General features: G+C 38.4%; 2 protein-coding genes across 2 annotated transcripts; both read left to right on the top strand.

Moving 5' to 3' along the window:
* Nucleotides 1-31,165: 31,165 nt before the first annotated feature.
* LOC131632827 (uncharacterized) lies at nt 31,166-31,915 on the top strand. Its single transcript, XM_058903556.1, has one exon. The coding sequence runs from the start codon at nt 31,166-31,168 to the stop codon at nt 31,913-31,915; it is 750 nt and encodes a 249-aa protein (XP_058759539.1).
* Nucleotides 31,916-44,066: 12,151 nt separating this feature from the next.
* On the top strand, nt 44,067-47,665 carry LOC131632826 (uncharacterized). Its single transcript, XM_058903555.1, has 5 exons — nt 44,067-44,103; nt 45,769-45,938; nt 46,038-46,399; nt 46,525-47,269; nt 47,378-47,665. Exons 1-5 carry the CDS (start codon nt 44,067-44,069, stop codon nt 47,663-47,665), a joined length of 1,602 nt encoding a protein of 533 aa, XP_058759538.1.
* Nucleotides 47,666-72,089: the final 24,424 nt, after the last annotated feature.

The raw sequence follows: 72,089 nt of genomic DNA, 5'->3' as shown, positions 1-72,089 counted from the left end.
GAACTAGAAAACCATTAATGACTTTTGATCTAACTCTAAAATAAAACCACGCATTGAACTCGTTACGGTTTCTTAATTTAGCGCTATTTTTGAACTAATAATAGGACATATAATTAATATTTCTTATCTTAGGACTATTTTTTACTGGAACTTCGAGATAAGACAATATTCAAAGATTAAATACAATAATGAATTTAATATGTGTTATACAACCTAAAAAATATTTATTTATTTTTCATAAATTTCTAGATATACTTGAAGAAGAAATAGTTATCATAATATTTAAAATAATTAGTTTGTCAAATAATAAAATATTATGAAGTCCCACACACCCCTCGTCATGTTTATGAATTTCTATATTAAGATACACGTGTTAACGTGGATGTATGTTAATAAATTAATAATTATAACATACATATGAAATCGATAACATTTTCTGAAAACTTGGAATACATCTGTTAGAGAAAAGAAAATCATTGTGCAAAAACTAACCACTTCTTTAAAAAAAAAAGAGGATTAAGATGAAATGAAGAAAAAAATTTTAACTGAATAATTTATAAAATTTTAAGCTATTTTAATAGTAAATGCGTTAAATTCATATTAAATGAACTAGAAAACCTTTAATGACTTTTGATATAACTCTAAAGTAAAACCACACATTGAACTCGCTAATGTTTCTTAATTTAGTGCTACTTTTGAACTATTTATAGGACATATAATTAATATTTCTTATCTTAGGACTACTTTTTAATGGAACTTCGAAATAAGACAATATTCAAAGATTAAATACAATAATAAATTTAATATGTGTTCTACAACCTAAAAAATATTTATTTTAATTTTCATAAATTTTTAGATATACTTAAAGAAGAAATAGTAATCATAATATTTAAAATAATTAATTTGCCAAATAATAAAATATTATGAAGTCCCACACACCCCTCGTATGTTTATGGATTTCTATATTAAGATACACGTGTTAATGTGGCTGTATGTTAATAAGTTAATAATTTTAACATACATATGAAATTGAGGACATTTTCTTAAAACTTGGAAAATATCCGTTAGAGAAATTAAAATCATAGTGCAAAAACTTACCACTTTCTTTTAAAAAAAAGAAGAGGATTAAGAGCAAATGAATAAAATTTTTTAAACTCAATAAATTATAAAATTTTATGCTATTTTAATAGTAAATGCGCTAAATTCAAATTAAATGAACTAGAAAACCTTTAATGTCTTTTGATCTCACTCTAAAATAAAACCGCTCATTGAACTCGCTACTGTTTCTCATTTTAGCCCTACTTTTGAAATAATAATATGAAATATAATTAATATTTCTTATCTTAGGACTATTTTTAAATGGAACTTCGAAATAAGACAATATTCAAAGATTAAATACAATAATAAATTTAATATGTGTTCTACAACCTAAAAAATATTTATTTTATTTTTCATAAATTTCCAGATATACTTAAAGAAGAAATAGTAATCATAATGTTTAAAATAATTAGTTTGCCAAATAATAAAATTTTATAACGTCCCACACACCCCTCGTCATGTTTATGGATTTCTATATTAAGATACACGTGTTAACGTGGCTGTATGTTAATAAATTAATAAATATAACATGCATATGAAATGAATAACATTTTTTGAAATCTTGGAAAATATCCGTTAGAGAAAATAAAATCATAGTGCAAAAACTAACCACTTTCTTTTAAAAAAAGAGGATTAAGAGCAAATGAAGAAAATTTTTTAAACTCAATAAATTATAAAATTTTAAGCTATTTTAATTGTATATGAGTTAAATTCATATTAAATGAACTAGAAAACCATTAATGACTTTTGATCTAGCTCTCAAATAAAACCGCGCATTGAACTCCCTAATGTTTCTTAATTTAGCGCTATTTTTGAACTAATAATAGGACATATAATTAATATTTCATATCTTAGGACTATTTTTTAATGGAACTCCGAGATAAGACAATATTAAAAGTTTAAATAGAATAATGAGTTTAATATGTGTTCTACAACCTAAAAAATATTTATTTTATTTTTCATAAATTTCTAGATATACTTAAAGAAGAAATAGTTATCAGAATATTTAAAATAATTATTTTTTCAAATAATAAAATATTATGAAGTCCCACACACCCCTCGTCATGTTTATGGATTTTTATATTAAGATACACGTGTTAACATAGCTGTATCTTGATAAATTAATAATTATAACATACATATGAAATTGATAACATTTTTTGAAAACTTGGAAAATATCCGTTAGAGAAAATAAAATCATAGTGCAAAAACTAACCGCTTTCTTTTAAAAAAAGAAGAGGATTAAGAGCAAACAAAGAAATTTTTTTAAACTCAATAAATTATAAAATTTTAAGCTATTTTAATAGTAAATGCGTAAAATTCATATTAAATGAACTAGAAAACCATTAATGACTTTTGATCTAACTCTAAAATAAAACCACGCATTGAACTCGCTACTGTTTCTTAATTTAGCGCTACTTTTGAACTAATAATAGGACATATAATTAATATTTCATATCTTAGGACTATTTTTTAATGGAACTCCGAGATAAGATGTAACACCCATATATAAGTACATGCATCAAATCATATAAGTATACATTAGGGGTGTGCAAAAATACAATTAATTGAACCATTTTCTCAAACTGAATTGTATTGAACCACAAAAAACTTGAACCATTTAAATGGTTAATGAACTGAACCACATTTTATAAACAATCCAGTTAACCAAATTTAAGTTAAAAACCAGTTTAAACTGTTTAACTAATTGTTTTTAAAAAACTCATAACTTTTTTTTAAAATTTGATTTTTTTTTTTAAAATTAAATTTAAAATAATTTTTTTCCTAAACTAAAAAAAAATTTGTAAAATTTTCCGAGTTTTTTATTTGAAAAGTAAAAAAGAAAAAATACAAATAATTTTTTTCTACTGCAAATAAAAAGAAATGTTTTTTTTAATAACTTTTGGAAAATAAAAAAAAAATGTTTTTAGTTACCTGTAGTTGTACACCAGCATGAAAAAAAACAATAAATGTGAATTAAGAAGGAAATTTCCTCCAGTTAAGAAAAGTGGGTTCTCGCCATAAAAAAATTATCCAAAGGTATTTACCAACACATAAATATTGTCTATATCCTGGATGTTGTTTGCAAAATTGTAAAAGAAATCACTTCACAAATTGAAACCAAAGAGAAAAGAACTTGAAGTTCAACTTAGCATCTTATAATTAACAAACAAATATCACGTGGTAAATAAAAAAATATTAATGATAATAGTAACTATCTTTACAAATAATTTATATACTTGCTGAGGAACATCATTAATTTCATTATTCCACTAAATTTCACAAGGGAACATCTTTGACAATAGATTTAGTTACACCATAGAATATAAATTATTTGTATGGTACAGTAAAAAATACAAATATATATATATATATATATATATATATATATATATATATATATATATATATATATATATATATATATATATATATATATATATATATATAAGAGGTAGAGTGATTAAAAAAAAGCAATTTAGAAATAATTTATAAAATAAATTTGATTTTTAATTACAGACTGGTTTTAACCAGTTTATAACTAGAAATTGATTGTAAACCAGTTTATAAACACAAACTGGTTCAAAACCAGTTTAAAACTGAATTGAAACTGCTTTTACAGTTAATTGGTTTTTTATTAAAGTGGTTTTTAAAAACTGAATTGAACCATTAATTTGGTTCAATTCAGTGCAGTTCTTGAACCATGAACACCCCTAGTATACATGAATCCAAGTATTTGGTACTGAAATACTAATAAGTTCCTAGACAACACATTATACATATTAATGCCCAAATACTAAAGTTCTGCACAATGGCATAATACATACAAGATGTTCAAAAATAAAAAGCTAAGAACTAGATCAAACAATGATCTCGAAGAACTCTACAACGGAAGCTTCGCCATACCAAAAGAAACATAAGGAATAAGGAATCAAACTGCTTTCTCCTTACCCTTCGCGGAACCTGTAGTACCTGAAATCAATATATAATGGGGTGAGATATAAAATCCCAGTGAGTTCCCTATCCTATGGATCCTCTCGGCTTTACAAGGTTCTAGCCTATCACTCTCAAATCAAGACAAGGAACTAGACCTTGAGTTCACACACTAACATTATATGGAATCATACTTAGAGTTCAACAACTCAACACAAGATTATTAATCGGAAACCAATACCAAGGCATCCCCATATTCCCGTCCCCTTCTACGTCTAGGAGGTGGCACGAGTCATGAATCCTTTGGAAAAATCTTGACATACGAAATGGATTCGGACTCATGAGCCTTTCCCCATGAATCGTCACTTCACATGGCCCGTACACCATCACAAGTCTCTACCCGTAGGTTCCATTCGTACACAAAAGCGGGAATCAAACCTGCCAAGATTATGTGCCTCTCTGCACGGTGAATGCCTGTTAGCATTCAAAGGAAAAATAAAGAATAAAGAAAATACTACGGTTCCGATTAATACATCAACAATGGTGATCGCTTCCGCAAACCACTAGGCCTGTTAGCCTTTCATACTTTGGTGACCGCTCACGCAAATCACTAGGCCTGTTAGCCTTTCCTCATAAGATTCAAAACACGTATGTTCCATATAATGTCTCATCCTAGGTTTTCTTTGTTAAGCTACAAAACCTAACAATTCTTAGTTTTCCTCACTTGTCCTTTATTCACATAACAATGAAGTTATTCAACCCTCTTGATATAAACATTTATAACAAGGTATACTAATCCACCTGCAATAGAACTCAGTAACAATTATAGAGTACACAAGCATCATACTAAAAGCATAACGTTCTCAAGAATTCGAACGAAAACCAACCCAAGTACTCAAGCAAATTCCCGATTCTCGATTAAATAATTCTCCCTTTGTTCCCAAAACCTATACTACTAGAAAGTACACGCTTCTAGCTTCCTATCACTTCGAACGGTGATTAAAACAGAGTTATGGTTCAAAAGTTATGATCGTAACAGTTTTATCTCATGAAACTAAAGAATTGGCTAAGTAACCTTCAGTTCGCGCCGCGCAACAGCTAGGTCGCGCCGCGAACCTCAGGCAGAGGCAAACCTCACAACATTCTCATAGTGTTCGCGTCGCGAACCCTTGTACGCGCCGCGTACTGATGACAGAACCAAGACCCCTAAAAACCTGCATAGCTCGCGCCGCGTAGCCCCGTTCGCGCCGCGAAGCGCGCGAAAATCAGAAATTCCAGATCTGTTTCTTGCTTTTCCCATGGTTTAATCCAACCATCTCCATACTTAAACCTGTTCCAGAATCATACTAAAGCATAGAACAACTTATACATGGTACACTTGGAATATACAACACTAAATCATGAACATTTATGGTTTGATTCAAAACCTAGGTTTTTCTATAGAAAACCCCAAAAAGCATAACTTATGATTTCCATCCATAATCAAAAGCTATAAGTTTCTAACTAGAACCCACCTCGATTAAGAGTCGTTGATGTCGAAGATGAGCCGATTCGGCGGAGAAATGAAGAAGATCCATGCTTTCCTCTTCACAAGCTCTTTTCTTCCTCTTCTCTTCCTTCTCTCTACTTTATCTCTCTATATTCTTGTGTTGTTGCAATTGTGAGGAAGGAAATAGAAAGGAAAAGAATATAAGCAACATAACCTTAAGTTAGCACTTATAACTTAAGTGTCCAAAAGTATCTCTAATGTTCCAATTAATAAAACCTCGGTGTCAGCTAATAACATTAGAGCATTTAATTTAATACGGGGTATTACATCCTCCCCCCCTTAAATAGAAATTCGTCCTCGAATTTAAGAATTACCTGAATAGATGAGGGTAACCATCCCGCATTTCCGATTCAAGCTCCCACATAGCATCACCCGGATGCGTCGCATCCCACTGAACCTTAACAAGAGGAATTTCCTTATTTCGTAACACTTTAGTCTCTCTTCCCACGAAACGGCTCGGTAAGGTTTCAAAAATCAAAATCTGATTCTAACTCAACTGCATCTGGTAACACTGGCTGAAAGGATCGGGAATAAACTTCCGAAGTTGAGACACGTGGAAAACATCATGCATTTCCGATAGAGAAGGTGGTAAAGCTAAACGATAAGCTACTTCACCAATCCTTTCTAGAATCTCATACGGTCCCACGTATCTCAGACTTAACTTTCTCGACTTAAACTGTCCCTTCAACCTCAATCTCGGAGTAACCTTCCAGAATACATGGTCACCTTCTATAAACTCCAAGGCCTTTTACGGTTACCTGCATAACTCTTCTGACGATCTTGAGCTCGTTTAACCTTATCACGAATCATTCTAATCTTGTCCGTGGTCTCTTGAATAATTTCGGGTCCCAAAATTCTATCATCACCAACTTCTGACCAACACAACGGTGTTCTACATTTCCTCCCATACAATACTTCATAAGGTGTCATACCAATACTCGCGTGATAACTATTATTATACGCAAATTCAACAAATGGCAAAAGCTCTTTCCAATTTCCTCTACTTTCAAGCACACAAGCTCTTAACATATCCTCCAAGGTTTGTATCGTTCGTTCCGTTTGACCATCCGTTTGAGGGTGGTCCGACGTGCTCAAACATAATTTAGATCCCATCGCTTGCTGAAAAGCTCTCCAAAACCTTGAAGTAAACTTTGGATCTCTATCCGACACAATACTAGAGGTACACCGTGCAACTTCACAATCTCTGCGATAAACAACCGTGCAAGATGACTTGCCTTGTAAGTAGTCTTCACGGCTAAGAAATGTGCAGATTTCGTCAACCGATCTACAATCACCCAAATAGAATCATATCCACCTTGAGTACGAGGTAAACTAACCGCAAAATCCATTAAAATACTATCCCATTTCCATATTGGAATCTCTAGGGGTTGTAACAATCCACCCGGCCTTTGATGTTCAATCTTTACTTGTTGGCACACCGCACACTCTGATACGTACACTGCGACATCTCCTTTCATTCCGGGCCACCAATAATCCCCTTTTAAATCTTGGTACATTTTTGAAGAACCCGGATGTATAGTGAAAGCACCCTTGTGAGCTTCTTCCAAAATCCTTCTTTTCAATAACGCATCATCCGGAACACAAATCCTCTGATTAAACATAATCACCCCATCTGTAGCTCGAGTAAAACCTGGTCGAACCAACACCTCTTGTAACTTAGCATCTAACACTTGTGCTTGTTGAATGTCGTTTCTCAAAATAGAATTCACATTCAAGTTTCCCATCAATACTCCATTTTGGGTCCCAACAAATTGAAGGTTGAGATCTCAAAATTTTCCGATAACGCATACTCTAACATCGTCAATTCGGCCCTCTTTAACACCTTCCGACTCAAAGCATCCGCCACTTTATTTGCTTTGCCTGGATGATACTTCAAGTCAAAATCGTAATCCTTTAAGTATTCCATACAAGTAATGACGCCACACCTTCAAGGTAAAAACAACCGCAACCAAATCTAAATCATGAGTTGGATAATTCTCCTCGCGGAACTTTAACTGTCGAGATGTGTATACTACCACCCGACCCTCCTGCATCAATAAACCTCCTAACCCTTTTTATAAATCTTCTGTAGTAGCCGGCTAAGCCCAAGAACTTCGGACTTCTGAGACATTGCTCGGTCTCTCCCAATTAATTACCGCTTCGATTTTTGTCGGGTCCACTGCCACACCTCCTTGAGATATAACATGACCAAGAAATCTTACCTCTGTCATCCAAAACTCACACTTGCTTAACTTAGCAAGCAATTGATTTCCTTGCAATACCGACAGAACAATCCTCAGGTGTTCATCGTGCTCTTGTGGAGTACGAGAATAAATAAGAATGTCATCAATAAAGACTACCACAAATTGATCTAAGTAAGGCTGGAATATCCGATTCATATAATCCATGGAAACAGCTGGAGCATTCGCAACACCGAAAGGCATCAACAAGAATTCATAATGACCATAACGGTTCTAAATGCAGTCTTTGGCACTTCTGAGCTTTTCTCACGGATTTGGTGAAACCTGACCGCAAATCAATCTTCGAGAACGCACAGACTCCTTTCAATTGATCTACAGGTCGTTTATCCTTGGTAAAGGGTATTTGTTCTTGATAGTGGCCTTATCCAACTGACGGTAATCAATACATAGCCTCATCCCACCGTCCTTCTACTTTACTAACAACACCGGAGCTCCCCACGGTGAGACACTAGGTCGCACGAAGTGTTTATCCATCAGCTCCTCCAATTCTCTCAATCCAAGTGGTGCCATCCGATACAAAGAAACGGATATAGGAGTCGTTCTCGGTGTCAGGTCAATAGAGAATTCCACTTCCCTTTCTGGAAGGAAGAGAACTGACATCCTCGGGAAAACATCAGGGAAACCACTAACAGAAATTGTGAAATCTCGAATTGTCACCCGTCTCCTTAGTAAGCACCAACAGAACAAACTCCTCTTTCTCAACAAGAATTTAATCATGCCTACCGTACCTTCCAGTATAGTAATTAAAACATCTTCCGGAGTAACTTCTCTAGATGGAATAATGATTAGTTTCTCTCCACACCCAATGAATACCGAATTAGCAGAAAGCCAATCCATTCCTAACACAACATCTACTTTCTTAAGTGGTAAACAAATAAGATCAGTCTGGAAATTCTACCATCCACAGATAAAACACAATTCTCACACACCATGGTGTCTCGACCATCTCACCCAGGTATACACTCGACCAGTACCTCTTCCTTGCATTTGATTCCTATTCTGAGGACAATTCCTCACCACATGCCTTTCTTGTCAATAATAAAAACATTTCACCCTTTCTAAGGTTACACCTTCCAAGGTGATTCTTACCACAACCACGACACACCGGAGGTGCACTAAACCGAGAACCTTACACTTGTTTCCCTTAGACAACTTGTGACCTAGGCCGAAACTGTTAGCTTGGCCTTCCTTTCTCATTCTGATTCTTCTTTAAATCTTCCTCAGCTTGAACCTTCTTCAAACTGGTCTCAGCCACATAACATTGTCACAACAACTCCGTATAGGTAGTGAACTCCCTCTAGGACACACTATGCGAAAATTTCAGCCCTTAAACCAACAGAAACTGGTCCACCTTCCAACTCTCATCAGGAGCATACCCGGCCTCCCTAGAATAAGCAGCCAGAATTCCAAACTTCTCAGCATAAGTAGCTACCGACATATTCTCCTGCCTTAACTGCTGGAACTCCAACTCCTTCTTAGTCCTCAGTGAACTAGGAAAGTATTTCTCCATAAAAGTGGTCTTGAAATTAACCCACTCCTTAGGTACTTCTTGAATAGTCATCAACGCAGAAGCAATCTTCCACCATCTCATCGCTGGACCTTTTTGCGAATGAGAAGCAACACCACCTTGCCCTCTTCATTAAAATGCACGATTTCCAAGATTCCTTCCACATTGGCCACCCACTCGTGTGCCTTAATAGGATCTAATCCGCCATGAAATTCCGGAGGATTCATGCGAATGAAATCCTTATAAGTCGCACCTGCAGCTTCGGGTACAACCACTGGAACATATGACCGCCATTCCTCTGTTGCATCATCTGCAGCATGAACTGATTCTGCTGCTGTTGCATGAACTGGGGCCACGGAAATTCTCGCCGCCATACGGTTGATTCACTTGTGGGGGTTGAGTGTGGGGGTCTACCACGAGTCCTGCGTCCGTCCACCATGTTCCTGGAGGTCATGAAAATGGGATTAAGTTGATCAGGCTTAATACCATAGTCATAACACAACAAAAATCATAGGAACCCAACACATCTTGGACAGAAAGAAACACTTATAATATCTCATGGCTAGGTCGAGGATACGACCTGCTCTGATACCAACTGTAACACCCATATATAAGTACATGCATCAAATCATATAAGTATACATGAATCCAAGTATTTGGTACTGAAATACTAATAAGTTCCTAGACAACACATTATACATATTAATGCCCAAATACTAAAGTTCTGCACAATGGCATAATACATACAAGATGTTCAAAAATAAAAAGCTAAGAACTAGATCAAACAATGATCTCGAAGAACTCTACAACGGAAGCTTCGCCATACCAAAAGAAACATAAGGAATAAGGAATCAAACTGCTTTCTCCTTACCCTTCGCGGAACCTGTAGTACCTGAAATCAATATATAATGGGGTGAGATATAAAATCCCAGTGAGTTCCCTATCCTATGGATCCTCTCGGCTTTACAAGGTTCTAGCCTATCACTCTCAAATCAAGACAAGGAACTAGACCTTGAGTTCACACACTAACATTATATGGAATCATACTTAGAGTTCAACAACTCAACACAAGATTATTAATCGGAAACCAATACCAAGGCATCCCCATATTCCCGTCCCCTTCTACGTCTAGGAGGTGGCACGAGTCATGAATCCTTTGGAAAAATCTTGACATACGAAATGGATTCGGACTCATGAGCCTTTCCCCATGAATCGTCACTTCACATGGCCCGTACACCATCACAAGTCTCTACCCGTAGGTTCCATTCGTACACAAAAGCGGGAATCAAACCTGCCAAGATTATGTGCCTCTCTGCACGGTGAATGCCTGTTAGCATTCAAAGGAAAAATAAAGAATAAAGAAAATACTACGGTTCCGATTAATACATCAACAATGGTGATCGCTTCCGCAAACCACTAGGCCTGTTAGCCTTTCATACTTTGGTGACCGCTCACGCAAATCACTAGGCCTGTTAGCCTTTCCTCATAAGATTCAAAACACGTATGTTCCATATAATGTCTCATCCTAGGTTTTCTTTGTTAAGCTACAAAACCTAACAATTCTTAGTTTTCCTCACTTGTCCTTTATTCACATAACAATGAAGTTATTCAACCCTCTTGATATAAACATTTATAACAAGGTATACTAATCCACCTGCAATAGAACTCAGTAACAATTATAGAGTACACAAGCATCATACTAAAAGCATAACGTTCTCAAGAATTCGAACGAAAACCAACCCAAGTACTCAAGCAAATTCCCGATTCTCGATTAAATAATTCTCCCTTTGTTCCCAAAACCTATACTACTAGAAAGTACACGCTTCTAGCTTCCTATCACTTCGAACGGTGATTAAAACAGAGTTATGGTTCAAAAGTTATGATCGTAACAGTTTTATCTCATGAAACTAAAGAATTGGCTAAGTAACCTTCAGTTCGCGCCGCGCAACAGCTAGGTCGCGCCGCGAACCTCAGGCAGAGGCAAACCTCACAACATTCTCATAGTGTTCGCGTCGCGAACCCTTGTACGCGCCGCGTACTGATGACAGAACCAAGACCCCTAAAAACCTGCATAGCTCGCGCCGCGTAGCCCCGTTCGCGCCGCGAAGCGCGCGAAAATCAGAAATTCCAGATCTGTTTCTTGCTTTTCCCATGGTTTAATCCAACCATCTCCATACTTAAACCTGTTCCAGAATCATACTAAAGCATAGAACAACTTATACATGGTACACTTGGAATATACAACACTAAATCATGAACATTTATGGTTTGATTCAAAACCTAGGTTTTTCTATAGAAAACCCCAAAAAGCATAACTTATGATTTCCATCCATAATCAAAAGCTATAAGTTTCTAACTAGAACCCACCTCGATTAAGAGTCGTTGATGTCGAAGATGAGCCGATTCGGCGGAGAAATGAAGAAGATCCATGCTTTCCTCTTCACAAGCTCTTTTCTTCCTCTTCTCTTCCTTCTCTCTACTTTATCTCTCTATATTCTTGTGTTGTTGCAATTGTGAGGAAGGAAATAGAAAGGAAAAGAATATAAGCAACATAACCTTAAGTTAGCACTTATAACTTAAGTGTCCAAAAGTATCTCTAATGTTCCAATTAATAAAACCTCGGTGTCAGCTAATAACATTAGAGCATTTAATTTAATACGGGGTATTACATAAGACAATATTCAAAGTTTAAATATAATAATGAGTTTAATATGTGTTCTACAACCTAAAAAATATTATTTTATTGTTCATAAATTTCTAGATATACTTAGAGAAGAAATAGTTATCATAATATTTAAAATAATTATTTTTTCAAATAATAAAATATTATGAAGTCCCACACACCCCTCGTCATGTTTATAGATTTTTATATTAAGATACACGTGTTAACGTAGCTGTATGTTTATAAATTAATAATTATAACATACATATGAATTGGATAATATTTTCTGAAAACTTGGAAAACATCCGTTAGAGGAAAGAAAATTGTAGTGCAAAAACTAACCACTTCTTAAAAAAAAAAAAAGAGGATTAAGATGAAATGAAGAAAAAAATTTTAACTGAATAATTTATAAAATTTTAAGCTACTTTAATAGTAAATGCGTTAAATTCATATTAAATGAACTAGAAAACCTTTAATGACTTTTGATATAACTCTAAAGTAAAACCACACATTGAACTCGCTAATGTTTCTTAATTTAGTGCTACTTTTGAACTAATTATAGGACATATAATTAATATTTCTTATCTTAGGACTACTTTTTAATGGAACTTCGAAATAAGACAATATTCAAAGATTAAATACAATAATAAATTTAATATGTGTTCTACAACCTAAAAAATATTTATTTTATTTTTCATAAATTTTTAGATATACTTAAAGAAGAAATAGTAATCATAATATTTAAAATAATTAGTTTGCCAAATAATAAAATTTTATAACGTCCCACACACCCCTCGTCATGTTTATGGATTTCTATATTAAGATACACGTGTTAACGTGGCTGTATGTTAATAAATTAATAAATATAACATGCATATGAAATGAATAACATTTTTTGAAATCTTGGAAAATATCCGTTAGAGAAAATAAAATCATAGTGCAAAAACTAACCACTTTCTTTTAAAAAAAAAGGATTAAGAGCAAATGAAGAAAATTTTTTAAACTCAATAAATTATAAAATTTTAAGCTATTTTAATTGTATATGAGTTAAATTCATATTAAATGAACTAGAAAACCATTAATGACTTTTGATCTAGCTCTCAAATAAAACCGCGCATTGAACTCCCTAATGTTTCTTAATTTAGCGCTATTTTTGAACTAATAATAGGACATATAATTAATATTTCATATCTTAGGACTATTTTTTAATGGAACTCCGAGATAAGACAATATTAAAAGTTTAAATAGAATAATGAGTTTAATATGTGTTCTACAACCTAAAAAATATTTATTTTATTTTTCATAAATTTCTAGATATACTTAAAGAAGAAATAGTTATCAGAATATTTAAAATAATTATTTTTTCAAATAATAAAATATTATGAAGTCCCACACACCCCTCGTCATGTTTATGGATTTTTATATTAAGATACACGTGTTAACATAGCTGTATCTTGATAAATTAATAATTATAACATACATATGAAATTGATAACATTTTTTGAAAACTTGGAAAATATCCGTTAGAGAAAATAAAATCATAGTGCAAAAACTAACCGCTTTCTTTTAAAAAAAGAAGAGGATTAAGAGCAAACAAAGAAATTTTTTTAAACTCAATAAATTATAAAATTTTAAGCTATTTTAATAGTAAATGCGTAAAATTCATATTAAATGAACTAGAAAACCATTAATGACTTTTGATCTAACTCTAAAATAAAACCACGCATTGAACTCGCTACTGTTTCTTAATTTAGCGCTACTTTTGAACTAATAATAGGACATATAATTAATATTTCATATCTTAGGACTATTTTTTAATGGAACTCCGAGATAAGACAATATTCAAAGTTTAAATATAATAATGAGTTTAATATGTGTTCTACAACCTAAAAAATATTATTTTATTGTTCATAAATTTCTAGATATACTTAGAGAAGAAATAGTTATCATAATATTTAAAATAATTATTTTTTCAAATAATAAAATATTATGAAGTCCCACACACCCCTCGTCATGTTTATAGATTTTTATATTAAGATACACGTGTTAACGTAGCTGTATGTTTATAAATTAATAATTATAACATACATATGAATTGGATAATATTTTCTGAAAACTTGGAAAACATCCGTTAGAGGAAAGAAAATTGTAGTGCAAAAACTAACCACTTCTTTAAAAAAAAAAAAGAGGATTAAGATGAAATGAAGAAAAAAATTTTAACTGAATAATTTATAAAATTTTAAGCTACTTTAATAGTAAATGCGTTAAATTCATATTAAATGAACTAGAAAACCTTTAATGACTTTTGATATAACTCTAAAGTAAAACCACACATTGAACTCGCTAATGTTTCTTAATTTAGTGCTACTTTTGAACTAATTATAGGACATATAATTAATATTTCTTATCTTAGGACTACTTTTTAATGGAACTTCGAAATAAGACAATATTCAAAGATTAAATACAATAATAAATTTAATATGTGTTCTACAACCTAAAAAATATTTATTTTATTTTTCATAAATTTTTAGATATACTTAAAGAAGAAATAGTAATCATAATATTTAAAATAATTAATTTGCCAAATAATAAAATATTATGAAGTCCCACACACCCCTCGTATGTTTATGGATTTCTATATTAAGATACACGTGTTAATGTGGCTGTATGTTAATAAGTTAATAATTTTAACATACATATGAAATTGAGGACATTTTCTTAAAACTTGGAAAATATCCGTTAGAGAAATTAAAATCATAGTGCAAAAACTTACCACTTTCTTTTAAAAAAAAGAAGAGGATTAAGAGCAAATGAATAAAATTTTTTAAACTCAATAAATTATAAAATTTTATGCTATTTTAATAGTAAATGCGCTAAATTCAAATTAAATGAACTAGAAAACCTTTAATGTCTTTTGATCTCACTCTAAAATAAAACCGCTCATTGAACTCGCTACTGTTTCTCATTTTAGCCCTACTTTTGAAATAATAATATGAAATATAATTAATATTTCTTATCTTAGGACTATTTTTAAATGGAACTTCGAAATAAGACAATATTCAAAGATTAAATACAATAATAAATTTAATATGTGTTCTACAACCTAAAAAATATTTATTTTATTTTTCATAAATTTCCAGATATACTTAAAGAAGAAATAGTAATCATAATGTTTAAAATAATTAGTTTGCCAAATAATAAAATTTTATAACGTCCCACACACCCCTCGTCATGTTTATGGATTTCTATATTAAGATACACGTGTTAACGTGGCTGTATGTTAATAAATTAATAAATATAACATGCATATGAAATGAATAACATTTTTTGAAATCTTGGAAAATATCCGTTAGAGAAAATAAAATCATAGTGCAAAAACTAACCACTTTCTTTTAAAAAAAGAGGATTAAGAGCAAATGAAGAAAATTTTTTAAACTCAATAAATTATTAAATTTTAAGCTATTTTAATTGTAAATGAGTTAAATTCATATTAAATGAACTAGAAAACCATTAATGACTTTTGATCTAGCTCTCAAATAAAACCGCGCATTGAACTCCCTAATGTTTCTTAATTTAGCGCTATTTTTGAACTAATAATAGGACATATAATTAATATTTCATATCTTAGGACTATTTTTTAATGGAACTCCGAGATAAGACAATATTAAAAGTTTAAATATAATAATGAGTTTAATATGTGTTCTACAACCTAAAAAATATTTATTTTATTTTTCATAAATTTCTAGATATACTTAAAGAAGAAATAGTTATCAGAATATTTAAAATAATTATTTTTTCAAATAATAAAATATTATGAAGTCCCACACACCCCTCTTCATGTTTATGGATTTCTATATTAAGATACACGTGTTAACGTGGTTGTATGTTAATAAATTAATAATTATAACATACATATGAAATTGATAACATTTTTTGAAAACTTGGAAAATATCCGTTAGAGAAAATAAAATGATAGTGCAAAAACTAACCGCTTTCTTTTAAAAAAAGAAGAGGATTAAGAGCAAACAAAGAAATTTTTTTAAACTCAATAAATTATAAAATTTTAAGCTATTTTAATAGTAAATGCGTAAAATTCATATTAAATGAACTAGAAAACCATTAATGACTTTTGATCTAACTCTAAAATAAAACCACGCATTGAACTCGCTACTGTTTCTTAATTTAGCGCTACTTTTGAACTAATAATAGGACATATAATTAATATTTCATATCTTAGGACTATTTTTTAATGGAACTCCGAGATAAGACAATATTCAAAGTTTAAATATAATAATGAGTTTAATATGTGTTCTACAACCTAAAAAATATTATTTTATTGTTCATAAATTTCTAGATATACTTAGAGAAGAAATAGTTATCATAATATTTAAAATAATTATTTTTTCAAATAATAAAATATTATGAAGTCCCACACACCCCTCGTCATGTTTATAGATTTTTATATTAAGATACACGTGTTAACGTAGCTGTATGTTTATAAATTAATAATTATAACATACATATGAATTTGATAATATTTTCTGAAAACTTGGAAAACATCCGTTAGAGGAAAGAAAATTGTAGTGCAAAAACTAACCACTTTCTTTTAAAAAAAGAGGATTAAGAGCAAATGAAGAAAATTTTTTAAACTCAATAATTTATAAAATTTTAAGCTATTTTAATAGTAAATGCGTTAAATTCATATTAAATGAACTAGAAAACCTTTAATGACTTTTGATCTAACTCTAAAGTAAAACCAAACATTGAACTCGCCAATGTTTCTTAATTTAGCGCTACTTTTGAACTAATAATAGGACATATAATTAATATTTCTTATCTTAGGACTATTTTTTAATGGAACTTCGAAATAAGACAATATTCAAAGATTAAATACAATAATAAATTTAATATGTGTTCTACAACCTAAAAAATATTTATTTTATTTTTCATAAATTTTTAGATATACTTAAAGAAGAAATAGTAATCATAATATTTAAAATAATTAATTTGCCAAATAATAAAATATTATGAAGTCCCACACACCCCTCGTCATGTTTATGGATTTCTATATTAAGATACACGTGTTAACGTGGCTGTATGTTAATAAATTAACAATTATAACATACATATGAAATTGATAACATTTTTTGAAAACTTGGAAAATATCCGTTAGAGAAAATAAAATCATAGTGCAAAAACTAACCACTTTCTTTTAAAAAAAGAAGAGGATTAAGAGCAAATGAAGAATTTTTTTTAAACTCGATGAATTATAAAATTTTAAGCTATTTTAATAGTAAATGCGTTAAATTCATATTAAATGAACTAGAAAACCATTAATGACTTTTAATATAACTCTAAAATAAAACCACGCATTGAACTCGCTACGGTTTTGTAATATCCTAATATTATTTCAAGAAACTAAATATTAGGAATAACTATTTAGTTAGAATGTAACTAAATGGCACTATGGTAAATAAGGTCTAGTTGAGGGGTGTTTTGGTCTATGCACCTAATAATTAGACTTAAGGGGGTTGTTTGGTTGAGTTCATTTTCTTGTTTTTGGAACAAAACAGAATTTGGGGAGTAGAAGAAGAGGAAAACGTGAAACAAGGAGAGAGGAAGAAGAGAACCCATTGCCAACTTCATCATCAACCTTGCATGCATTCTTGATTCAACCATCTTCCCATCTTCTTCTGATTTTCGCAGCTTCTTCTTCAGCTTAGTCAGGTGAGTCTCATTGATAGAGACCTTAGGGTATTCTATTGGGTTTATGCCATGTTTGGGGTTAAGGGTTTTTTAGAGTAAATGCTTCAATGATCCAACAAATGCTTGTTTAACCCTCCATTCTGGTAATAATGAGTATATGCATGTTTACTATAGCTTATTATTTGATCATCAATGGCTGCATGTAGAAATTTGGGGCTTGGGGACCCTAAATGCGTTTCTGCATTTTGCTGATTTTGCAGAGTTCGCTGCAGCGAACTTTCATTCGCTGTAGCGAACTATGTAGCGAATAAACCTGGGAGTTGAATTGATTTATTCGCTGTAGCGAACTTTCATTCGCTGTAGCGAATCGGGGCTTCGCTGGGAGTTCGCTGTAGCGAACTAACCTGGATTTGAGAAAGTTTGCTTCTGTCTGAGTTCGCTGTAGCGAACTAGTCTGATGCAGAATTGGTATTTTTCCCCCTATGAGTGCAGTTTCGCCTCGTATCAGAATCGAAGGCCTCTTATGACTTGTATAACATTCTGATAGGTGTTTTATTTGTATAAGACCATGACATGACCGTAATCCCTTGAATATGCTTGTATGTTGTGAAATACAAATTGTGTGGATTATATTGTGGCATAATTATTGATGTTTCCACTTGTTTCGGTTGAACACTTGGATGTGATTGCCTGTGTGATGGTTTATACCGTGCTGTGTGTTTTCGGTGATGTGTGTATGCTTGAATCGGAGTAAGCTTAAGCTACTAGGTGGTAAGTCCTGTTTATGGACTTTGTCTATCATTTACCGTTGCGGTGTGAAGGTGAGGGTCTTGAATGGTGTTTCCCACCTTGATGTGACACACATGCGTGCTCGGTATGTTTATGCACGTGAGCTACCATTGCAATATGAAGGTGAGGGTCTTGAAAGGCGTTTCCCACCTTGATGTAACATATTGGCGTGCTTGGTATGGTGGGGTCGTGATGGCACGTAGGCTACATCACTTCAGACTAATCTCTAGTGATGTCACGTAGATAATCACTAGGCTTTCGCCCGGTGGGCTTGTACTGTCATGTAGGCGTTTTCGCATTTGGATAACCACCTGCGTATATACATGATTGATGGGGTAGTGACACCACTTAGGAAGTCACTGCGGTAACTCATCACAGATGAGATTGTGTAGCCAAGTAGGTGTAATTCACATGGGATTCATCTGACTCATAGTGCGGTGGTCTTGTGCGAGTCTCTTGACACGATGTGCAGGAGTAACTCACCGAGGGTGTGGTTTGGCAGCCTAGGTAGACGGGCGAGATGTGCTCCTGGATTCCTCGTACATGGGTACGGGTCTGCATACTTGTTTGTGATGACGTTGAGCCTGTTGTTGTTGATGCCTTCTTGGATAGTTATGGGACTTCCATTGATGGTGTACCCTTGTTTGTATTTGTACCTGGCCGTGAGGACAACATGGATTCTTGGTGAATCTAACTTGTTGCATGTTCCCTGTAGAACTGAGTGAACCCGCAGGATAGGGAGACTCACTGAGATTTAGTAATCTCACCCCATTCCAATTATTCTTTTTATAGGTGGTTCGAGGCAGGATCGAGGCAATGGTAAGATGGCTTAGCTTCGAGTTGATGTTTCTTGGTGTCATACCCCAAAATTTACCCGATATAATTTGCATCTGTCCATTTATTAAGGGCGTTAAAAATTGGGAGCCATAGGGTTTAATATACCTATTATTAAACTCGTTCTCCTATAAAACTCCCGTATAAATTGGTTTAAAATAAGTAGAGTGTGAACAGCAAATATTCAAGGTCCAATTCATTTTGGCCCATTTGTTTCTAGTCATTTACTCATTTCCTTTACAAATTTTCCATTTGTCTATTAAATAATATTACTATTATTAATAACTATTTGGATTATTTTTGATAGAATTATTATATAATTTTGTTTCTAAAAAAAAATAGGAGTTCAATTATATTAAGATTAATCATCCTTATCAGGGTTTTTTATTAATCTTAATTATTAATATTATTAGTTAATTAGTTTGTTTTTACTGATTAATTAATTAACTAATTAATTGAAGTTAATTGGGGTTAGTGTTGATGTTGGCGTTTTTGTTTGTCTTTTGGGCCACAAAGCAAAAACAAATAAAAAAAGGTCATTGGGCCTTATGGGTCATCAGGGGTCGGACCGGGTCAAACCCAACCCGGTTCCTATTCACCTTTCTTCCCCACGCGGAAACCCCACCTCCAACAGCGGCACCGCACAAGCAGAACAACAAACCCTAACCGTAAATTCTTGCCCAGGCCCATGAACAATGAATCTTCAGCATTGAATCCATAATCAATCAAATCTAAAATCATAATCAAAGCTTAACAAACAGAGAATCAAAACTGAATCAAAGATTTACTAAACCAAATCGGAATCAATTACAGAATATTACAACATGATTGAATCACAAATTAAAACTAAAAAAAAATCAATCTAATCTTTCTTAATCTAAAAACAAAACCCTAATGGTATAAATCTGAAAAAGAATTAAGATGAAAGAAAAAAAATTTTTGCTGGGGAGATTGAAGAGCACTGCGAATACGAACTCGTCCTCACTTTGGAACCTGCAAATCGGAGAAGGAGGAGAGGATTAGCATCATTGGAGCTTACACGTTCCAGAAACGCAAGACCAAAGGTAAACGGCTTTGAACTTAGCTTAAGCTTGTGTCGATTGCATGAACATCCACGATTTCTGCGTTTCTATTTGTTCGAATTGATGAGTTAGGGTTGGGGGATTATGATTAGGGTTAGGGTTCTTAGAAATCGATAGGGCTCACGGTTGTTTTGAAGAAACCTGGGTTTGAATATGAAGATAGGAGGGAGGAATGATGAAGATTCACCAGAATCTTCATCGGAATCTGGACATAGGGGTGGTTTGTGGTGGCGTACGGTGTCCGTAGGGGTGGTTTTCTGGGTTAATTCAGGGTTGTTATGTTGTTGTTTAAGAGAGAACGAGAGAGAAGGCAAGAGGGAGAACCGAGAGGTTGCTTTGGAGAAGAGAGAAAATGGTCTTTGGGAAGTGGAGAATAGTGAGATGAGGTTATCTCATCACGCCCATCCAAGGTGTGATACGTGGCCACTCAAAGGCCATGTGATTGGTCTGTAGAATGGTGGTTTACCGCTCCACCTTACTGTGGTCCTGCCATAGACTTCACATGCAGGCCATTAGATTCAAAATCAACGACCAATTTCTTGCTTGCAACCCATCACAACACATACACCTTACCCACACTAGATCCAGCGGATCTAAGACAACATTGGGCCTGCCAGTTAGTATTAATACATCCTATAATTTCTAACCTCTAACAAAATACATCCCCCTTTCAAAAATAAAAAAACTTAATAAAATTATTTTAATCGTTTAATTATTTGTTCTCTCTTGATGATTTAATACAATTTTCTCCTCGAACCGACTAAATCCATTAGTCGCAGTAGACGAGAAATAATTTTTGATCATTTGATTTATTTATTAATAATATAATTGATTTTAATTTATTTATTAATAATATAATCGATTTTTATTTATTTATTAATAATATAATCGATTCTAATTTATTTATTAATGATATAATCGATTCAAGTTTAATTCTCTCCTCGACCCGACTAAAGCTATTAGTCGCATTAGACGAGAGATAAAAATATACAAAATTAAAATACATTTAATTTGCCGCCCGCGACGATCGAGTCTATCGATCCGAGTAACCAGCAATGCCCCTTAATCCGTTAGCTATACTGACCAAAACTATTGGTCATCGCATCTAACGGTGCCATATCAAATCAGGGTTGTACGCCCAAACGCTTAAAACACTAAACCACGGCACTACGGATTTTCATCCTTTTTAATCAGGCAATTCAAAATGCCCTTTCAAATCACAACTTCCAAAACTACGATAGGCCATTCAAAAAGCCTTAAAACCATATCCATATCAAATTCTAAGGCGTACAACCCCGTGCCCGAACTACGTTGACTCTGATTCTCCCTAAGGAGATACGTAGGCACTTGGATAACCAAGGCGAGTCCCCTTCCTCAAAACCTCAATTCAGTTCTAAATCTCAATTTTCACCCTATTCATTTCCTTAGCTATTAAACCTTAACTTTTAGCCATAAAACTTTTGCCTTAACATAAAACCTTAGGAAAGGGTTGAGGGTGCCTAACACCTTCCCTCGACCTGATTATAATAACTTACCCCGATCTCTAAACTGCGTAGGGTTTCCTATTCGCCCTTCAGAATAGGTGGCGACTCTAAAAGTCTTTATTTTTAGGGCAGGTTGCTACAGCTGGCGACTCTGCTGGGGATAAATCATCAATGGTGAATTATTATGCTCCTAAGGCTTGGCAGGGTTTAGGTTTGATAGACGGTTTAGGTTTTTGGCGAACTTTTTTAGGGTTTGGCAAATTTGCCAAAATTAGGGTTTGGTTTAGGGTTATGTTTTTTTAAATAAATATTTAATTTCTGTTTATTTATTTATTTAATTTTTATTATTTGCCTAAATACTAATTGCTTATGTTAATATATTTGCATTAAATGTTTAAATGTTATATTAATATATATTTGCACTGTTGGGTTATATATTATTGCTGTTAAGCCTAAGCGTGAGAATTATATTTAAGACCAGAGGGGAATTACATCGCCTACGAGTCTTATTATAATTCCACTCAGAGTGGGTTGAATATCCGGAAAGGTCTGATACGAGGCTTGACCTTGTTGAGGGCTGGACTTGGTATTTGGATGATCTCTCTGGGAACCTACCCCTAAAACTCGAACCTCATGGATAAATGAGTTGTTCTAAAATCCAAAGAGACAAAAAGTTCTCGGCGGCTACGAACGACCCCATGAGACCTTCTAGAACATACCAATGGGAAGGGTAGGCACCCTAAGCCGTTACGTCAAACCTATGAACCTAGGGCTTATGTGCTTACGTGCTTATTATGTACTGCGAATGTCCTGCGTTTGATTTTTGCAGGTGTACCTACGCGTTCCCTGGCCTGCAGGGACCCCACTTCTAAGACCATGTCCTTACCACGAAGGACACCTCCTCTTACGCACGTTGATTGGCTTCTCGATAGTCATGAGACTTAGTGACTGTCATGAACAGTCACTCCGCACCTGTATCTACGCACTCCCTAGCCTGTAGGGATTCTAAAATCGAATCCTTCGTATGAAGGACATATTTGTTAGCATACGTCAATTGGCCTCTCGATGGCCATGCGATCTAGTGACTGTCTTGAACGGTCACCCCGTGCTTACATCTGCGCATTCCCTAGCCTGTAGGGATTCTATTTCTAAAATCGAATCCTTCGTACGAAGGACATATTTGTTAGCATACCTCAATTGGCCTATCGATGGCCATGTGATTCAGTGACTGTCTTGAACGGTCACCCCGTGCTTACTCCTACGTACTCCCTAGCCTATAGGGATTTTCTTTTACATCCATGTGTTTTCACAACGACGCGTCCTTCCCCGAAGGACAACTTTATTAGCATGCGTTCGATTGGCCTCTCGATGGCTATGAGATCTAGTGACTATCCTGAACGGTCACTCCATGCTTGTTTCCGCACACCCTCTAACTTGTAGGTTTTGGATTCCCATCTATACATCTTTCATCCCTAGCCTGTAGGGATTTCACTTCATCTGATATCGTCCTTATATAGGTTGTGTTCCGCATAGAGAACCTTCCCACCAAGGACAACTTCATTGGTGCACATCGAACGGCCTCTCGATGACCATGAGATTTGGTGATCGTCTTGAACGATCACCAGCCGCAACCTTCTGCATACTCCCTAATCTAAGGGATTTCCATTGGCGTGTCATAGCATCAAGCTTGCACATATTTCACTAGGGTCTAAAGTCACCTCTAAGGCTATCCCTAAGATTATACGTCACGCGTCTGCATTGCATGCACGGAGTTATAATACAAGGAGTCTCTCGCATACGCATGCATTCACATTTTCATGCTGTCATACATTTACATCTACATTTGCATTTTTTTCTTCACCCTTATCTAATCAACAACTACGCTAGCTGATTTCCTGAGACTCATAAATGAACTCAAGAAGAGAGAGGAGAATCAACCATTGAATGTTCAAAAGAGCTTGGTCCTACAAGGAGAAAAGGTTGCCCTTCATTATATAAACTACGTACTTACGCCTACGCCCGCGCCTATGCCTCCTCATGTTGGGGCAGTCGACGCAATAGAGGTCGTTACCGAGCAGGAGTTGGTTCAACAAAGAAGTTCCCCCATAGATGCACTTAAGGGGTATCTACTTATAAAGGGGTTCATCTTAGAACGCAACGAAGCTTACGAGAATACCTTACAACGGTTTGTGGGGGCAAAGATTAGTCCAACTGGGGGCAATATCTTGAACAAGGATGCATAGGCATGGTGGAGGGGAAGCAAGATTTAATTGGAGAAGGGGTCATTGAGTCCGGCCAGCCTGAAGAGCCTCGCAAGTCTAATGCTATAAGTTTCTAGAAGGAGGGTTTCTTAAATCATTAGTTTTTGTTTTCATTCGCAATTTCTTTTCTGTTTGTTTAAACATTGGTTTTGTGGTATACGCTATGTACTTTACAATAATCATTAATGCATTGCTTACGTTTGTCTTGGTTTATTCCTAGTGTTTTCACTATATTCAAAGCGGTGTTTTTACTTGGTTTTATTATTTGTGATATTTAACTTTTGTTCAAAGATGTGTACCTTTAGAGGGAGAATGACGAAAACGATACCACAATCTCATACAGTACGCTTTCGAACAGACCGTGTTGACGATGTACAGGCATTGTTTCAATTCCAATACAGTGGAGATATAAGGATGTTAATCCCTCGTCAACCCCTTTGAGCCTAAGAAGTAGGAGTTTTCCTTCACGTACAAAATAAAAACCCTCAAAATATAACCTGGGGTAGGGTAGCTGTTCAGTTAACTTGATTATCCGGAATTGTTCCTTTGAACATAATCACTGATGGTTCTCCGTCATAATTAAACCTGGCAGTCAATGTCCGTAAAGAAAAAGAAAAAGCAATGCAAGGGCCTAAGTCAAAACCTATTAAGGGGACTTAGGCAAAATTGGGGCATCCCGCTGACTGTAATTTTAAATAAACAGTTCAGGCAAAAAAAATTAGGGATAATAAAGTAAAAAAAAAAAGAGGTCACCACATACCTTCGACAAAGGGAAAATATTACAAAAAGGAGGATAACTGCCTTTGCAGATAAACCTTTGGTTTTTGAACCATCATAAATGTCAGCATTATAACACCCAAAGTCTTTTGGAGCTTAAATGCATAGTTAACTGAGCATAGGACTGGAGAACATCACGAAGATTGGGATGGGTACAAGTAAACTTTGAGCCATTATCCTTTGTTTCTTAAAACCGTGAACCAGGCCACGTTACAACCCTTAAAAGTCCTAACTGAACCATGGTTAGTTCGAAAGCATACTGTTACCAAAAGGTATCCCGACTCCTTAAGGTCTACTATAACTCTTGAGTTGATATCACTTTCTAAAAAAAAAACTTTGTTTTACTCAAAAATGTTTTTAAGCTTTCAAGACAGACATATGCATTCGCATCTTATGAATTTCATTGTAAAGCACACTGGTCTATATAGATTCAAATGTTTTAACATCAGGTAGAAGCTGCATGGGGCATGGCTAATGGCTAAAAATCCCACCGACAGTCGAAATAGCTTTAAAAGCATATCAAAGAAGAAATATCTCTTACGCCTAACTCGGATGGCTAGTGTATACACAAGGCATAGCCCGTTGTCATCCTAGTTATCTGGGGCAATCTAATCAAGATCCATGGAATCTCTCAAGGACTCTGAATAATCCATGGGGCAAGTCCATAACTTGGGGGCACGTTGAAAAGGTCACTTCATATAAGATGGTGTTAATACTATTCTCACATCCTTTCTAGGAACCATTTTAGGTAATTTTCTCTAAAACGTCTCTTAATCCTTTCAGGAAATCTTCTTTAAGACATGCTCAAATATCTATTATCCTTTCTAGGAGCCCTTTTCAAATAGTCTTCTTTAAGACACACCTTCTCGTTCTTTCTACAAACCTTTCCAGGTGTCTCTCGTCATCTTCAGAAATCTTTTCAGATGGTCTTCTCTAAGACACACTCCTTTCTAAGAATCTTTTCTAGATGGTCTTCTATAAGACATCTCTTAACTTTTTCATGTAGTCTTCTTTAAAGACATCCCTCACCCTTTTCAGGTAATATTCTCTAAAAATATCCCTTGTCCTTTCCAGGAACCTTTCCAGGTAATCTTCTTTAAGACACCCGTCAATCTTTTCAGTTAGTCTTTTTAAGACATGTTCAAATTTCTCTTATAAACCTTGTCAAACTTTGTTTAAAGGACAGTCTTCTTCAGGGCAGTATCCCATCCTTTCTAGGGTAGTCTTCTTCAAAATGTCTTTTCTTGAGTTTTGTTTAAAACACCACATTCCTTAAAATAGTCTTTATCCTCTATGGGATTCTTTGACCCTCTTTACAAACGTGCCTCCCCGAGCTTTGTTTAAAGCACAATCTTGTTTAAGACGATCTCATATCTTTTCCAGGAACCTCTTCGGGTAATCTCCTAGGAGACATCATCTCATTCTGAGTATTCAGTGAACTTTTGTCCATCGGACACGACCAAGACGCATGACTAAGTCTGAAAAGCACCTGCTTCACATTCGAATCAATACTTAGCATCAGGGAGATTGGGTTAATCAAAGGCGATCATTGCTAATAAAGATCCCTGAACCGGGGGAACCACATCTAGGGGGTTCTCCTAAACAGGGGCATATAATCAATGATCCTATTGACTGGGGCATATCTCTCAAGAATTCAAATACCGGGGCAATACATATCAGGTTCATGACATGACATGGTAATATTCGAGTTTCCTCTAAGGATATTTCCTTCAAGTCAAATGGTGCGCTAGCATCGCATAAGGAGCATTGTTGCGTAATCGGCCTTCCTACGCCTATATTATTTACGACCTACAGTGGGGGTCGTCGTACATACATAATTCTCATTTATTTTGAGAATCTCATTACATGACACATGCATCATAACATTGCATAAATTCAACATTCGCCTTTTCAGGTCACTCCAAAGTCAAAAGGACATCATCATCCAAATACGGTGGAAATATGATCGTTTCAACGATTTAATCTTAACAATTTTGATGCTTCATTCCGAGCCTTTCTTCAAAGGCAATTCAGAAATAATCAAAGAATTTCTTTCCTTTCAAGGTAGTCTTCTCCAAGGCGCTTATCAACCTTTCTAGGTAGCCTTCGCCAAGACCTTCCTTATCCTCTCTAGGAGTCTTTCTATGTCCGTCTTGTTTAAGACATATCTAGGTTAACCTTGTAGTCTTGTTTAAGACACTTCGTATCCTTTTTTTAGTTTTGTTTAAGACATTTCATATCCTTTCAAGGAACCTCTCTAGGTTAGTCTTGTTTAAGACATGTCATCTCCCGTCTAAGAGCCTTTCTAGGTAATCTTGTTTAAGAAGTTTCATATCTTTTTAGGCCAGTCCTGTTTAAGACGTTCCATATCTTTTTAGAAGCCTCTCTAGGTAATCTTGTTTAAGACGTTCCATATATTTTTAGAAGCCTCTCTAGGTAATCTTGTTTAAGAAGTTTCACACCCTTTTTAGGAGCCTTTTCTGGGTAATCTCGTTTAGAACATATCTCAACTTCTTTAAGTAATATTCTTCAAAAATTATCCAATTTTTTCTAAAAAAAAAAACACATCTTGCTCTCTCAAAGAGTTTCCTCAGTCAGTCTTCTCTAAGACAATTCTTCCCGAGCTTTGTTTGAAGCCTAATCTCCGTCACATCTGTCAATGATCCACCCTGTTCAGGAAACCTCTTCAGGTAGTCTTATGTAATACATTACTTCATCCCTCCTCAAATACAATCCGAACTAGGATTCGCAAACATCTCAAGAGGGTCAAACAAATTCAATGGGCGATAATGAGATAGGACGTTGGAGTTATCATACATACATACTCATCTGCATACACGCAACATTTACATGTAAACATTCATACATCTACATCATACGGGATCATATGCATACGCATGATGCATACGCATTTACAAAACAATCTTCTACACAGGCGAACATGCTAGAACTATAGCAAGTGATCTTTTTGGGTTACACAAACTGCGAGTCTTCGCTATGTAAGACTCAGGCTTTAGCAGAACATCCCTTTTCTCTCACACTCAAGCACAAGGTAAATTTAGGGGTCTTCCATTATTTAATAACTCTTCGATTCGAAAAGCGTGAGACCTGCGTATTCTCACGCCATTCAATCCAAGATAATTAAATAGGGGCAGCTGTCATACCCCAAAATTTACCCGATATAATTTGCATCTGTCCATTTATTAAGGGAGTTAAAAATTGGGAGCCATAGGGTTTAATATACCTATTATTAAACTCGTTCTCCTATAAAACTCCTGTATAAATTGTTTTAAAATAAGTAGAGTGTGAACAGCAAATATTCAAGGTCCAATTCATTTTGGCCCATTTGTTTCTAGTCATTTACTCATTTCCTTTACAAATTTTCCATTTGTCTATTAAATAATATTACTATTATTAATAACTATTTGGATTATTTTTGATAGAATTACTATATAATTTTGTTTCTAAAAAAAATAGGAGTTCAATTATATTAAGATTAATCATCCTTATCAGGGTTTTTTATTAATCTTAATTATTAATATTATTAGTTAATTAGTTTGTTTTTACTGATTAATTAATTAACTAATTAATTGAAGTTAATTGGGGTTAGTGTTGATGTTGGCGTTTTTGTTTGTCTTTTGGGCCACAAAGCAAAAACAAATAAAAAAGGTCATTGGGCCTTATGGGTCATCAGGGGTCGGACCGGGTCAAACCCAACCCGGTTCCTATTCACCTTTATTCCCCACGCGGAAACCCCACCTCCAACAGCGGCGCCGCACAAGCAGAACAACAAACCCTAACCGTAAATTCTTGCCTAGGCCCATGAACAATGAATCTTCAACATTGAATCCATAATCAATCAAATCTAAAATCATAATCAAAGCTTAACAAACAGAGAATCAAAACTGAATCAAAGATTTACTAAACCAAATCGGAATCAATTACAGAATATTACAACATGATTGAATCACAAATTAAAACTAAAAAAAAATCAATCTAATCTTTCTTAATCTAAAAACAAAACCCTAATGGTATAAATCTGAAAAAGAATTAAGATGAAAGAAAAGAAATTTTTGCTGGGGAGATTGAAGAGCGCCGCGAATACGAACTCGTCCTCACTTTGGAACCTGCAAATCGGAGAAGGAGGAGAGGATTAGCATCATTGGAGCTTACACGTTCCAGAAACGCAAGACCAAAGGTAAACGACTTTGAACTTAGCTTAAGCTTGTGTCGATTGCATGAACATCCACGATTTCTGCGTTTCTATTTGTTCGAATTGATGAGTTAGGGTTGGGGGATTATGATTAGGGTTAGGGTTCTTAGAAATCGATAGGGCTCACGGTTGTTTTGAAGAAACCTGGGTTTGAATATGAAGATAGGAGGGAGGAATGATGAAGATTCACCAGAATCTTCATCGGAATCTGGACATAGGGGTGGTTTGTGGTGGCGTACGGTGTCCGTAGGGGTGGTTTTCTGGGTTGATTCAGGGTTGTTATGTTGTTGTTTAAGAGAGAACGAGAGAGAAGGCAAGAGGGAGAACCGAGAGTTTGCTTTGGAGAAGAGAGAAAATGGTCTTTGGGAAGTGGAGAATAGTGAGATGAGGTTATCTCATCACGCCCATCCAAGGTGTGATACGTGGCCACTCAAAGGCCATGTGATTGGTCTGTAGAATGGTGGTTTACCGCTCCACCTTACTGTGGTCCTGCCATAGACTTCACATGCAGGCCATTAGATTCAAAATCAACGACCAAGATCTTGCTTGCAACCCATCACAACACATACACCTTACCCACACTAGATCCAGCGGATCTAAGACAACATTGGGCCTGCCAGTTAGTATTAATACATCCTATAATTTCTAACCTCTAACAAAATACACCCCCTTTCAAAAATAAAAAAACTTAATAAAATTATTTTAATCGTTTAATTATTTGTTCTCTCTTGATGATTTAATACAATTTTCTCCTCGAACCGACTAAATCCATTAGTCGCAGTAGACGAGAAATAATTTTTGATCATTTGATTTATTTATTAATAATATAATTGATTTTAATTTATTTATTAATAATATAATCGATTTTTATTTATTTATTAATAATATAATCGAGTCTAATTTATTTATTAATGATATAATCGATTCAAGTTTAATTCTCTCCTCGACCCGACTAAAGCTATTAGTCGCATTAGACGAGAGATAAAACTATACAAAATTAAAATACATTTAATTTGCTGCCCGCGACGATCGAATCTATCGATCCGAGTAACCAGCAATGCCCCTTAATCCGTTAGCTATACTGACCAAAACTATTGGTCATCGCATCTAACGGTGCCATATCAAATCAGGGTTGTACGCCCAAACGCTTAAAACACTAAACCATGGCACTACGGATTTTCATCCTTTTCAATCAGGCAATTCAAAATGCCCTTTCAAATCACAACTTCCAAAACTACGATAGGCCATTCAAAAAGCCTTAAAACCATATCCATATCAAATTCTAATGCGTACAACCCTGTGCCCGAACTACGTTGACTCTGATTCTCCCTAAGGAGATACGTAGGCACTTGGATAACCAAGGCGAGTCCCCTTCCTCAAAACCTCAATTCAGTTCTAAATCTCAATTTTCACCCTATTCATTTCCTTAGCTATTAAACCTTAACTTTTAGCCATAAAACTTTTGCCTTAACATAAAACCTTAGGAAAGGGTTGAGGGTGCCTAACACCTTCCCTCGACCTGATTATAATAACTTACCCCGATCTCTAAACTGCGTAGGGTTTCCTATTCGCCCTTCAGAATAGGTGGCAACTCTAAAAGTCTTTATTTTTAGGGCAGGTTGCTACACTTGGCGATGCGTTTTGTCGTAGTTTATGATCTTTTGTATCTCCATCTTTTGTACTATGGATATGTATTTGTACCTGTTGGAACTCATGTATTTGGCCATGACAGTTTGGGCTTTTGTACTTGTACTTATACATTATCTATTCCGCTGCTTATGTTTATGATTTTCGAGTACCATTTTAATTCCATATACGTATATCCTAGGCAATGTATGTATGGGGTGTTACAGTTGGTATCAGAGCAGGTCGAACCTCGGCTTTGCCACGAAACATCATAAGTCAGCATAATTCTGCCTCATATGTGTAGTGTCGGCATGATTCCTTATGTCTTACTTATGGCATTAAGCCTGATCAACTTGATTCCGTGTGTAGGACAAACAGGAAGATGGCTGAACAATGCAGAGGTCCCGGAAGGCCCAAGACGAGGAATGTGGAGACTGAGCCTGAAACTGAGAATGCGGGTGTGCCTTGGGTGCAGATAATGCAACAGATGCAGCAGCAGAATCAAATGATGATGCAAATGATGCAAGACATGCAAGGGCAACAACCAACCGCTCCTGCTCCTACTCCTCAGGCTGCAGCAAGGCCTGACTTTCGTGCCTTCTTTCGGATGGATCCACCTGAGTTATTGGGTGGCTTGGACCCAATTATTGCTCATGATTGGTTGTATGGCATGGAGATGATATTTCAGGCTATTCAGTGCACGGAGGAAGAGAAGGTGATCTTTGCTGCTCAAAAGATGAAAGGGCCGGCAGGTAGATGGTGGAATACGGAATCTACGTATTTCACTAATCAAGGAATTCCAAAGGATTGGCAACATTTCAAGACAGCTTTCTTGGAGAAGTACTACCCCAACAGTGTGCGTCCTTTGAAGGAGCGTGAGTTTCAGTCCTTCAAACAAAGCAACATGTCGGTGTCTGAATATGCTGAGAAGTTTGAGGACATGGCTGCCTATTCCAGACAAGTTGCCTATGCACCAGATGAGTTATGGAAGATTGATCAGTTTCTCATGGGGCTGAATGCTGATATTGTACACAGCGTGTCTCAAAGGGAGTTTACCACCTATGCTGAGTGTTTGAGGCAATGCTATGTTGCTGAAAACACATTGAAGAGGGTCCAAGAGGAAAGAGAATAGAATAAGCCGGTTCGTAGGGAACAAGGAAGGTCGGGGCAGCATTTGAAAACTCGCAATTTCCCGACTATGAAGAAACAAGTTCATGGTGATCGCTCTACTCAACCTCCTTGGTGTGGCAAGTGTAACAGGAAGCATTATGGAGATTGTAAGACAGCCTCGGTGAAATGCTATAAGTGTCAAGAGTTCGGTCATTTTAGGAAGGATTGTCCTGTGCGAGATGCTCCCGAAAGGACTCCAAGTCGTGTTTACACCTTGGACGCTAGGAAGGCCCAAGGAAACACTAATCTTGTTGCTGGTACGTGCTATGTCAATAACCAACCTTTGTTTGTGCTAGTTGATTGTGGAGCAACACATTCCTTTATTTCTTATCCTTGTGTACGGAGGCTTGGTTTTGAGACGAGTCTTCTTCCTAATCTTATGATTATCTCGTCGGCTACTGACGATGTAGTAGAAGCTCGAGAAATTTGCAAGGAGTGTTCTATTACCTTCAATGGTCGTAGATTCTTGATTGATCTCATTTGTCTACCTCTTAAGAAGATCGATGTAGTACTTGGTATGGACTAGTTGTCAACTAACTCGGTGTACATCGGTTGTAAAGAGAAGGCTATCTTCATTCCTGCTGAGGAGACTACATCAACCGATGCCATTGAACATATTCTTGAAGGTACGATTAACATAGTCAACTACCTTTTTGCTCAAGAGAAGTCTTTCCTTTTGGTTCTTACGTCGGACTCCAAGGACAAGAAGAGTGTATTGGAGATTCTGGTTGTGTGTGACTTTTCCGATGGATTTCCTGAGGATGTTACTTCTCTTCCGCCGGAAAGGGAAGTTGAATTCTCTATTGATCTTGTTCCAGGTACCGCTCCAGTTTCTATTGCCCCTTATCGAATGTCTCCTGTAGAGCTAAGAGAGTTGAAGAGTCAGCTAGAAGAGTTGTTGGCGAAACACTTCATTCGTCCTAGTGTTTCTCCATGGGGAGCTCCAGTTTTGTTAATGAAGAAGAAGGATGGTAGTATGCGTTTGTGCATCGACTATCGTCAGCTGAACAAGGTAACCATAAGGAACAAGTACCCTCTACCGCGGATTGATGACCTTTAGGATCAATTGAAAGGAGCCTGTGTGTTCTCGAAGATTGACCTAAGGTCGGATATCATCAGATTCGGGTTAAGAGTTCGGATGTATCTAAGACTGCTTTTAGGACGAGATACGGTCATTATGAGTTCTTGGTTATGCCATTCGGGGTAACCAATGCTCCTGCTGTCTTTATGGATTACATGAACCGGGTGTTTCAACCATATTTGGATCAATTCGTGGTAATCTTTATAGACGACATATTGATATACTCTCGAACTATCGAAGAGCACCTGGAGCATTTGAGGATTGTGTTGTCGGTTCTTCGGGAGAAGCAGTTGTTCGCAAAATTTAGTAAGTGTGAGTTCTGGATGTCCGAAGTAAAGTTTCTTGGACATGTCATATTTGGCGGCGGCGTAGCTATAGACCCTTCAAAGGTAGAAGCAGTGATAAATTGGGAACGACCCAAGAATGCAATTGAGGTCCGTAGTTTCCTAGGCTTGTCAGGTTACTATCGGAGGTTCATTATGGGCTTTTCCAAATTGGCATTACCTTTGACCAAGCTTACAAGGAAGGAGGTTTCGTTTAGTTGGAATTCAGAATGTGAGAAGAGTTTTCAAAAACTCAAGGAGAAATTGACTACTGCTCCAGTGTTGGTGATCGGCCACCAATTTGTACTGTGTTTTCATCAATCTCTGGGCACAAATCTCTTTAATTCGGTAACATAATTGTCTTGTCTTTATAGTTTTTATTCGTTTTTTGAAAGTCTAGTTTAAGTTGTGTGTTTTATTTTGATGCTTTAATTTCATGGTTTTTAAGATGCTTTGATGCTTGTCTCGGTAGTGATTATGTTTCAGGTCTACGTGTTAAAGTTCATAAGAAGAATGCAGAGCCAAAGTAGCTGGAATCTAAGCAAGAATGAAGATTCGGTGCATCCAGTGGTCTGACACGGGTACCCGTGTCACGGGACACGGCCCGTGTCAGGAAGCAGGAAGGAAAAGAAGAAAAAGGGCACATCAGTGGCCTGACACGGCCGCCCGTGTCACGGGACACGGCCCGTGTCAGGAAGTCTGGAAGATGCATTTTGAAGGCTTTGGAACAGGGGGCCAACACGGGTGCCCGTGTCACAGGACACGGCCCGTGTTGGCAGGCGCGAGCAAATTTTCCACTTTTCTATTTTTAAGGGCTCCGAGTTCATTAAGGGTAGAATGGACTTTTCGCACGTTTTAAACTTGAATCAGCAGTACTAAAACCTAATTCTGAGGAGGATTGAGGTATCTTGGATCAAAGGAAGTGAATTGAACGTAAAAAGAGATTGGAGGCACTAGAGTTGGAGGCGAAGAAATCTTCAAGAGCATCCGCGATTGAAGATCAATTCCGATTCATCTTATTGTAATGTCTTCATCTTTGTTTTCTGTTATCTTAACAATTACCATGAGTAGCTAAACCTTTTACTTGTTAGGGTGATGTCCCTGGATCATGTGATGTAACGAATCATATTTACCGTTGTTTTCAGATTATATTTGTGAAATTCAGTTTATGATTAAAAGTTCTTATTGCTTCATTATATTGGAAAGTATTTTTGTTGATTCACGATTGAGGTTTGGTCTGACACACTACCTCAATGCCTTTTTAATCATAACGCTATAACTGACAATCACTTAGGAATGAGGATTTGATGCATAGCGATCGAATTATCCGAACCATGTCTTTTTTAGAATTATGATATAAAATTATCTGGTTAAGGAATTAAAAGGTGATTTTAATCTCATGAAGTTTTTCACTAAGGAATTAGGAAAAATCAGTGTTCGGTATTGGTAATTAAGAATTTCATCAATTTATCTGTTACAGGGTAATAAGTTCGTTACAGAGCGATTCATACATCCATCCTAACTTGTCTCTACATATTTTCATTAGTTAAACTATTTTACCTCTCTCATTTTGCATAAGTTGTTATTTAAATTAAACATCAAAACCAAATACCCCGATGACTTTTTATTCAGTTGCACTGTTCTGAAACATATAATTCCTACGCAGTCCGCGAGTTCGATACTTGGGAATTTAATCTCTTATTACTACATCGGTAAACAAATAGTATACTTGCTATTTTACCGGTCAAGTTTTTGGCGCCGTTGCCGGGGACTGCCAAATTATAAGTTTAAGAATAGTTCAATTGAATTTTTGTTGCTTTGCAACTAAAATTATTTTTCTGTTATTTCATTTGCTTATAACTAACCATCATCTAATCTTTGTATGCGAGGTAAGGCCTCAGCAGAATTTATTTTTGACGCAGAGCCAGAACGATCATTGCGAGCGAGACTTCGAAAAGCAAAGCAAGAACGACTGGAAGCGTTGGAAGAAAATCTGGAATATTCTGAATCTGATAACGAGGAAATCCTCTCCATTCATTCCGAGCATTCAGATTCGGAGGCAGAAACGATGGCTGGCCCTGTAGAAAGGTTGTTGAGTGATTATGGTGGAGCAAATGCACCAGCTGGCCGAATGACGATTGTGAATCAACCGGTGGATGTGGCTCACTTTCAGCTGCATCCAGCAACGATTCGACAGCTGGAGAAGAAACCTTTTTCGGGAAGAATAAATGAAGATGCTAACAAGCATTTACAAAGGTTTCTTACCATGACAACTTCTCTGAAGATAGAAGGACACTCTGAAGAAGCAAAGAAGTTGGTTATGTTTCCGTTCACATTAGCGGATGACGCTGAAGAATGGTTCTACTCATTACCTGCTGGGAGTATTACCACATGGCAACAAATGGAGTCAACCTTCCTGAATGAGTATTTTCCGGCTGCTGTTTATATTCGTAAGAGATACGATATTGTTAACTTTAAACAGAAGGAAGGAGAATCACTCGGAGATGCGTATAAGAGGTTCAAGAGGTTATTGGTGGCATGTCCAACTCACAACATGGATGTCACTGAACAAATGCAGAATTTCCTGAATGGTCTTAAAATGAAGACTAAGCAGTTGATTGACACAGCAGCTGGTGGCTCATCCAACTTTGCAACAGCCACTGGTGTTAAAAAAATCATAGAAGCTATTGCGGCCAATGAACACTTGGAGTTTTATGACCGTAGTGTTAGTCAACCTGAAGGATTTGTGGATATGAAACTTTCAACACAAGTTGTGAAAATAGAAGATCAGGTAGCTGCTGAAGTTGAGCGGAGATTGAAACAGATGGGGCTTGAAAAACAAACAGTAGCACAAGTTCAACCTGCTCAAGCAAGTCAACCGGTAGGGTGTGACATCTGTGGAGGACCTCATTTTACTGTTCAGTGTGTTGCTACAGCTCAACAAGTGGAGGAAATAAACTTCTTGAAACAAAACAACCCCTACTCTAATACCTACAATCCAGGGTGGAAAAATCATCCGAATTTTTCGTGGAAGGACCAATCAGGGAGTGCTCCTAAACAAGGGGTGCTTCCATATCAAGGTCAACAGTCGCAACAACAGTATAGACCTCCTCACCAACATTATCAACAACCTCAGCAACAAGCTCCCAGGAAAGCAGATTGGGAGATTGCCATCGAAAAAATGGCAGCTCAAAGCTCTCAGTTTCAGGAAGAAACGAGGAGTAATTTCCGGAATACAGGTTCTTCCATTAAAAATCTGGAAATTCAGATGAGTCAAATAGCACAGCAACTAGCAAACACGCAACAGCCGGGCGCTTTGCCAAGTGCCACAGTTACCAATCCTAAAGATCATAATAATATAAGTGCTATTGTTACTAGGAGCGGTAAAGGGAAAGGTGTAGTTGAAAATAATGAAGAGGAAGAGAACCCATTGTTGGAGGTAGACTTAGAGATAAGAGAAAATGAGCCAGAAGCTGAGGAAGTGGTGGTGATGGAACCGACTCCGAAAGAGAAGGTGGTTGAACAAAAACAGCAACCGACAGTAAAACTTCCTTTTCCAGTACGGAACAAGAAAAAAGGACAACATGAGAAGAATTTTGAAAAGTTCCTGGAGATGTTCAAGAAGCTGGAGATTAATATCCCATTCTTGGAGGCATTAGAGCAAATGCCTACTTATGCAAAATTTATGAAGGACATCATCTCCAAGAAAAGAACCATCGATCGTGACTCTGTTATTCTAACCGAAACGTGTAGTGCTATTTTGCAGGGTATGAAGATTCCTATAAAGAAGAAAGATCGAGGTTCCGTGACTATCCCTTGTACAATTGGGGATAGGTCATTCAAGAAAGCTCTAATTGATTTGGGAGCAAGTGTGAGCCTTATGCCTTTGTCTATCTACAAGAGATTGGGGATAGGTAATGTACAAGATACAAGAATGACACTCCAGTTTGCTGACCATTCTGTTAAAAGACCTTATGGAATAGTAGAAGACGTGCTGGTAAAGATTGATAAATTTGTGTTCCCAGTGGATTTTGTAATTTTAGAGATGCCAGAAGATGAGGAGATCCCCATTATTCTAGGAAGGCCATTTTTAGAGACAGGGCGATGTTTGATAGACATTGAAGAAGGCACAATGACTCTGAAAGTTTATGATGAAGAGCTGAAAATTGATGTACGCAACACCATGAAGTACAAGGATGATATAGCAACTAGTCAACACATTGAGGTGATTGATCAAATCTGTACTAATGAGAATTCTTTGCAGCTACAACAATTACCTTTGGAAAGAGTGTTGAGCTCGTCTGTGTGCAATAAAGAGGAAGCCGTTGATGAAGAAGAAGTGGGAGTTGTGGCTATGATGGAGACAAGTCCCATAGTAAAAAGTTCTAGACAAAACCGGTGGGAGGATCTCAGACAACCTTTGGTTGAAGAAAAAAAAGAGGAATCTAAGAAGGGTGCTGAATTGAAACAACTCCCGGAGAATTTAAAATATGTTTTCCTTGATGCTGAAAGTAGGTGTCCTGCTATCATAAACTCACACCTTGAACGGGTGCAGGAAAGTAAGCTGGTAGAAGTGTTAAAGAAACATAAAAGTGCCATGGGGTGGTCTATTGAAGATTTAAAAGGGATCAGTCCTACAATGTGCATGCACAAAATCCTCATGGAAGATGATCACAAACCAGTGGTCCAACCTCAGAGGCGTCTGAATCCAGCCATGAAAGAGGTTGTGAGAAAAGAAGTTGTTAAACTCTTAGATGCTGGGATGATTTACCCAATATCTGATAGTGCTTGGGTGAGTCCGGTTCATGTTGTGCCCAAGAAGGGAGGGACAACCGTAATAAAAAATGAGAAGAATGAGTTGATTCCTACAAGGACTGTTACAGGGTGGAGAGTATGCATTGACTACAGGAGACTGAATTTAGCAACCCGAAAAGATCACTTCCCGCTACCTTTTATTGATCAAATGTTGGAAAGGTTGGCGGGACATGATTACTATTGCTTCCTAGACGGATACTCTGGATACAACCAGATTGCAGTTGCACCAGAAGACCAAGAAAAGACTGCGTTTACATGTCCATTTGGTGTTTTTGCCTACAGAAGGATGCCATTCGGGTTATGTAACGCTCCGGCCACTTTTCAAAGATGCATGCAAGCGATCTTTGATGATATGCTTGAAAAACACATGGAGGTTTTCATGGATGACTTTTCAGTCTTTGGTAAGTCATTTGATAATTGTTTGACTAACCTTGCTCTTGTTCTAGAAAGATGTCAACAGACCAATTTGATCTTGAATTGGGAGAAGTGCCATTTTATGGTCCGTGAAGGCATAGTCCTTGGACACAAGATTTCCTACAAGGGAATCGAAGTGGACCAAGCAAAAGTTGAAGTCATCTCAAAATTGCCACCGCCGATGAATGAAAAAGGTATCAGAAGTTTCTTAGGACATGCGGGATTTTACCGTAGGTTCATAAGAGATTTTTCAAAAATTGCAAAACCCTTAACCACTCTTTTGGTTAAGGATAAAAATTTCATTTTTGATGCTGAATGTGCGGTGGCTTTTGAGACAATTAAGAAGAAATTAGTCTCGGCACCCATTGTTGTAGCCCCTGATTGGTCTCTACCTTTTGAGATCATGTGTGACGCAAGTGATATTGCTGTAGGGGCGGTTTTAGGACAGCGAAGAGAGAAACTACTTCATGTTATATATTATGCGAGTCATGTTTTGAACCCTGCACAGATAAATTATGCAACTACCGAGAAGGAGTTGTTAGCTGTTGTTTATGCCTTTGATAAATTCAGGCAATATCTGTTGGGGTCTAGAGTCATTGTTTATACTGACCACTCTGCTTTGAAGTATCTTTTTGCTAAACAGGACTCTAAGCCAAGACTTTTGAGGTGGATCCTACTCCTTCAGGAGTTTGATGTTGAAATTCGAGATAAGAAGGGGTGTGAGAACACTGTAGCTGACCACTTATCTCGAATGACACCAATAGACGAGACAGAAGAAAAACGCCCGATCAAGGATGAGTTCGCTGACGAACACATCCTGGCAGTGACGGGTGTACCTTGGTTTGCAGATTATGCCAATTATATTGTCGGTGGTATCATCCCTGACGATTTTGACTCTAACCAAAGGAAAAAGTTTGTTCATGATTGCAGGTTTTATTTATGGGACGATCCGTTCCTATACAAAAGAGGAGTCGATGGTTTGATCAGAAGATGTGTCCCTGAAAATGAGCAGGAAGAAGTGTTGAAGGCATGCCATGCTTCTGATTATGGGGGACATTTCAGTGGTGATCGAACAGCGGCGAAGATTCTGCAATCAGGTCTATATTGGCCCACTATGTTTAAGAATGCTCAAGAGTTTGTGAGGCATTGTGATAAGTGCCAAAGGACAGGAAACATATCCAAAAGAAACCAGATGCCTCAAAATTCGATGCTGGAAGTGGAGTTGTTCGATGTGTGGGGTATAGACTTCATGGGACCATTTCCACCTTCATTTGGAAAAAATTATATTCTGGTAGCTGTGGATTATGTGTCCAAATGGGTTGAGGCGGTTGCTTTACCGTCAAACGATGCCAAGGTTGTGGTGAAGTTTTTGAAAGAAAACATCTTTGCTAGATTTGGAGTACCGAGAGCTCTCATAAGTGATGAAGGAACACACTTCTTGAATCATCTCATGGAACGGTTACTCCAAAAATACAATGTGAAACACAAGATAGCAACAGCTTATCATCCTCAAACAAGTGGGCAGGTTGAAGTTTCCAACAGGCAACTCAAGCAAATTTTGGAAAAAACAGTGAGTGCCTCTCGGAAGGATTGGGCTATCAAGCTGGATGATGCACTGTGGGCCTACAGGACCGCTTTCAAAACACCAATTGGTATGTCACCATATCAACTTGTGTATGGGAAAGCATGTCATTTGCCCTTGGAGTTAGAGCATAAGGCTTTCTGGGCATCAAAGTTTCTCAATATGGATCTATCTAAAGCTGCAAGTTCTCGGCTTTTGCAACTCCATGAGTTAGAAGAATTCCGCAACCAAGCATATGAAAATGCCAAGCTATACAAAGACCAGACAAAGAAATGGCATGATAGTAAGATCGTGAGGAAAGAATTCTATGAAGGACAACTGGTCCTCTTGTACAACTCAAGGTTGAAACTATTCCCGGGAAAGCTTAAATCTAAATGGTCCGGACCTTTTGTTATTACCCATGTGTTCCCTCACGGAGCAATCGAGTTGAAAAACTCAACCAATGGAGACACTTTTAAAGTTAATGGACAACGATTGAAGCCGTATTTTCAGGGCCAATCAAAGGGACAAGTGGATGTCATGCGTCTTACTGGGTGAGGCAAATGACCGTCGAGCCATGCGACGTTAAACGAAGCGCTTCGTAGGAGGCAACCTACGTGTTTCTTTTAATTGATTTTCTTTTGTTTTTTTGTTGCTTTTGTGTTTTCTTCTTTTTATAGGTAATCTTGTTGCGTGGTGGTTAAGTGCAGTAGGAGAGAAGCGGGCAGGTGAACTATAGGAGAAAAACGGAAAAAATTCGTGTTTTTGGTAAAAGCAGGGGTCTGACACGGCCACCCGTGTCACCGGACACGGCCCGTGTCAGACAGACAGGACTTGAAAGAATTTTTCCAACAATTTGCTGAAATCAGGGGCGCAACACGGCCGCCCGTGTCACGGGACACGGCCCGTGTTGCAGATGCTGAACAATCTAAAATTGTTGTGTTTTATCCAGACTATCAGAAGCCTGACACGGCCGCCCGTGTCACGGGACACGGCCCGTGTCAGGAATGCTGAGTGTGCCATTATTTTGTTGTGTAATTCATCAGAGCCAGGGGTGCAACACGGCCACCCGTGTCACGGGACACGGCCCGTGTTGCGCGTAACGTATTTTTTTTTCAAATTTTTTCAACTCATTCAGCCACTTAAGTGGGTGGGCCCCACCACTTACTCTCATTTATTCCGAAAACCCTCTCTTTTTCCCCTCTTTTTACTCTTCTTTCTCCTCTTTTCACTTCATCTTCTTCTTTCCTCTCACCCTAAATCCCTAAACCTCCATAGTTACTCCCACAAAAAGCTCTCACCTTTCCCCTCTTGCCCTTATCAAAACAAAATCTTGCTTCACAAAAGTTGTTCTATTTTCCGCTCTCTTCGCGGCCACGGTATCTTCTTCTTCTAATTCTATACTTTAAATTTTCGGATTCTGTTGTGTGGTTTGTTGTGCAGGAACAATCATGCCTCCAAGGAAAGTGATTCAAAGAGGTGATGTTGTTGAATCATCAAGAGCAAGGCAGCGTGCTCGTAGAGACGCAAACCCTCATGACATAATCTTCATCAAACCGGAGCACCGACGCCGGTATGGCGCTCATTTAAAGCGTAAGCTTATCCCAACGAGGTATATCTGTAATGACACTCTTAATAATTTGGGTCTGACAACTGAGGTTCACCGTATGTTTCACTCTGTGGGTATGCTAGAATTCATGCAATTCGAAGCACCCACGTTTGAAAGAATAACTCTTGAATTTTTGAGTACGGTGGAATTTAGGCTGAAGCACAGGTGGACAGGTACTGAACGAGAGTACTACGGTACTCTTACTTTTCGATTGTTCAATAACGAGCATGAGCTTACTGTTGAACAATTGGGAGCGATTCTGCGTCTCCCAATTTCTGGTCCCGGTGCTGCACCTGATTCTTTTGCTGCAACTGAATTTTGGAGAGCTATCACCGGTCTATCCGGTTATGTGGCCAAAGAGGCCAAAGCATCCAGGATTCACAATCCTTGTTTCCGTTATGCTCAGAAAGGGTTGGCATACACTCTTTTTGGTAGAGGAGATAGCAATGGTGTTGCTACCCAACGAGAGCTTTTTATCTTATATTGTATGGCTAACCATCAAACAGTAAATGTGGCCGCCTTTGCGGCAGATTTCTTGGGAAGAGTTGGCCGTGCCAGTACTGGAGGCATCTCGGTGGGGGGTATGATTACTCAGATTGCTCATCATTTTAATTATTCCCGTGAATTGTTTGATGCTGTTCCTGTGCCAGGTAAAACAAAGATTGATATGGAAGCTTTGGTGAATCAGCTTATGATTCGTATTCACCATGACTATTACTCTTTAGTCATCCATGGTAGACATATCCTAACTTTACCTGCTCCTAACTCTATTTCTATTGCTAACATGGCAAACTGGTTGTATGAGAACGTCGCCCCAGATAATGGGGACGACGGCATTGAACAAATGGATGCAGGTTTCGATGAGGAAGATGAAAATCAAGAAGAAGATCAAGGAGAAGAAGACGACCACCCTCAGCAGTTTTACCCGACTAATGAGGGAAGCTCTCAGATGCCTTCTGATCAATGGGAGTGGGTGCACAACGAGATTGGGTACATCCGCACCGAACAAGAGCGGCAGAGTGTTGAGTTGTTTCGGCAAGGGGAGGAGCTGCGAAGTTTCGGGACCGAGCAGACCCGCCAGGGGGCTGCCATTGATGACATGCATGCTATGATGCAACGGTTAATGTTGCATTATCCCTACCCTCCACCTCCACCTCAGTAGGCTGTAAGTCCCCCTCATGCGTTGTAATTAAACATTGGAGACAATGTTTCGTTCAAGTGTGGGGGGGTTTTCTCCTTCTTTTAGTTGTTTCTGTTATTGTTAGTATTTTCATTTTATTTGTTAAGTTTTTCGTTCTGTTTTTAATCATTTTGCTTGAAGGAAAATTGTGTTGCAGAAGGACGAGAAGTGTGTCAAAGAGAGGTGAACCAGTACTGAGTGGATGAAAGATCCAACCCAATCTTGCATACAAGGCACCCCTGGAAGTTGATACAACTAAAAAGAATAGTTGGACGCAATTCGATGACACCGGACTGAGATTGGAAGCTGATACACACGAACCGAAAGAGAAGCGACATCACACGATAAGCACTCGGGATCCTGTAAGCTATACCCAACATGGTGAGATCATAAAAAGCCAAAACAGTTATCATCATGAGAGAGTAATCAGGTATGACTTCATCACTTTGAATTTGCGTAAGTTCTATTCATATGACACTACATGATAACACACACTGAGGCACGTTGTTTGTTTTTACCCTTGAGCCTTTTTAGCCATCCCTGATTCATGTTTACCTTTTGCAAACCCCTTTGAGCCTTTATCTCTTGTTTGTTTTTTTTTTTTAAAACCCGCATATATTACCCCTTGGCCTAATTAAAAAAAAAAATTTTCCCTTTTACCCGTGCTCGGCATAAATGTGGTGAATGTAAAAATTGTGCAAAATTCTAAGTTTGGGGTGGTGATACAAAAAGGGCAAGTGTGAAAAAAAAAAAAAAAGGGAGAAGAAAAAAAAAAAAGAGAAAAGAGAAGAAAAGAAAAAAAAAAGATTTTTAGAACTCACCAAAACACACTTGCCATGACGTAATGACTTGGTTACATTTGAAACACTCGAATTAGTGAGTGAAGTCGAGAGTCAATGTTAAACCCCATCGTACTAAAATAAGCACAATGACAAGAAAGACAACATGATTGCCGAGCCCCCAAAACCTTTGTGTATCCGTTTCCTTGTTTATCCCACCTGTCCTAAGCCCCGTTTCAACCCGAAGACCTCAAAAAGTGTGTGCAAAGTGTTTGTGTATGAAAGTAGAATTTGTTCAAATTTAAAAGTTGATATTTCATATTGTGATTTGTGAGTGAAGTACTTTTAACCATGAGAGACTTGGAGAGAAGTGTGAAAAAGCTTACAGGTGAACGAGAGTTTTAACGTGGAAGTGGAGCGGAAGATTCGGGGAGTGCGAGCTAGCATGATTGACCGGAATGGTGGAAGTCGAGTTGTGAAAAACACGGTTGTATTGTGGAAGTATTAATTCAGGGGTGGCCTTGATTTGAGTTGTCAGGCATTGCTTGAGGACAAGCAACGAGCTAAGTTTGGGGTTGTGATCGGCCACCAATTTGTACTGTGTTTTCATCAATCTCTGGGCACAAATCTCTTTAATTCGGTAACATAATTGTCTTGTCTTTATAGTTTTTATTCGTTTTTTGAAAGTCTAGTTTAAGTTGTGTGTTTTATTTTGATGCTTTAATTTCATGGTTTTTAAGATGCTTTGATGCTTGTCTCGGTAGTGATTATGTTTCAGGTCTACGTGTTAAAGTTCATAAGAAGAATGCAGAGCCAAAGTAGCTGGAATCTAAGCAAGAATGAAGATTCGGTGCATCCAGTGGTCTGACACGGGTACCCGTGTCACGGGACACGGCCCGTGTCAGGAAGCAGGAAGGAAAAGAAGAAAAAGGGCACATCAGTGGCCTGACACGGCCGCCCGTGTCACGGGACACGGCCCGTGTCAGGAAGTCTGGAAGATGCATTTTGAAGGCTTTGGAACAGGGGGCCAACACGGGTGCCCGTGTCACAGGACACGGCCCGTGTTGGCAGGCGCGAGCAAATTTTCCACTTTTCTATTTTTAAGGGCTCCGAGTTCATTAAGGGTAGAATGGACTTTTCGCACGTTTTAAACTTGAATCAGCAGTACTAAAACCTAATTCTGAGGAGGATTGAGGTATCTTGGATCAAAGGAAGTGAATTGAACGTAAAAAGAGATTGGAGGCACTAGAGTTGGAGGCGAAGAAATCTTCAAGAGCATCCGCGATTGAAGATCAATTCCGATTCATCTTATTGTAATGTCTTCATCTTTGTTTTCTGTTATCTTAACAATTACCATGAGTAGCTAAACCTTTTACTTGTTAGGGTGATGTCCCTGGATCATGTGATGTAACGAATCATATTTACCGTTGTTTTCAGATTATATTTGTGAAATTCAGTTTATGATTAAAAGTTCTTATTGCTTCATTATATTGGAAAGTATTTTTGTTGATTCACGATTGAGGTTTGGTCTGACACACTACCTCAATGCCTTTTTAATCATAACGCTATAACTGACAATCACTTAGGAATGAGGATTTGATGCATAGCGATCGAATTATCCGAACCATGTCTTTTTTAGAATTATGATATAAAATTATCTGGTTAAGGAATTAAAAGGTGATTTTAATCTCATGAAGTTTTTCACTAAGGAATTAGGAAAAATCAGTGTTCGGTATTGGTAATTAAGAATTTCATCAATTTATCTGTTACAGGGTAATAAGTTCGTTACAGAGCGATTCATACATCCATCCTAACTTGTCTCTACATATTTTCATTAGTTAAACTATTTTACCTCTCTCATTTTGCATAAGTTGTTATTTAAATTAAACATCAAAACCAAATACCCCGATGACTTTTTATTCAGTTGCACTGTTCTGAAACATATAATTCCTACGCAGTCCGCGAGTTCGATACTTGGGAATTTAATCTCTTATTACTACATCGGTAAACAAATAGTATACTTGCTATTTTACCGGTCAGTTGGTAATCCCAGATCCAAACCGATCTTATGAAGTTTTCTGCGATGCTTCTAAGAAAGGTTTAGGTGGAGTGTTGATGCAAGATGGACAGGTTGTAGCTTATGCATCTAGACAATTGAGATCGCATGAAGAGAATTATCCTACTCATGACCTTGAACTCGCTGCAATTGTGTTTGCGCTCAAGGTGTGGCGACATTATTTGTATGGAGTTCACTTTGAAATGTTTAGCGATCATAAGAGTTTAAAGTATCTCTTTGATCACAAGGAACTTAACATGCATCAGAGGAGATGGATGGAGTACTTGAAGGACTTTGATTTTGATTTGAAGTACCATCCCGGTAAAGCTAATAAGGTAGCGGATGCCTTGAGTAGAAAAGAGATAAAAGTTGCAGAGTTGATGATGTTAGAGTTTGGCCTTATGGAGAAGTTCAGAAATTTGGATTTACAATTTGAGTGCGCACCAACGGGTGTGTTGATAAGTAACTTGTGTATTGAGAATGAGTTGCGGGAAAGGATCCGTCAAGCACAGTGGAATGATGTAGAATTGCAGGCTAAAGCAAACCTTCCAGATTTCGTTCGTACATCTGATGGACTCATTCTTTTTGGACGAAGGATATGTGTGCCAAACAACGGGGAGTTAAGGAGGTTAATTCTGGATGAGGCTCATAAGAGCAGATTCACCATCCATCCCGGATCGACCAAGATGTATCAAGACTTGAAAGGGAATTTTTGGTGGCCTGGTATGAAGAGAGATGTGGCGGATTATGTAGAGCAGTGTGTGATTTGCCAACAAGTAAAGATAGAGCACCAAAGGCCCGGTGGTATGTTGCAACCATTGGATATTCCTGTTTGGAAATGGGACAGTATATCCATGGACTTCATTGTGGGACTACCACGGTATTAGGTGGGCATGACTCGATATGGGTGATAGTGGACCGTTTGACTAAGTCCGCGCATTTCTTACCGGTTAAGACAACTCACAAGGTTTCTCACCTTGCGAGGCTTTTTGTAGTGGAAATTGTAAGATTGCATGGTGTACCTTCTAGCATTGTGTCAGATAGAGATCCGAAGTTCACTTCCTGGATTTGGAAAGCTTTTCATCAAGAGATGGGTACAGATCTGAATTTGAGCACTTCTAACCACCCTCAAACAGATGGACAAACAGAAAGGACTATTCAAACCATTGAGGATATGCTAAGGGCATGTATCTTGGAAATTGGTGGAAGTTGGAAAGATAACTTACCTTTGATAGAATTCGCGTATAACAACAGTTATCATGCGAGTATCGGTATGGCCCCATATGAAGCCTTGTATGGGAGGAAGTGTCGATCACCGTTGTGTTGGTCTGAAGTTGGTGAGAAGGGAATTCTTGGACCGGAGATAATTCAAGAAACCACAGAAAAGGTTAAGATGATCCGAGATAAGATGAAACAAGCTCAAGATCGACAGAAGAGTTATGCGGACAAACGAAGGAGACCGTTGGAGTTTGATGTAGGAGATCATGTGTTCTTGAAGGTGACTCCAAGGTTGAGGTTGAAAGGACCGTTTAAGACGCGCAAGCTTAGCCCGAGATACGTGGGACCTTACCAGATCATGAGACGGATGGGTGAAGTCGCATACCAGTTAGCGTTGCCTCCTTCACTATCCGGGCTGCATGACGTATTCCATGTGTCTCAAATGCGCAAGTTCGAGCCGGATTCGTTTCATCATATCCTACCAGATACGATTGAAGTAGAACCAGATCTTTCATTCCAACTGAAACCGTGTCGTATTCTGGAGTATGCTAGTAAGTCTTTGAGAAGCAAGGAGATACCTCTTGTCAAGGTGTTGTGGGAAGAGTCGCGAGCTGACGAAGCTACTTGGGAGCTCGAATCAGAGATGTGGGAGTTGTATCCTCACCTGATCTGGTAAGTTTCCGAACTCGAGGACGAATTCTAATTAAGGGGGGGAGAATGTAATATCCTAATATTATTTCAAGAGACTAAATATTAGGAATAACTATTTAGATAGAATGTAACTAAATAGCACTATGGTAAATAAGGTCTAGTTTAGGGGTGTTTTGGTCTATGCACCTAATAATTAGACTTAAGGGGGTTGTTTGGTTGAGTTTATTTTCTTGTTTTTGGAACAAAACAGAATTTGGGGAGTAGAAGAAGAGGAAAACGTGAAACAAGGAGAGAGGAAGAAGAGAACCCATTGCCAACTTCATCATCAACCTTGCATGCATTCTTGATTCAACCATCTTCACATCTTCTTCTGATTTTCGCAGCTTCTTCTTTAGCTTAGTCAGGTGAGTCTCATAGATAGAGACCTTGGGGTATTCTATTGGGTTTATGCCATGTTTGGGGTTAAGGGTTTTTTAGAGTAAATGCTTCAATGATCCAACAAATGCTTGTTTAACCCTCCATTCTGGTAATAATGAGTATATGCATGTTTACTATAGCTTATTATTTGATCATCAATGGCTGCATGTAGAAATTTGGGGCTTGGGGACCCCAAATGCGTTTCTGCATTTTGCTGATTTTGCAGAGTTCGCTGTAGCGAACTGTGTAGCGAATAAACCTGGGAGTTGAATTGATTTATTTGCTGTAGCAAACTTTCATTCGTTGTAGCGAATCGGGGCTTCGCTGGGAGTTCACTGTAGCGAACTAACCTGGATTTGAGAAAGTTTGCTTCTGTTTGAGTTCGCTGTAGCGAACTAGTCTAATGCAGAATTGGTATTTTTCCCCCTATGAGTGCAGTTTCGCTTCATATCAGAATCGAAGGCCTCTTATGACTTGTATAACATTCTGATAGGTGTTTTATTTGTATAAGACCATGACATGACCGTAATCCCTTGAATATCCTTGTATGTTGTGAAATACAAATTGTGTGGATTATATTGTGGTATAATTACTGATGTTTCCACTTGTTCCGGTTGAACACTTGGATGTGATTTCCTGTGTGATGGTTTATACCGTGCTGTGTGTTTTCGGTGATGTGTGTATGCTTTAATCGGAGTAAGCTTAAGCTACTAAGTGGTAAGTCCTGTTTATGGACTTTGTCTATCATTTACCGTTGCGGTGTGAAGGTGAGGGTCTTGAATGGCGTTTCCCACCTTGATGTGACACACATGTGTGCTCGGTATGTTTATGCACCTGAGCTACCATTGCAATATGAAGGTGAGGGTCTTGAAAGGCGTTTCCCACTTTGATGTAACATATTGGCGTGCTTGGTATGGTGGGGTCGTGATGCCACGTAGGCTACATCACTTCGGACACACCTCTAGTGATGTCACGTAGATAATCACTAGGCTTTCGCTCGGTGGGCTTGTACTGTCATGTAGGCGTTTTCGCATTTGGATAACCACCTGCGTATATACATGATTGATGGGGTAGTGACACCACATAGGAAGTCACTGCGGTAACTCATCATAGATGAGACTGTGTAGCCAAGTAGGTGTAATTCACATGGGATTCATCTGACTCATAGTGCGGTGGTCTTGTGCAAGTCTCTTGACACGATGTGCAGGAGTAACTCACCGAGGGTGTGGTTTGGCAGCCTAGGTAGACGGGCGAGATGTGCTCCTGGATTCCTCGTACATGGGTACGGGTCTGCATACTTGTTTGTGATGGCGTTGAGCCTGTTGTTGTTGATGCCTTCTTGGATAGTTATGGGACTTCCATTGATGGTGTACCCTTGTTTGTATTTGTACATGGCCGTGAGGACAACATAGATTCTCGGTGAATCTAACTTGTTGCATGTTCCCTGTAGAACTGAGTGAACCCGTAGGATAGGGAGACTCACTGAGATTTAGTAATCTCACCCCATTCCAATTATTCTTTTTACAGGTGGTTCGAGGCAGGATCGAGGCAAGGGTAAGATGGCTTAGCTTCGAGTTGATGTTTCTTGGCGATGCGTTTTGTCGTAGTTTATGATCTTTTGTATCTCCATCTTTTGTACTATGGATATGTATTTGTACCAGTTGGAACTCATGTATTTGGCCATGACAGTTTGGGCTTTTGTACTTGTACTTATACATTATCTATTCCGCTGCTTATGTTTATGATTTTCGAGTACCATTTTAATGCCATATACGTTGTAACACCCCATACATATATGTCTAGAATAATATGTAGTGATGCTATAAATGGTACAAGAAACATACATAAGCGGTAAAGACAATAAATTAAAATCATATACAATTCAAGTTTACAACTAAGATGTATACGATAGGCTTGTCTTCAACAATACACAGTGGAAAGATAACGTCTGACGAGGTTTTCCTGCCATTTGCTTGTCCATAGTCTTCAAAGCAATCCTTCAAGCAATCCGTCTACTTCAAACCTGTTCCTGAAAAATATTAAGAGGATTGGGGTGAGATTACTAAATCTCAGTGAGTTCCCCTATCTTACGGGTTCGCTCGGTTCTACAAGGTGCATGCAATCAAACGGATTCACCGAGAATCCAGGTTTTCCTCACGGCCAGGTGCAAATACAAACAAGGGTACACCATCAATGGAAGTCCCATAACTATCCAATGAGGTAAAAACAACAACAGGCTCAACGCCATCACAAACAAGTATGCAGACCCGTACCCGTGTACGAGGAATCCAGGAGTAGAATCTGCCTGTCTACCTAGGCTGACAAACCACACCCTCGGTGGGTTACACCCGTATATCGCATCAAGAGACTTGCACAAGCACATCGCAAGACTAATCGGATACTCCTCCTAAATGGAATTCATCCGAGATGAGTTACAGCCGTGACATTGCCTAAATGGCGTCCGACCCCATCATTGTCCATACGCAGATGAGTTAACATCGAGTGCAAATACGCCATCTTGACAATACGAGCCCACTGGGCGAAAGCCTAGTGATCTTGCCTACGTAGCATCACTAGAGGTGAATCGGAAGTAATATTACCTACATGGCATTACTTCTCCACCATACCAAGCACGCCGATATGTTAACGTCGAGTGGGATACGCCCCGTAGGCCCTCACAAGCATATCGCAATGGTAGCTCAGGTGTGCAAAACATACCGAGAACGCAGATGAGTTAACGTCAAGTGGGATACGCCCCGTAGGCCCTCACAAGCACATCGCAACGGTAATGATGGAACTAAGTCCATAAACAGGACTTACCACCTAATAGCTTAAGCTTACTCCGATTCAAGCATACACAAAACACCGAGATCACACAACACGGTATCAACCATCACACAGTCAATCACATCCGAATGTTCAACCGGAACAAACGGAAAACAATGCATAACCATACATAACATTACATGTGATTTATAACTCTTCCAACATGCATATCAATGTCATAGCCATAGTGTAATCATGCATTTAATCATCATAGAAACACATATTTACTCGAACAATTCCATGATAATTCTCAATCCAAAACAAGAGGCTTTCGGTTCCCATTTCGGAACGAAACTGCACTCAATAGGGAAAATTATCAACTCTGTAACAGACTAGTTCGCTACAACGAACTTCTGTTCGCTACAGCGAACTTCTGTTCGCTACAGCGAACTCAAACAGAAGCTAAACTTCTTCAAATCCAGGTCAGTTCGCTACAGCGAACTCCCAGCGAAGCCCTGATTCGCTACAACGAAGGAAAGTTCGCTACAGCGAATAAATCAATTCAACTCCCAGGTTTATTCGCTACACCATTCGCTACAGCGAACCATTCACTACAGCGAATGAAAGTTCGCTGCAGCGAACTCTGCAAAATCAGCAAAATGCAGAAACGCATTTGGGGTCCCCAAGCCCCAAATTTCTACATGCAGCCACTGATAACCGAATAACAAGCTATAGTAAACATACATATACTCATTAGGATAACATTATACAACCTAATAGTTAGGGTAACATCCTAGTCTAAGTTCAACCCAAGGATAACATCTCATTGACATAAACTCAAGGCTAAATTGTGCATATTCTAAAACCAAGCAACACCTAATCATGTGCCATAATTTATATCTGCTTCAAAATCATGTTATCTAAGCAATATCGCATAGAGAACTGAAATACCTTTCCAACGCTTCTGACGGCACTCCGTTTTGAGTTGTAGAACTCAAGTTATGGTCAATTTAGTGAAACACAAAATTGCAGTCTGCAGACTTTCGCTGCAGCGAACACAGAGTTCACTGTAGCGAACCTGACAGTGCAGAACACGGGTTTTAGGGTTCTAACCTCCATTTTTGCATCTTAATCAATCCTAATTCAATCTCAAACATGTAATAACGATACAATCCATTTATTATCATAATGAGAACATATTTTCATCAATTGATCAAGCATGCAAAGCATCAAACTCAACCCAAAACCCAACATGCATACATTCCCAAACTACCTACCCAAGTTCTATCTAATAGAACTCACCTCATGCCATGGAGATTCTGGTTTACATGGTAGAATAATGGAGATGATGATGATACTGATTCTGAGTTTGGAAGGATGAAGGAGATGATTCTACCACTTGATCATGGTTCTTCCTCCATATTTGTTAAAGCTTCCCACACATGCAAGGGCTTGATGAAGATGATGAACTTCTCTCCTCTTCTCCAAGCTTCACGTTTCCTCTTCCTTTCTCTCTTCTAAATTCAGATTTTGCATCACATAAGAATGAGGTTTGTATCCAAACAAGCCCTTAAGTGGTTCATGCCATGATCAATGACCATATTACCCCTCAACTATGTGAAAATTACCGGTTTGCCATGTAGTTCCAATCTAACTATTTCTCTTTAATTCTACAAACTTCTCTTAGTCCTTCATAGTGTATAAATATACATTCTTAGACGATATGGGATATTACATTCTCCCCCCCTTAAATAGAATTCGCCCTCGAATTCCTTCCAATCACCATAATAACAAGCTTCTCACATCTTCTTTCAACGAGGGGATGAACATTCCTTACATATTCCTCCCTTGGATAAACCTCACGACTTCCAATGAAAGTCATTCCACCCAAGAAACACAACTCGTTTATACACTTGTGTCCAAACACTCTTGACTGGGATTGTAGTCCACATACAACATATCTCTTATGATACTCCGCATCAACATACTTTAGAATGATCCTTCCAAGGTTCACAACCTTACTTCTTGCACCGAGTTTGCGTAGCTTTAAGATTCTTGGTAATTCATCTGGTTGGACAATTCTCATCTGAAATGTCTGCTAAGCCCAATCCTACTCAACTTAAGCCACAAAATTTACACTTCCTTCCCTTAGCCTCATTCATCATTTCAAGTCCATACATTCCTGCAATATTGTCTCTTTCTAATGACGACATTCTAGATTCACTTCCAAACGAATCCATAAGGTGTCACGTAGATGCTTGTTGAATTCCTTATTCCCGAATTCTGATTCCCAGATGCTCAAATTGACTTGCTCTAAGTCTACTGTCTCGGTACGACCAAAACTTTTACTTCAATCCTTGATTCAGCCTTAGACGACACGACTGCAGCTGCAGGCCACAAGGGTGTACAATCCTGCAACTACAACCTTGATATCTGACAATTCCCCATAAAGTTCCACTGACAAAGGGGTAAACTCTAACAGCAGTCCTACAACCATCATCTAAGTTTTCACGCACGCTCATAAGTTCACAAGACATATTCCCAACGAGTCTCCGTCAAGTGGCATCCTTTACTTGGCTTCATCATTTCAATGGTCACAATACTCACAAGTCCGATTGTCTACCAGGGGAACATCTGATCACACATCAATCATGAAGCCTCCTCTAAGCCGGTCCGTCAACATTACCTCTCAAGATTGTGGCGGATCACTGAGAGATAGAAACAACCCAAAACATTACTCTAGTGAATTCTCTTAGGAAGATATCTCTATCCCAACACAAAATCCTACAAGTAGTTCGTCCATACCCACTACATAATCACCTGGTTTTTCCTATCTGTTGCGCTACTCTGATCTCCACCTGTCATACACTTCTTGCAATCCTCTGACTTACACTTTGTCCATGGTCCACTTGGTTCCTTTATTACACTACACTTAGTCTCTTAGTAGCAACAGTTCCTCCTCGGCACTCGGCCAAATACAACACACGCCAGAATCTTAGACACGCTCATCGCCCACTACTACCTGATGTTGAGTGATCCCAAAATCAAGTCACCAAATCTTCCATTATTCTGGATTAAGTCTACTTGAACACAACTTGGTCCACATACTTCGGTTCAAGAACTCCAAAAGTCAAATGCTTTCTCCGAGTACGAGTTTGCCTTATCTTACCAACTTCCACATCTTAAAACTGCCACGGTAACTCTTCCCAACCATACGAATTCATATTGTTGGTGCGATAATACTTCTAGTAACTCATGCGACTTGACTTATGTAATAACCTCTTCTCAGTCTCTGAAGCTGACACAAAACTTACTTCTTCAGTTGCGTTATCCCAATGCAACATTTCTAACTACAAAGGTTTAGTCGCAAAACAAGAGATCATACTCCGTGCCTCAGACATCTCCCTTTGAAACTCTACAACACTCCCATAACCAATGTGCATCTACTTTTCCAAGTCTGACATTGCCTATGATACTGAGGATCTACCAAGACTCCTCTAGGTATATCCCACATCTAGCTAATCCAAGATACACTTCATCCACTCCAACACTGTTCACCAAGGTTAGAGATTAGTCACACATTGTGCTGTCCAGAATACACTATTCACACATCTCAAATCTCGGACACTTACGCGCAAAGGTTCACCTATCTGACATATTAGAAACCATCCATGATGTAGAAACCTAAAATTCTCACGTGACCACGACCACCCAAAGTCTCCTCATAAGCGTAGCGTTAGAATCTAATCCATCTCATTGTCACCCGCTCGTATAATCTTGAATCATCGAGAGCAACATATGGATCCTTATCTCACCAACCTTATGAGAGTTTTGGGTTCGTGTCTCACGAGTGCCAAATCAGGCTCCTACCTCGAGTTTCATATCTATACAGCCCCATGTTTGTCGGAAAATATAACTCATGCATCTCGTGCACGACAACGATACTGTGGCGTCATACCTGTCTTGTAGTACTGACATGGTGGTCCAGCTCCGAGGCCACGCACTCAAATAACTTACCCTGTAGCATATGACGATCTCCACTCGTATCATATCGCCACGATCGAAAATAACTGGACAGACCTCCCACTAGGGTCATTGATCCTCAAGTCCTTCCAGTCACACTCCTTAGGTTGCTCAAACCTAAGAGTGTGGTACGTCTGGGGTTAACTTCCTCTAAACGTAACAAGCTAGATCTGACTTAATAAGATTCCAGTTCGGATTTTTATGCCAGGTGTGCACTCAGTCACACAGGACACACACAATATTTCTACAGATAACTCCCACCATATCAGAATATCATAGCTATAACAACAATCACAAAAATGCTTTCAATCTGCTGTTGTTGCACATAAACACTAGTTCAATCCACCTACGTACCCAACACCTAGCGTAATTCTACGGCTTCACTCGGGTTAGATGAATCACAACTAGTAGGGAACAAGGATCACTGCACTCTACATTCTCATTCATTCAGCTGCCTCCTAGCGTAGTTCTAGGACTTGCGCATTTCAAAATGAGCATGGAGATGCAGTAATTCCTTTCACTAGAACAGATGTCCAAGAATTTGCCCAATGGAGGTCACCACTTCCACTCGTTCGATCAGTCCTTCACTGGGTAACTACCTGCTACTTGGGGTACACCAGAACGAGTCGGAGTGTAGCAACTTATCCACCCAACCAGAGTAACTAAAATATCCAATATCTCTGTCCAAACTTCCAGAAGTCTTCCATTCAAGCGTTTCCCTGTCCACATATGCTACTGACACCGTGATAGAGTAACAAATTCCTTAACTGCCACAAGTTGGGCTTTATCACAGAATTTCCCGACTCTATTCCTACACTAGTGCTTCGTGGATTTCCTCTACTACTACAAGAATCCAGAGAAAGTCTACTCCGTCCAATAGAAATCCTTGGAACTTCCAGTAGTCTCAAACATTTCTATGACATTTGGGTTGTCCATGATTCCTTGATAAATACTCCTCTCATAGCGGACAATCCAACATTCCTCCTACTCAACTGGCCTCTACTACTTCAGCTCGAGTCGCTTCGGGCCTTACGCGTCCTCGTGGTGGCTCCACCACGATCTCATCTATCGCATATACAGTCAGTGAGCTGGCCAAGCTCAACGAGTGGATACTACGATAGTAAGAATCGGGCGAGCAACACACACATGTGAGGGAGAAGAGAATTGTGTCATACCCTAATTTTTGACCCCCCCTGAGATGACATATCTTTAGGATTTTCATCAGGTCAAAGCAAGTACCCAGAGCAGTCACTTCTTCATCTGGCATTTAATCGAGGATGCTCAAAAACAAGAAAACTCAGGCAAAGGATCAATCAATAGAAGGATTAGTCTCTAATACAATCATAAGACTCAAGAGCTTCATTATTTCACCTATGATTGATTAGACACCCAGTCATCTGAGTACAGGTTTACTCAGGTCACCAGACTAGGGTTTTTTAGCCTATCAAGGACTAAAATCAGGGATCACCTTTGGGAAACCCTAAAAAGCCGCAGGGGATCATTCAAAGACATCAATCATTTTTAAATAACTCATATGACAAGATCCACTGGACATCACACCTCAATTCAAGGTCTACAGTCATTATTTTCATATGGTCGACAATTAGGGTTTTTGACCTAATTCACCAGGATAGTTGACTTTTAATCAGGGCATGGATCCAAAACTCAAGACATGATTCAAGAACCTCTACTACCTCAATATAATCCATTTACATCATTCATTTGAGGAGAAGATCTTGATTCTACACAAAAGTCCAAAATTTCACCTTATTTGGAAAAAGTCAACTATATGGGTTCACCTTTGACTTTTAAGATTTTTGGTCAAACCATGACTTTCAAGGATCAATATCATCAATATATGGATATTAAAGTCATTTGACCAAAGAAATTCAAAAAGAATCTTCAAGGAGCAAAAAGTCGGGAATTAGGGTTTTTGAGGGCATTGTGGGAACTCAAAATTTCACCTACACAACTCAAAAAACTTCCAACATGAAAGTTGTAGATCTTGCAAAATAAAACAACATCTTACAAAGGAACTTTTTTCAAAAGATCAATCATTTAAGAGTTTTGGAAATTTTGGAGTTTTAGGTCATAAACACTTAGAAATTTTTCTAAGTGTTTTAACCTAGTTTTCTTCCAACTTTGGCCTCATTTTTCACAAATTTGCCAAAGGATTTTGAAGAAACTCCAAACTAATGATTTGAAGTAGATGTTTAGGGCTTTCCAAATTGTGTTCAACCTTCTCCAAATTCATTTTGAGCTAAGAGTTATGCTTGTTCAAAGTTGGCCTCATGAAGTGAAATAATAGGTCATGCATCATTTTGGAACTTTGAAATTTTGTGCACATGACCTCAAATATGGATGCTACACGACCCATAACACATCTGAAAACATACCATGCATTCATTTTCACCATGCCATGATAATTGAAGAAGATTCCTAAAACAAGAACATGTGATTATGTAATGATTACATTTGTGAATTTATGGCAAATTGATGAATCACCCAAGGAATCTTCTCACCAACCAATTAGAGCTCACTTTGCATCTGAAATGTTCCCCAAGATCAGATAGAATCAATGGATAGGGGAAGCTAGCCCGAAAATGCATCATTGCATTTAGGATCTTTTCAAAATTTCTTCTTGGCTAAGAAACCAAACTTCTTTCATTAAGCAAGCTCACCACAGCCAATTGATCTGCATTCATTTGCCTATAAATAGGAGGGCATACTTCAGTAGAAAAACACACCAAAGCAACCATATTCCTTGCTTTCTCTTTCTCTTCTCATGCTTATTGTTTTTCAAAGTTCTTTGGCAAGAAGAATCGTTTTCTTCAAACCAGAGCTTATCTTTGGAAAGTAAGCATTCTAACATCTCAAGGGAGGTCATTTGAGGTGATCCAAGCACCTGGATCATTTCTGTAAGTGGAGGAACACCATTGTTGCTCTCACTTTGAAGCTGTTGCAGTTGGAGGTCCATAGTGCAATTCAGAAGGTTTCCAATCGAGCCAAGCATCCAGGCACGTTCCATAGGAGGTAGTGAAGCTGTTCAGATGGCTGCAGCTCATCTGTAACTCAAGAATCATCACTCTCCATGTTCACTTGAAGCTCAAATCGAGGGAGGTCCATAGAACAATTCAGAAGGATTGAGGTTACAACAAGCATTCAGTTAGCATCACTGAGTCCCAAGGAAGCTTTTGGGATCATTCATACAAGCCCAGTTGCTCTCTATCATCCTCACGACCTCCATTTTCAGAGGTAAGTTTCTAAACTCCACCTCTTTAATTTAAGCACTCTTTATGATATAGCTCGATTCTATCTTGTTCAGCATCATCAGAGGATTGAAAACCCTCTATCATCATTCATTTATCTTTCAGTATAGCCATTTAATTTGATTTTTAAATTTTAGGGTTCTTCACGATTTCTGGTAAATTAGTTAGATGTAGTTAATATAAATCTATGTTAGTTACATATTTAGAATCGTGAGTGAATTTAGAGCAAGTTTGGTCTTTACATCGTTGCAAATGGTTGAGAGTTGAGAGAGTTCAGATTTTCAAAAATTCAAAGCTAGAGGTTGAAGATGACAATGGTGGTGGCGCGCAAAAATTCAAATTCAGGAAAGAGTTTATTTTATTTTGAGTGATAGTGGTCTTATAAACGACTAAAACGTGATAGCCCAGTGGTAAAGAGTGTTTGTGTGTTGCGCGTGCCCAAGGTCTGGGGTTCGAATCCCCCTCGCCCCAGACCTTTTGATTTTATTTCTCTTTTATTGCTTCTATGCACTTGAGTAATGTATGATTTGCAATGGAACCATTCTTTTGTCACTAAGCGCGCGTTGGCTCAGTGGTGTTGTTTTGGGTTGGTAACATAAAGGGCGTGGGTTCAAACCTGGTTGGTGATAAAACCCTATTTTTTACCACTTTTTTCCATTTGATTTCTTCACAACTTCAACCAATTATTTAACCTATCAAATCAATTTATTTTCACTTCATTTTTCACACACTTGTCATTTAATATATCTATTTTGTGAATAATCAAAAAATCATAAAAATATTATTTATTTCATGTATTTTAATTAGGTTTAAAATAGTATGTTTTTAAGTGTTTTCTTAAATACTTTAAATATATATTGTCATGTTATTTTAACCTATTTATTTTGTGAATAAGCTCATGATAAAACCCTATTTGTTTAGGTCTTAATTAGGCATAGATCTTTATTCTTCACCTTAATTAAGTTGACTTTTGTCAATTTTCAAAGCTATTACCAGTCTCCGATTAAACGGATGATTAAGGTTTTCAAACAACAAAACCTTATACCATTTCAAATCATTTTCAAACTGCTTTTGTAACCAGTACTGTAAAGTACTGGGCCTCTAATAGAGTGTAAGTCCCAAACACCTTCTCTTCTTAGCTTGTTTTCAAAACTATATTTTCAAAATCTTCTTTCTGTTTTCAAAACATTCTTCTGGTATTTGAAGGGCATTATTCCCGGTGAAACTCTTCAGATACCTATGTGACCTTTGTCCATCTTCACTTCTTCTGTTTTCAAAAAACCATTAACTGTTTATCATATATATTCAACTGTTATCCACCAATTACTGTTGAGGCTCTGTACATACTTCTTCAAAGGCCTCCACTCCATCCAGGTTAGGCTTTACAAGCTTTCAATTTACAGTCTTTATTTAAATTACTGTCAAATATAAACTGTGCATATGTATTAGTTTAGAACTACGTTTGAGTGTAAACCCTAGGACAGTTAAACTATATATATATATATATATATATTATAGGAATATGACCTAGGATTGAGAATGTCTTCCTGGTGAAGGCTCTTTCCTAATTAGAGATCTGTAGTTCAAACCCCCAAGATGAATTATTCCCGGTGAAACATCTTGGCAAAAACCTTAGAATCCAAAAATATAGGACACATCCACCCAAAGAGGAATTATTCCCGGTGAAACCTCTTACCCATTTGCTTAAAGCCAAAATAAGTTCAAAACTACATAGCTTTCTCTTGTGCTATAACAAGGACCCTCGATTAGCCTCCTCTTGGGCTTTGTACAAGGACCCACAGGCTTCTTAAAAGCATTTCCAGCTTCCTCTTGAGCTTGTATACAAGGACCCATCAGGTTTCTTATAAACATAGGAACAGGTCTTTAGTCACCTTTTAACATACCCTGGTGAGTTTCTTCCAATTTAAACCAGACTTTAAACAAGCTAAGTTTGTCTCAATTTCACATTGAGTACACCTTTTGGAATGAGAGACATGGGCAGTCTCTGTCACCCTTATCTTCATCAATCTTCCTTAGTAGAGTCTAGGATCCATGTTTGCTTATCCTCCGTCAGTGTCAGCCTTCATCTTGGGCTTTAAACAAGAAGTCTCCACTAGATAATCTTTCTGCCATTCATTCATTCATTTTAATAAAAACCCCTGGAAAGGGTTAGCCTCCAAAATCATTCCTTCATTTTAATAAAATTCCCTGGAAAGGGTTAGCCTCCAAAGTCAATTAATAAAAATCTGTTTAAAATGTCAAAATCCCTGGAAAGGGTTAGCCTCCAAAATCATTCTTTCATTTTAACACATTCCTTCATTTTAATCAAAATCCCTGGAAAGGGTTAGCCTCCAAAATCATTCTTTCATTTTAACACATTCCTTCATTTTAATCAAAATCCCTGGAAAGGGTTAGCCTCCAAAATCATTCTTTCATTTTAACACATTCCTTCATTTTAATCAAAATCCCTGGAAAGGGTTAGCCTCCAACATCATTCTTTCATTTCAACAACACCAGTCTTTCAAAACCAAAGATTCATTCTCTTAGGAGATAATTTCCCCAAAAGAGTCAAAACCCCTGGAAAGGGTCAGCCTCCAAAAAACATGATAAAATTAGTCTTTTAACAGACAAATTCACCGGCTGAGTCAAAATCCCTGGAAAGGGTTAGCTTCCAAAGAAAAACAGTCTTTTAATAAATAAACTCTCCAGTAGAGTCAAAACCAACAAAAACAGTTAGCCTCAACCTTGGGCTTCATACAAGGCACCAAACAATAAAACTTCCCTGTCAAGAGTCAGCCTCAACCTTGGGCATTGTACAAGGCAGATAATAGAGTCTCCCCAGTGAGTTCTTCATCATTCAGTAGCCACAACCTTGGGCTTTGTACAAGGCAGATTAAACCATATTTCATGAGTCAAAGATTCCTAACACCTAGGATCTTTTCCCCATAGAGTCATCCATATTCAGTTTATTTTAGAGTCAGCCACAACCTTGGGCTTTGTACAAGGCAGAAAATAATGTTTTTCCTAGCTAGAGTCAGCCTCAATTCTGGGATTTGTACAGAACACCAAATAAAATCCATCCAAATAAACACTCCCCAAGTAGAGTCAGCCTCAATTCTGGGCTTTGTACAGAACACAAAAATACCCTGTAATTAATCCCCAGTGGAGTCATCTCCCAGAGTCAATAATAATTAATAAATCAATCAAAAAGCCTCAAGCTTGGGCCTCATACAAGCCAGCTAAAGTCAAATCTTTTATACAATAGATAGACATAGCTTATCTCTATAGAGAGATATTTTTACTACTCTACCACATTCAAACAAACAAACATTACATTTTAATCAAGTCTCCCATTTAGGATTTTGAAAGGCATGAGCTGGCAGTAAAACCCAGACATGTGGTAACTTTCCCTAATTTGGATGAGCATTTTTCTTTCATTTAAGAGGCATTTGACTGGTATACTTGCACATACACAAGTAAGGTCCCCCTCTTGAATGAAATGAATTCAGTTATTCTGTCACTCCTTTACCATGTTTGTGGTAGAATAGTACAAATACCTCTCTGTAAAGATGATTTCATGCCTCTTTATTGTAAACAGAGATTTAATTCAAGCTTCAACCTTGAGCTTCAAGCAAGGCACCCAAAAATAATTAATTTCCCTAGTTAGTTCCCCGAACTACATTAAGCTCTGACTTCCATTAGGGATATGTAGGCATGAGTTTCACAAGGAATCTCAGCGAGCTAATAAAATACCAAAAATAGTCAGTCTGTCTGTCTGTCTGTCTTTCTTTTATTTTAATTCAATTCCTTCTCCTAACACAAAGGAGAAACTTTCCCAATCATTAGCAGTAAACACAAACACAAATGACACAGAGAAGGTTCCTGTAGAGTACTACATATATGTAGGGTGTTTAAACACTTCCCTATGGATAACCGACCTCCCGGACTCTAGAATTTCTAGTCTAGGTGAAATCCCCACACTTAGCAAACTCTTAGGGTTTAGTTGAGATCTTTTTTCCCCTTTCCTACTCGTAGGACAATAAGAAAGTTCGTGTGATATCGTAGGAAGAACTGAAACAAAATTCATCCCACCACGGGCGCATTCTCCTTCCAAATTTCGCGTGAAGGGTCTAGCGTGCCGTCCTCCCAAGTGAAACGGGGAGGTAAAAAACGACACCACAGTAAAAATGGCGACTCTGCTCGGGATATAAGTGTTAAAAACCTTGGTTTTTCATCCAAACCAATGGTTGACCTGTTGCTGGTCCAGCCCCAATGAGGAATTAGGGATGCCAAATTCCCCCTCAAACAAGAGAGGTCCTGCCTAACCTCTGTGTCATATCATGTGTTTGTTGCATATATATTTGTTTATTTTGTTTATTCTGTATCGGGAAAGGGCTTGATTCCCCCTTGTGGTGAGAGATCCTATACCCGAATTTGAGTGCAACATAAGATAGGATGGAGGATGTCTTCCCGGTGAAGACCCTCTAATCTTGGTTCACAATTCTACTCTTGGGATTTGCCTGGCTGGTTGTGATTAACTACGCCACTGCATTCTGTGACTGATTTGTACCAGGAGGACCTAGAAACACATTAACCCCACTTAAAGCCTTTTTTAGGACGTAGAGCGGTGATTACGAAAGTAATTGTCACGCAGATACTACACTCAGAGAAAACTCTCTTATAGATACCAATCAACGTATCTTTAAGGTTGAGCAAAAACTCTGAGACCCCTAGAACCCGTTCTACAGGTACAAAAATCCTTATCCTTAGTTTACCATTGGGGCGAGGTTTGCGTTTTGACTTCATGACCACTATACCCTTCAACGCCATGTTTGTTTAAAACTCTTGTGTGTGCATTCATGCATTCATGCATCATTCATTAATAATAACTAAAAACAAAAAGAGTCTTTTTCGAGTCGTTTTTCAAGGAAACTAAATAACGAACGTTTTGAACTTCATAGAAAGAGAGAAACGGAGAAAGGACTTAAGGATCTATACCATGGATTATGGAAGAAAGAGAGCTAGGAAATACACCTTCAAGATTCCCCAGGTCGAGGAACTGGGAAAGCTCGGAAAACTGGTGGTCAACCCCCAGGCTTTCAAGGAGAAGTATGGAAAACTTCTGCCTTTGCTCAATACCAACATTGTGGATGGGATCCTTCCCACCTTGGTACAATTTTACGATCCAACGTATCACTGCTTCACCTTTCCAGATTATCAGCTCATGCCTACATTGGAGGAGTACTCTCGTCTGATTGGAATACCCGTGTACGCGCAAGATCCGTACTCCGGTTTGGAAAAGAATCCTGACGACATTATCATTGCTGCAACTACTCCTTTGAACGTAGTCGACATCAGAACTCATATGGTGAGTAGAGGAGGAATTCAAGGATTGCCCTCCAAATTCCTGTTTGATCAAGCTCGGTACTTTGTCAGCATCCAAGATATGAGCGCTTTTGAGGAAATCTTGGCTTTGCTTATCTACGGATTGTTTTTGTTCCCTAACATTAACGATTTTGTCGACATCAACGCGATTAAGATCTTCTTAATTGGAAATCCAGTTCCAACCTTGCTTGCGGATGCTTATCACTCTGTGCATTCAAGAAACCTGCAGCGAGGAGGATTAATCACATGCTGCGTACCGTTGTTATACGAATGGTTCGTTTCGCACCTGCCAAAGTCTAGCACTTTCTGGAATATGAGGGATGGCCTTTACTGGTCACAGAAAATCATGTTTCTCACTCAAACGGACATTGATTGGTGTAGTCCTGACAACGACGAAACCAAGATCATCTTCAGTTGCGGAAGTTTTCCCAACATACCCCTTATTGGAACTAAGGGAGGAATCAGTTACAATCCAGCTTTAGCCCGTCGTCAATACGGCTATCCCATGAAAAATATACCAAGTAACATCCAATTGGAGGGTCTGTTCTTCAAGAACATCGACGATCATGGCAACATGCTGAAGAAGGAAATTGTCCAAGCCTGGAGTCTTGTTCACAGCAAAGGGAGAAGATTGTTAGGAAAACATCTTTGCATCTCCCTGGATCCTTACCTTCAATGGGTACGCGTCAGAGCATTCCAGCTCAGGATGCCATATCAACATCAAGAACCCATTCCCCTAAGGGAACCAATATACCTTTTCTCCACCGATGTTGAAAAATTACAAGCGGCATTAAACAAGGTATGCCAAGAAAGGAATGCTTGGAGGAACAAGTATCGAATCGTCAACACGGAAAACGTTGAGATTCATAACATCCTAAGAAGGAAGGATGAGTTACTTGAGTGCTCGATCGACAAGTGTCACAAACGTCACTTTCTCATCATATCCCTCCTGCTTCCTGGATCATTGATCAGCTCACGTCAGAGAACGCTCAGCTCAAGAAACAGAAGAAGATGTTAGAACGTGAAGTCGGCTCTTCGTCAAAGTTTTAGAGTCCTTTCTCTCAGTTTCTCTGTATTTCCCTTTTCAAAGTGTGTAAAAAACGGCGTTTTCGCTTAATTAATAAAAGTTTGATGTTTCATAACGTATTTATGGTGTTTCCTTGAAAAAATAATAACTTAATTGCATATCATACATCGCTTTAGTCGTACGCACTGACACGAGAATTGTCGCGGATCTAATAGTCACTTTCCTTTCTCCAGAAAGAGAGGAGGAGAAGGAGGTGAACCAAGACTTTCAAGCTGTCTCATCCATACAACACTCGTTCAAGTCGCAAGAAAAGAATGGAAGACTTTGAGCAAGAGAATGGAGAACTCAGAGAAGAGGTTAATACTCTCAAAGATGCTATTGAAAGGCTCAATAGTATGGTAGAAGCCCTGGTAGTTGCACAGAATCGACCAACGCCAGAAGAACCACAAAGGACTGTGGTTTCCGAGATTGTTTCTACTCCTATTCCTCAGTACACCATGCCGCCTGATCGACCTTGGGGCATGCCGTATAACTTTACTCCAGAAGGGTACATACCTCCAGCTTCTGAAGCTCCAAAAGTCACCATGGATATACGTCCACCAGAGGGTTACAAACCTCTGGAAATTGAAGTTCCAAGAGCAACGGCAATGGGTTTCACACAACAGAATGCTGAGATCCCAAGATCTGCTGTCATGGCTTCTCCACAGCCTATTATGCATACTTTTCCTCCACAGGGCGGACAAGTATATCATCACGCTCCCAGTAAGGACGCTGGCGTGTATGAAAGATTGGACGAGTTCCAGGAACAGTTTCTGCAAATGCAGAAGGAACTCAAGACTCTTCGAGGACAAGATCTATTTGGAAAGAATGCTGCAGACCTCTGTCTGGTTCCAAATGTTAAGATTCCTCACAAATTCAAAGTACCAGATTTCGAGAAGTACAAAGGGAATTCATGCCCACAAAGTCACCTCGTAATGTACGCTCGAAGAATGTCAACTCAGACTGATAATCAACAATTACTCATTCATTATTTTCAAGACAGCCTGACTGGTGCTGTACTCAAATGGTACATGAACTTGGACAGTTCAGAGATTCGTACTTTTCGAGACCTCGGAGAGGCCTTCGTCAAACAGTATAAGTACAATCTGGATATGGCTCCCGACAGAGATCAACTCCGGGCCATGACTCAAAAGGATAGAGAAAGCTTCAAGGAATACGCTCAGAGATGGCGTGAAGTTGCTGCTCAAATTTGTCCACCACTTGAAGAGAAAGAAATGACAAAAATCTATCTCAAAACTTTGAGTCCATTTTACTACGGACGAATGGTTGCAAGTGCACCAAGTGACTTTACCGAGATGGTAAACATGGGTGTACGTTTAGAAGAAGCAGTTCGGGAAGGACGCCTGAACAAAGAACCAGAATCTTCTATTGGTCCAAGGAAGTATGGAAGTTCTTTCCAGAAGAAAAAGGATCAAGATGTCAGCAATGTCTTGCACAAAATCAAGAAGAAATTCCAACCTCAAGTTGCAACAATAACTCCGGTTGTTAACTCAGCGCCAGCTTATCAACCTCAGGTCTCGCAACAACAAATTCAACAAAGGTCGCAGCAACCTCAGCAGCAGGTTCGACCTCTAAATTACAACAATCGGGCTCCAAGGTATCCTGCCTTTGACCCCGTACCAATGCCGTATGCGGAATTGTTTCTAACATTACTGGCGAAAGGACTCATTCAGACCAGAAGTCCTCCAAATCCTACAAACAGTTCCTCACCATGGTATAAGGCTGACCAATCCTGTCCCTATCGTCAGGGGGCACCAGGTCACAATATTGAGAAATGTTTCCCTTTCAAGATTGACGTCCAACGATTAGTAAAGAGCGGAATGCTATCCTTCAAAAATACTAATCCAAACGTCCAAGCAAATCCTTTACCGCAGCATAAAGAAGCTTCAGTAAATCTGATAGATCAACACCCCAACGTCATTCAAATCTACGACAGTCGTCAGATAGGGGAAAATCTTGTCAAGATGCACGCTAAACAAGGGGGGTACGGTCATGTACCACCTCACAACTACTTCACATGCGAAATTTGTCCAAAGAATAATCAAGGATGTGCCGTAGTTCAAGCTGCATTACAAGAACAAATGGACTTAGGATGGATTCAACATATCCGAGTCAGAACTGAGTACGACGTCAACATGGTTCAAGGATGTCCAGGAGAATACAAAATCTACAAAGTTGAAGATCTTGAAGGATCGGTAGTCAGGTTCCATAAAACTTTAAATGGACTTGCCTACTTTGGAACGGATTTCCATCCTTACAGTAGATGCAGAATATGTCGAAGAAATTCACGAGGATGTTTGCGTGTTCGCAACGACATTCAAAAGCTGATGGATGACAATACCATTACTGTCCTTGCCAATAGAGAAGATGATGAAGTCTTTACTGTATCTCCTCAAATTAATCAAGTTGAACCAATGCAAGTTAAGTATGATAGCAGGAAGACAGCAATTGCTCCGCTAGTCATCTACTTACCAGGTCCTGTACCGTATGAGTCCAGCAAGGCTATACCATACAAGTACAATGCTACATTCATTGAAAATGGTAAGGAAATACCATTACCGTCTGTTGTCAACATTGCTGATGTTAGCCGAGTCACCAGAAGTGGACGAGTCTTCAACAGAACAACAGAAAGTGTGGAGAAACCTTCGGAGGAAGTACCACATAGGCAAGACAATCATCCGACCAATGCTGTTCAAGCGAAAGAAAATGATGAGATCTTGAAGTTAATCCAGAGGAGTGAATACAACATTGTAGATCAATTACTACATACTCCGTCTAGGATTTCTATTCTTTCCCTGCTATTGAGTTCTGAAGCTCATAGGGAAGCTCTACAGAAAGTTTTGGAACAAGCTTTCGTAGAACCAAGTGTTACTATAAGCCAATTCAACAACATCGTTGCCAACATCTCCGCCGGAACTAACCTAAGTTTCTGTGACGAAGATCTTCCTGAAGAAGGAGTAGACCACAATCTTCCACTTCACATCTCAGTTGGCTGCATGGGTGATACACTCACAGGAGTCCTAATAGACAATGGATCCTCTCTCAACGTCATGCCTTAATCAACATTATCAAGATTATCTTTCGAAGATTACCCTCTAAGAAAAAGTCATGTCATCGTCAAAGCATTTGATGGATCAAGGAAGTCAGTTTTTGGAGAAGTGGATCTTCCTATAACTATTGGACCTCAGACGTTCAAAATCACTTTCCAAGTTATGGATATCCCAGCGCAATACAGTTGTTTGCTAGGTCGCCCATGGATTCATGAGGCTGGGGCAATTACTTCAACACTTCATCAGAAACTGAAGTTCATAAGAGATGACAAATTGGTAACCGTATGTGGAGAACGAGCTCTGATCGTCAGCAACCTGTCATCATTTTCCGACCTAGAACCAAAAGAAGTTGTTGGAACTAAATTCCAAGCACTTTCCTTAGACAAAGGAAAGGAGAAAGCAGCGTCTATCTCTTCATACAAAGATGCAATCCAAGTTGTAAAGGATGGTACTACCAGTGGTTGGGGGCACATTAATATTCCTACCAACAACAAGAACAGAACGGGAATTGGATTCTTTCCAACATCATCAAAAGCTATCCCAGGGATTGAGGTAGTTCTCCCAATTCAAGAAACTTTCTGCAGTGGAGGTTTTCTTCAACCTGTTCAATAAACAGTCAATACCATCGGTACGGAAAACACCGATGAAGAGGAATGGCTATCCTATCTTAACAAAGCAGGATACATATCCCTATCAGAGTCTGAATCACCTTGCTGTTATCCGACTAAAGGATCTGAAAGTAAGACTCAACCAAGCAGTGATGAAGTTACTGACAGCTTCACCACCAGAAATCATGGTTCATCAGAAGAAGTTCCTCCTATCCCCGAAGAAACCTGGGATACATTAGGATAACCAAGCGGAAAATTTGACTACATGGTGAAATACTCCGCTCCTGAAAGTTCAAGAATCTCTCTTGAAGATATTGTTCCAACTGGATGGAACAGTGATTTTGAGTACCTCTCTCAGCCAAAAGAGATGTATAACCCTTGCTATTCATCATCATCGACTAGTGAAATCATCATTGAGGATTATATCCCCAAGTCACCTTCCGAGGCTACAGATTTAGAGTTCACATATCTAGTCAATGCCATCTTGGGAGAAGAGCAAGACCAAAATACAAAAGAGGATGATCTCGAAAGTGTCTCCGACAACGAGTCTCTCCATTCAGAAGATTGGAAGTTTCCTCAAAAGAAAGTTCGACATACTCCACTTGGAAAGGGGTATGCTCACACCGCTCAGTCTGCTGAAGTAGAAGAAGATCGTCTGAGTGTTGCAAAGACAGTGGTTGGTAAATCAAGACCTACCACAGGCCAGCTTAAGCCTAAGGTTCTAGATTACTTAGTGCACAATGGGGTTCGCCACTATTGGACAGCTGTTGAAGTTACAACTGTTGTTCGCACTCCTAAGTAGGAACTTTCACTGTTATTTTGTCCTCTTACCATAGCCCAGGGTGAAGAGATGTTTCATAGGGCTTTGCATTTTACTATTTCTTAGGAAAATGTCCCTCTTTGCTTCGCCCAAAGCAATAGAGTTTTGTTTTATAGGGTCTTTGTTTCAAGAAATGACTGTTAATAAATAAAAATGTCATTCTGTTCCTTCGTTTAGTTTTCCCTTTTCTTTTTTCGGAAATTGGTAATCCTAAAAAACATCCTTAAAAAACATCAAAATATTCCATTAACTGCATACACCGAGTCTTCCCTCGTTGTCTAAATAAAACTTATCACACATATGCAGATTAATCATAAAATACCCCGTTGAAACGTGCGACCGTATGACTTCTCCAAGCTTTGAGTTTCCTGTATTCGAGGCAGAGGAAGAAGAAGACGAAGAAATATAAATGGAAATTTCACAATTACTTCAACAAAAGGAAGAGGCCATTCAGCCATACAATGAGCCTCTAGAGATCATTAACCTTGGTTCCGATGGAAACAGAAAAGAGGTTAAGATTGGAGCTTCGCTCAGTTCAGAGATCAGAGAGAGTTTGATACAACTGCTCAAAGAATTCTCAGATGTCTTCGCTTGATCTTATCAAGATATGCCAGGGTTGGATACCAGTATAGTGGAGCATCACTTACCATTAAAAGCAGAATGCCCTCCGGTCAAGCAAAAATTAAGAAGAACTCATCCGGAAATGGCTATGAAAATCAAAGAGGAAGTTCAAAAGCAGATCAACGCAGGTTTCCTCGTCACTTCAGAATACCCTCAGTGGTTAGCTAACATTGTTCCCGTTCCTAAGAAAGACGGAAAAGTCCGCATGTGCGTCGACTACAGAGATTTGAACAAAGCTAGCCCTAAGGATGATTTTCCTTTACCACATATTGATATGTTGGTAGACAGTACAGCAAAATCCAAAGTTTTCTCGTTCATGGACGGATTTTCAGGATACAACCAAATCAAAATGGCACCTGAAGACATGGAGAAAACAACTTTCATCACCCCCTGGGGCACGTTCTGCTATCGTGTTATGCCTTTTGGACTAAAGAACGCAGGGGCAACTTATCAAAGAGCCATGACTACGCTTTTCCACGACATGATGCATAAAGAAGTGGAAGTTTATGTGGACGACATGATTGCCAAATCAGAAAATGAAGAAGATCACATACAGAATCTGACAAAGTTATTTCAACGCTTACGGAAGTTTCAGCTTCGCCTGAATCCCAACAAGTGCACCTTTGGTGTCTACTCAGGAAAACTCCTTGGTTTCATTGTCAGCAAACGAGGAATTGAAGTAGATCCAGACAAAGTCAAGGCAATTCAAGAAATGCCTTCGCCCAGAACCGAGAAACAAGTTAGAGGATTTCTTGGACGTCTGAATTACATCTCGAGGTTCATATATCTCATGACTGCAACTTGCGCTCCTATTTTCAAACTTCTACGGAAAAATCAAAGTTGCGTCTGGACAGACGATTGTCAGAAAGCGTTCGACAGCATTAAGGAATATCTGCTCGAACCACCCATCTTGTCTCCTCCAGTGGAAGGAAGACCTTTGATAATGTACTTAACCGTCTTAGAAGATTCCATGGGTTGTGTCCTTGGACAGCAAGACGAGACGAAGAGAAAAGAGCATGCCATTTACTATCTAAGCAAGAAATTCACTGACTGTGAATCCCGCTACTCCATGCTCGAGAAGACGTGTTGTGCTTTGGCCTGGGCTGCCAAGCGTCTCCGCCAGTACATGATTCGACATACTACTTGTTTGATCTCTCATATGGATCCAATCAAGTACATCTTTGAGAAGCCTGCTTTAACTGGGAGAATTGCCCGTTGGCAGATGTTATTATCAGAATATGACATTGAGTATCACGCACAGAAAGCCGTGAAAGGAAGCATTCTAGCTGAGCACCTGGCTCACCATCCACTCAATGGTCATGAATCAACCAGTTTTGACTTTCCGGACGAGGACGTCATGTACCTCAAGATGAAAGATTACGACGAGCCACTACCAGACGAAGGACCTGAGATAGGATCCCAGTGGGGCTTAATCTTTGACAGGAGCTGTCAATGCTTATGGACGAGGAATTGGGGCAATTATTGTTACACCTCAGGGTACCCATATTCCATTTACTGCCAGATTAACTTTCAAATGCACAAACAATGAGGCCGAATATGAAGCTTGCATCATGGGTCTCGAAGAAGCCGTGGATCTAAGAATCAAACACTTGGATGTATACGGAGATTCTGCTTTGGTCATTAATCAAATCAAAGGAGAATGGGAAACACGCCAACCAGGGCTAATTCCTTACAAAGACTACGCGAGAAAATTATTACCATTCTTCGACAGGGTAGATTTTCATCACATTCCTCGTGAAGAAAATAACTTGGCTGATGCATTAGCCACACTCTCTTCCATGATTAGGATAAATCATTGGAATGACATTCCTCGGATCGATGTTATGCGCCTGGATAGGCCCGCTCATGTTTTCACAGTAGAAGCAATCATCGACGACAAACCGTGGTATCACGACATCAAGAACTTTCTTCAAAAGCAAGAGTACCCTCTTGGGGCATCAAAGAAAGATAGAAAGACTTTGAGAAAGTTAGCTTATAGATTCTTCCTGAATGAAGATGTTCTGTACAAGAGAAACTTCGACATGGTTCTGCTCAGATGCGTTGACGGAAAAGAAGCAGAAATACTCATGAGAGAAATACAGGAAGGTTCCTTTGGTACTCAACCAATGGACATACCATGACAAGGAAAATACTGAGAGCAGGATATTATTGGCTGACGATGGAGTCAGATTGCTACCAGTATGCAAAGAGGTGTCACAAATGTCAGATCTACACCGATAGAATTCATGTGCCACCATCTCTTCTCAACATACTCTCTTCCCCTTGGCCTTTCTCCATGTGGGGAATCGACGTGATTGGAATGATCGAGCCAAAAGCGTCCAACGGACATCGCTTCATCTTGGTAGCTATAGACTATTTTACCAAATGGGTTGAAGCAGCTTC

This window comes from Vicia villosa, unplaced genomic scaffold, assembly GCF_029867415.1.
Source record: "Vicia villosa cultivar HV-30 ecotype Madison, WI unplaced genomic scaffold, Vvil1.0 ctg.001024F_1_1, whole genome shotgun sequence".
NCBI lineage: Eukaryota > Viridiplantae > Streptophyta > Magnoliopsida > Fabales > Fabaceae > Vicia > Vicia villosa.
Note: the sequence above shows the minus strand (reverse complement) of the source record. Positions and strands in the feature narration are given on the sequence as shown.

Excerpts from the sequence above, each read along its gene's own strand:
- LOC131632826 (XM_058903555.1), top strand. The coding sequence starts at position 44,067 with ATGAGAGACTTGGAGAGAAGTGTGAAAAAGCTTACAG. Across the intron at positions 44,104-45,768 it reads AAGTGTGAAAAAGCTTACAG|ATCCAAACCGATCTTATGAA; the intron begins GTGAACGAGAGT and ends TGGTAATCCCAG. Across the intron at positions 45,939-46,037 it reads CAATTGTGTTTGCGCTCAAG|AGGAGATGGATGGAGTACTT; the intron begins GTGTGGCGACAT and ends AACATGCATCAG.
- LOC131632827 (XM_058903556.1), top strand. The coding sequence starts at position 31,166 with ATGGCTGAACAATGCAGAGGTCCCGGAAGGCCCAAGACGAGGAATGTG.